At 43.0% G+C, this 55,092-nt stretch overlaps 1 protein-coding gene and 1 non-coding gene across 3 annotated transcripts; one reads left to right on the top strand and one right to left on the bottom strand.

Annotated features, from left to right (window-relative positions):
• Window positions 1-18,230: 18,230 nt before the first annotated feature.
• LOC106607875 (tumor necrosis factor receptor superfamily member 21) lies at window positions 18,231-54,774 on the bottom strand. Of its 2 annotated transcripts, XM_014205335.3 has the most exons (6): window positions 54,348-54,770; window positions 47,851-48,514; window positions 43,045-43,614; window positions 28,599-28,864; window positions 21,194-21,401; window positions 18,231-20,847 (listed from the first exon to the last, which is right to left on the bottom strand). In XM_014205335.3, the coding sequence occupies exons 1-6, from the start codon at window positions 54,384-54,386 to the stop codon at window positions 20,618-20,620; spliced, it is 1,977 nt and encodes a 658-aa protein (XP_014060810.1). In that variant the 5' UTR covers window positions 54,387-54,770; the 3' UTR covers window positions 18,231-20,617. The 2 variants fall into 2 exon arrangements, with proteins under 2 accessions (XP_014060810.1, XP_082833055.1); XM_082976929.1 differs by lacking the exon at window positions 43,045-43,614 and having other exon boundaries at window positions 54,348-54,774.
• LOC123743599 (U7 small nuclear RNA) lies at window positions 19,553-19,605 on the top strand. Its single transcript, XR_006770455.1, has one exon. It is a non-coding gene; the product is annotated as a U7 small nuclear RNA (small nuclear RNA).
• Window positions 54,775-55,092: the final 318 nt, after the last annotated feature.

Genomic DNA, 55,092 nt, shown 5'->3' with positions numbered 1-55,092 from the left:
CCAACAGTCGACCAAGCACCCTGCGCACCAGGGACACATGCTCGGCGCGTGTAGAGGAGTATATCAGAATGTCATCAATATACACCACTACACCCTGCCCATGCAGGTCCCTGAAAATCTCGTCTACAAAGGCTTGGAAGACTGATTCATCAACCCGTACGGCATGACAAGGTACTCATAATGCCCTGAGGTTGTACTGAACGCCGTCTTCCACTCGTCTCCCTCCCGGATATGCACCAGGTTGTAAGCACTACTGAGATCCAGTTTGGTGAAGAAGTGCGCCCCATGCATTGACTCAATCGCCGTGGCGATAAGAGGTAGCAGGTAACTGTACCTCACCGTGATGAGATTAAGGCCTCGGTAGTCAATACACGGGCGCAGACCTCCTCCTTCTTCTTCACAAAAAATAAACTCGAGGAGGTGGGTGAAGTGTACCCCTGACGCAGGGATTCGGAGACATATATTTCCATAGCCACCGTCTCCGCCTGTGAGTGGGGATACACATGACTCCTGGGAAGTGCAGTGTCTACCAGGAGATTTATCGCACAATCGCCCCGTCGATGGGGTGGTAATTGAGTCGCCTTCTTTTTGGAGAAGGCGAGAGCCAAATCGGCATATTCAGGGGGAATGCGCACGGTGGAGAACTGGTCTGGACTTTCCACCATAGTAGCACCAACGGAAACCCCTAAGCACCTCCCCGAGCACTCTCGCGACCACCCCGTGAGAGCCCTCCGTTGCCAAGAAACAGTGGGGTCATGACAAGCTAACCAGGGTAGGCCTAGCACCACGGGAAACGCAGGAAAGTCAATGAGGAAGAGAATGATTCTCTCCTTGTAACCCCCCTGTGTCACCATACCCAGAGGAGCGGTGGCCTCCCTAATCAACCCTGACCCTAATGGTCGACTGTCTAAGGCGTGAACGGGGAAGGGCACAGCCATGGGAACAATGGGGATCCCTAAACTAAGGGCGAACGATCTGTCTATAAAATTCCCAGCTGCGCCTGAATCGACACGAGCCTTATGCTGGGAATGCAGGGAAAACTCAGGAAAAGTAACATACAAAAACATGTGTGCAACAGAGGGCTCTGGGTGAGAAGGGTGCCGGCTCACCGGGGATGACGCCAGAGTGCCCTGCCTGCTGCCTCGATCCCCAGAGGAACCAACCCGGCACTGACCGGGTTGGTACACGAGCCGGAACCTCCTCCAGTCTCCCTACGCACAGCACCTCCCAGCTCCATGGGCACCGGAGCGGCGGTGCTGAGGGATGGAACTGACAGAACCCAATCTGGACGTCCGCGGGTAGCCAGCAGGTTATCTAGCCGAATGGACAGGTCCACCAGCTGGTCGAAGGTGAGGGTGGTGTCCCTGCAGGCCAACTCCCGACGGACGTCCTCGCGCAGACTGCAGTGATAGTGGTCGATCAGGGCCCTATCGTTCCATCCCGCGCCGGCGGCCAGGGTCCAAAAATCCATGGCGAATTCCTGGGCGCTCCTTGTCCCCTGCCTCACATGGAAGAGACGTTCACCCGCCGCTCTACCCTCGGGTGGATGGTCGAAGACTGCTTCCAGGTGAAATGCTTGAAATGGTCCAGCGCCGCATCTCCTTCTCCTCATGCGGCTTTGGCCCACTCCAAGGCTTTCCCAGAGAGTCACGAGACGAGGGCGAACACCTTCTCACGACCTGAAGGAGCCGGGTGGACGGTTGCCAGGTAGAGGTCGAGCTGCAACAGGAAACCCAGGCAGCGTGCAGCCGTCCCGTCATACTCCCGGGGAAGGACGAGACGAATCCCACTGGGACTGGGTGAAGGGGGGCGAGTAGTGGAGGCCCCGGTTGTGCTGGTGGAGGCGCTGGAGGAACTCCCTGTCTCTCCCAGCGGTCCATAGTTTGGACAACGCGGTCCATGGCGGCGCCGAGATGGTGGAGCATGGCCGCGTGCTCCCGGACGCGCTCCTCCACCCCTATTCCAGGGGCACCTGCTCCTGCTGACTCCATATGTTATGGTGTGGGATTCTGTAGCGGGGTGCGTAATGTGCATGAATTGGCACAACCATTGTTGACAAATGCATTGCATATCCGTTGTTCCACATGAGTGTAGACTAAGCCTGTTCATGCTCCAATTAATGTCAGTCACTCTAAATCTAAGTATGAACTTGAGTGATCTTAATTTGACTAAATACGAAATCACACCTTAAGCCAACACTTTTATCTGGTCCTTCCTGTTAGGGTAAGGTGGCTTCACGTTCAGGAATGGAGGACCAAAGGTAATGGAATATTAACATTAAGTATGCATAACTTATAAAGATATCAAATCAAATTGTTGTTACATGTGCCGAATACAAATGCTTGCTTACAAGCCCATAGCCAACAATTCAGTTTTAAGAAAATCCCTAAAAAAGTAAGAGATAAGAATAACAAATAATTAAAAAGCAGAGTACAGTAAATTAAGTATCCACATTTATGAATTAAATTAAATTTGAATGAGATGTTTACCACCTATTGTCTATCTGGCACCCACAGCAATGGTGGCATCTTTTGGTTTGCAGTGTGTTTAAAAACAACAGTACATACTGTAGTTACATGAGCAATAACTGATATGGAAATCACTCTCAATCTAAGTAAAATCTGTAAATTGACGAGACCAGGTGTGTCTCATATGATTGAGAATTTTTGATACTATCTTTTTCTATTTTCTTTTGAAAATCTGCCACTGAACCATAAATGTATATCTAGTGAGAGTGCACAGAACAGTTTCGCTTTAATTATCCAAAAAAGGTGACACCACCACAGCTACATGAATGAGTGATCTCTCCACATGTTAATTTATCAATTCCAAAGCCCAACTAGCTAGACAGAACAGTGTTCAAACTACATTGTTGTCATTTAGTAAAGGTGTAGCTAGCTACTAACTTTACTCTACTGTAGCCTACAGACAACAACCAAGCTAGCTAATTAGCTAACTATAAAGAAACAATCAATTTCATCAATAGGTTTTTTAGCTAAATATATGTACCTAGTGTGATCACATGCCAAACAACTTTAGAGATGATTAGAAGATCTAAAAGCAAAAGTGACTTTTGACGAGTGCTGCTCTGCTGGCAAACTGGATCTAGAGGTAGCTTTGGGACACAGCATCGGGAGTCTGTGTATTGGTTGGACTCCCTGAGTTGTGAATCGTTCTGGTGGTTGGCGACGGAAAATAACCATACTACAATATAGCCGCCAACCAAATAGCTAGGTCCGGCTGTCCGACGGGGGGGTGGGAGATGCACTGGAAACATGTCACCATGAGGTAGGTAGGTCCGGCCTGCCGGGTAGGCCAGATAGCAAGATACTATTTGTATTTATTAGGGATCCCCATTAGCTGCTACCAAGGCAGGCTCGATCTTTTGGCCGGCAGGGCCAACCTACCTGGCCAGCAACGTTCAGACATTTACGTCAGTTAAATTGGTCCGTCCGGCCTGCCAGAGAGCTAGTTCTGGCCTCCCGTACAGATATTTAGGTCTGGCCTTTAGGTCCGGCTGGCCAGATTGGTAGGTCCGGCAGAACGGTGGGGGGAGAAGAAGATGCACTGGAAAGATGTGGCCATGAGCCAGATAGGTAGGTCCAGCCGGCCGGCCGGCCTGCCAGGTAAGTAGTATTTATGTTTATATATTATTACTTTTAGTTTTTTTTTTATGCATATTTTTGTTATCACAATTTTCTTTAACCAATTTTGGTCTTTATTAAGAATGATGGAGGCCACTGTGTTCTTGGGGACTTTCAATGCTGCAGACATTTTTTGGTACCCTTCCCCAGAGGTTAATGCAGGGCCGATAGACAAGTTCCTTACATTTTAATATATTTCTGTTAGCTGCATGTGTGACATAACTCCACCAGTCTATTTTATGATATGCAGTTAAAGTTGGAAGTTTACACAGGTTGGAGTCATTAAAACTCATTTTTCAACCACTCCACAAATTTCTTATTATCAAACTATAGTTTTGGCAAGCCGGTAAGGACATCTACTTTGTGCATGACACAAGTAATTTTTACAACAATTGTTTACAGACTGTGTCACAATTCCAGTGGGTCAGAAGTTTACATAAACTAAGTTGACTGTGCCTTTAAACAGCTTGGAAAGTTCCAGAAAATTATGTCATGGCTTTAGAAGCTTCTGATAGGCTAATTGACATCATTTGAGTCAATTGGAGGTGTACCTGTGGATGTATTTCAAGGTCTACCTTCAAACTCAGTGCCTCTTTGCTTGACATCATGGGAAAATTAAAAGAAATCAGCCAAGACCTCAGAAAAAACATTGTAGACCTCTACAAGTCTGTTTCATCCTTGGGAGCAATTTCCAAACGCCTGAAGGTACCACGCTCATCTGTACAAACAATAGAACACAAGTATAAACACCATGGGACCACGCAGCCGTCCTACCGCTCAGGAAGAAGACGCGTTCTGTCTCCTAGAGATGAACATACTTTGGTGCGAAAAGTCCAAATCAATCCCAGAACAACAGCACAGCACCTTGTGAAAATGCTGGAGAAAACAGGTACAAAAGTATCTATATCCACAGTCAAATGAATCCTATATCAACATAACCTGAAAGGCCACTCAGCAAGGAAGAAGCCACTGCCCCCAAACCACCATAAAAAACCCACACTACGGTTTGCAACTGCACATGGGGACAAAGATCATACTTTTTGGAGAAATGTCTTCTGGTCTGATGAAACAAAAATAGAACTGTTTGGCCATAATGACCATTGTTATGTCTGGAGGAAAAAGGGGGAGGATTGCAAGCCGAAGGACACCATTCCAACCGTGAAGCACGGGGTTGGTAGCATCATGTTGTGGGGGTGCTTTGCTGCAGGAGGGACTGGTGCACTTCACAAAATAGATGTCATCACGAGGGAGGAAAATTATGTGGATATATTGAAGCAACCTCTCAAGACATCAGTCTGTCTGACAAGTTCTTGTTCATCTTGGCTCTGTTTATTGAAGACTGAGGATCTTTGCTGTAACGTGACACTTCCTACGGCTCCCATAGGCTCTCAGAACCCGGGAAAAAGCTGAATGATATCGAGGCAGCCCCAGGCTGAAACACATTAGCGCGTTTGGATAGTGGCCTGTCAGAGGACCATCAGACTGGGGCTCGTGCACGAGGGCACGAGATGTTTTTATTTTCTCTCTCTTTGTACGTAAATACGCTTTCCCGGTCGGAATATTATCGCTTTTTTACGAGAAAAATGGCATAAAAATTGATTTTAAACAGCGGTTGACATGCTTCGAAGTACGGTAATGGAATATTTCGAATTTTTTTGTCACGAAACGCGTCGGGCGCGTGACCCTTATTTACCCTTCAGATAGTGTCTTGAACGCACGAACAAAACGCCGCTATTTGGATATAACTATGGATTATTTGGGACCAAACCAACATTTGTTATTGAAGTAGAAGTCCTGGGAGTGCATTCTGACGAAGAACACCAAAGGTAATCAAACTTTTCTAATAGTAAATCGGAGTTTGGTGAGTGCCAAACTTGGTTGGTGTCAAAATAGCTAGCCTGTGATGGCTGGGCTATCTACTTAGAATATTGCAAAATGTGCTTTCACCGAAAAGCTATTTTAAAATCAAACATAGCGAGTGCATAGAGGAGTTCTGTATCTATAATTCTTAAAATAATTGTTATGTTTTTTGTGAATGTTTATCGTGAGTAATTTAGTAAATTCACCGGAAGTGTTCGGTGGGAATGCTAGTCACATGCTAGTCACATGCTAATGTGAAAAGCTGGTTTTTGATATAAATATGAACTTGATTGAACAAAACATGCATGTATTGTATAACATAATGTCCTAGAGGTGTCATCTGATGAAGATCATCAAATGACATTATATGCTAGCTTTCGTTGTAAAGCCTTTTTGAAATCGGACAGTGTGGTAAGATTAACGAGAGTCTTGTCTTTAAAATGGTGTAAAATAGTCATATGTTTGAGAAATTGAAGTAATAGCATTTCCAAGGTATTTGAATATCGCGCCACGGGATTACACTGGCTGTTGAGTAGGTGGGACGCAAGCGTCCCACCTAGCCCATAGAGGTTAAAGGCAATGCTACCAAATACTTATTGAGTGTATGTAAACTTCTCACCCACTGGGAATGAGATGAATGAAATGAAGCACTAACCTTTGATGATCTTCATCAGATGACACTCATTGGACATTATGTTATACAATACATGTATGTTTTGTTCAATCAAGTTCATATTTATATCCAAAATCAGCTTTTTACATTGGCGTGTGATGTTCAGAACATGTATTCCCACCAAAAACTTCCGGTGAATTTACAAAAATACTCATCATAAACGTTGACAAAATACATAACAATTATTTTAAGAATTATAGATACAGAACTCCTTTATGCAATCGCTGTGTCAGATTTTAAAATAGCTTTTCGGTGAAAGCACATTTTTCAATATTCTGAGTACATAGCTCACCATCACGGCGAGCTATTTTGACACCCGCCAAGTTCGGTGCAAACTAAACTCAGAATTAGTATTAGAAATATTGTATTACCTTTGCTGATCTTCATCAGAATGCACTCCCAGGACTGCTACTTCCACAAGAAATGTTGTTTTTGTTCCAAATAATCCATATTTATGTCCAAATACCTCCGTTCGTGCGTTCAGGTCACTATCCAAAGGCTAACTCGCGAGCGCATTTTGAGACACAAAAAGTCAAAATGTTCCATTACCATACTTAGAAGCATGTCAAACGCTGTTTAAAATCAATTTTTATGGTATTTTTCTCGTAAAATAGTGATAATATTCCAACCGGACAATAGTGTATTAATTCAAGGAGGAAAAGAAAAAACAGCGTGCTCGCGGGAACGCGCATATCCAATCTCTTTGTCCCCAGGCATACCACTGAGAAACTGAGCTACTATACTCTGCCCAGAGACAGGAGAAGGCTCAATCCGCTTTCTGAAGGCTTTAGATAGCCAATGGAAGCCTTAGAAAGTGCAACGTAACCCCACAGATACTGTAGTTTCGACAGAGAATCAAAAGAAGAACGACAATTCTCAGACATTCCACTTCCTGCTTGGAATTTTCTCAGGTTTTTGCCTGCCATATGAGTTCTGTTATACTCACAGACACCATTCAAACAGTTTTAGAAACTTCAGAGTGTTTTCAATCCAAATCTAATAATATGCATATTCTCGTTTCTGGGCAAGTAGTAACCAGTTTAAATCGGGTACGTTTTTCATCCGGCCGTGAAAATACTGCCCCCTATCCTAAACAGGATTTATACATTATTCTGTCCTAGTTATAAACAATTTATCATCTAGTAGGTTTTGATTACATTTCCAATATCCTCTCCCACGTGGAAATTCTGTAAGAGTAATATATATGCCAATTATGTGATGATCCGACCGCATTCTGTCCCGTATCAACACTTGTTTTTACTTTTGGTGCCGGAGAGAATGACTTAAGAAAGTAATCAAGATGACTGGCTTGATTAAGCCTCCACCATGTATATCTCACTAGGTCAGGGTATTTAAGCCTCCATATATCCACTAATTCCAGTATATCCGTGACATTCATGATTTCCTTAAGTTCCTGAGGGTGATAGTTTGTAGAGTGATTTCCTTTACGGTCCATGAAGGTATTTAAAACCGTATTAAAATCTCCCAAAATCTCTAGTGTTGCTTGTAGAGTTGCTAAAGTTTTCTGTATATTTTCAAAGAAGCTTGGATCATCGTTATTTGGACTGTATAGGTTAATAAGCCATATCGGTTTATTGTCCAATAAAACATTACAATAATCCATCTACCTTGATGATCTCTGTTTGGACAATATGCACATTTAGATCAAAATTACTGTTAATTAATATCATCAACCCTTTTGAATTTCTTTGCCCATGGGAGAAATATATTTCGCCCCCCCAGTCCCTTTTCCACAAAACTTCATCTAAAATTGCTGAATGAGTTTCCTGTAAACAATAGATATTATATTCCTTCTCTTTTAGCCAGGTAAATACTGATTGTCTTTTCTTATTATCTGCTAGGCCATTACGATTATAAATGGCTATACTTATTTCACCACTTACCATAATGAGACACAACTTTCAATTCTATTTATCAAAATATATGTTTGTAAACCTGTCATTAAAAAGTAACATGATGATTGAGTGTCTATACAGCTGTACCATGATATTTGCATTGCTACTAAGTAAACATCCAATTGGTCCCCACTATTCCACCCGCTAAAAGCCCTCCTCATCCCGAGTTGGGTTGTCATCCCAATGCCCGGCAGACCACCCCTGACCCCCCGGATCCCATAGCCCCGGAGAGACCGGGACCCATCCTTCGAAAAGAGCACACAGTGCCACTCACAGAACAGAAGTAGATCAACCGCCAAATGCATTTCCATCGCCCTCACCTCGATTTATGTGATATATAACCATTAAAAATGTATATACATTTAAAAAATCCTGTTTATCTTATTTCCATAATTAGCTATCCATATTTGTAGTAATGTAGGCAATTTATGCAAAGGATTTTTACCTCTCACCAGTCTCGCCATTACCAAAATTACATTTTTGCAAGCAATTATTATATTAGCAAACAATTATTGTGAATCATCCTATATTGTCCCTAACATCTTTAACTCTCTCGCAACAGTTGTGGGATACACACATGCACCCACACGCTCATACACACTCATACACACTCATACACACACACTTAACGCCTTTCCCCCACACAACCATAGACTCACATTCTCAACAGTTTCACCATCCCGGAGCCCAACTCAAGAAAGGTCTTGATTTACGAATGCATATACAGTTGCAGCTGTATGAGAAGGCCTGCAAGACTGTGCAAAAAAATGGGCAGAAATGGGGAGATTTTATTAACCATTGTCACGTCCTAGATGATGGAGATCTGATATATCCCCTTTCCTTGAAACACACCCACAATATGGTCCCCCGTATTCACCATATTCCCAAGCATCTCCATGCAGTCAGACTTTTGATTTTGTGCCACCATGGCCACAATGATATACCCCCTCTCTGAATGTCCGAGTGTGACCCCCCTCCCCATGGGTTACTGTAGCTAGTGTTGCCAGCACTGCCACTGCCTGGGTGGGGGCACCCCATCGGAATACCCACCGGCTAGGTACAAGGTCATCAAGGTTCTCATTAGCAGCTTTGAGAATTTCCTTGGATATTATGCTCTCCCTTCAGGGGGGTTTAGCATTGCAGGACCAACCCTGCCAAGCAGGCTCAGAATCTTGAGGGGGCAGTGCTGCTCTAGGTCTCTGACCGCATTTTGGTTGTATACAGACTGCTTACAGCAGGCCCCTAAAAAAAATAAGTTAGGGACTTCTCCTTAGTATCTGGGTCATTCAGGTGAGTGTCTAGGGTATAGGGTTGTGGTCCGTTCCATCAATAAAGGATCATAAATAAATTAGATGTATAATTTATTTTAAAAATGTAGTTCCCCATGATAGGACAATAAATAAATTAAATGTATACTTTATTTTAAAATGCTGTTCCACCAGGATAGGACAATAAATAAATAAATAAGATGTATAATTCATTATAAAAAGTATATCCCTCATCCAAACAACATTGAAAGCAACCCCTGCTCAGAGCAATACATTGGTTCTGGGATCTGCAACCATTTCCTTTCACTCAACGCCACACTTTCCCAAACACCAAAAAACACACACCACACCATCCACACATACTGTGCCTTCTGTTTGCTGAGTTTTTATCTTCACCATGTTGAATTAGTGCTTTTGTGTTCCAATTAGTTATATTTGAAGATACATAGAAAAGCTACATTTTTTGTTGTATTATAACAATCCATAAGAGGGCAAGAATTGTGTGTTTCATTATTTGCCTCCTCTATAAGAACACATTTTTAAAATAGCCATGGAGTAGTCTTTGTGTCTCTGAACAACTGGTTATCCATATATAGTTTATCGACGAAACAACTGGTTATCAAAATATAGTTTATCGATGACGAGAGCTACTCGTTTCCCTTTTAATCTATTTTCCTTGAAAATTGGATACAGAACTTTACGCCATTCTGCAATTTCCTTCGGGAACTGGTCATTCATGCCAATTTCTGTGCCAGCAAGTCTTTTACCCAGGCTTTTAACCATTATTTTATCTTTAAAGAAAGCAAATTTGGCAACGATTGGGCATTCATACCTCTGCCCAATCTGTCCGAAGCGGTGCACACGTTCGAGTTGGATTTTGTCGATAGCTTCACGTGGAATCCGAAGCGCTGTAAGGAGGAACTCTCTAACTACAGTTTCAGGAACTTCTCCTTCTTTCTCTTGGATACCTGTAAGTACCAGATTCTCTCTCATGGATCTAGTCTGTATGTCAAGTAAGGCTTCTCTCAGAACGATGTTCTCCTTTTTAAGTTCATTAACTTCGGTTTCAATCTTATTGACTGTCCCTTTTAGCTTATTTGTATCTTTCTCCAATGTCACAGCTTTTTCATCACTCATCTCGAGGCCTTCAACTCTTTTATATCCTTACTGACTAGTTCAAGTACACCCAGTTTGTCATTTATTGATTTTAACAGATCGGTTTCGACCTTTACCATTCCCGGTGGTGAAAATATAAAATTGTCTGTGTCTGTAGAAAAGTCACGTTTTCGTTTTGAAATAGGTTCCCGTCTTACTCTCCGTCATGTTTGGGTGTTGCTTGTTTTCAGTAATATTTGTCGATAAATTTCTCTAGTCTTAAGATTTGTTTTGTGTTGTTATCCAGATTGAAGGTTATCACCCACCAGATTGTGTAGTGCTAATACTTAGTCTAACTTACCGATATTGAATATTACGTTTTTATCTTGAGTTGGTCTACATAGCTACGTTCAGTCCGCCATCTTACCTGTGGACAAGAATTTAGGGTTCGGATTCACAATTACTCGGATGGCGAGAGACAATGTCATGTTAATTTCTCTACCACTGTCGTTTTAGAGAATTTGGCAGTACGTCCAACTGGCCTCACAACCAGACCATGTGTACAGTGACTTGTGAAAGTATTCACCCCCTTGGCATTTTTCCTATTTTGTTATATTACAACTTGGAATTAAAATTGATTTTTTGGGGGTTTGTATCATTTCATTCACACAACATGCCTACCACTTTGAAGATGCAAAATATTTTTTTATTGTGAAACAAACAATAATTAAGACAAAAAAAACTGAACTTGAGCGTGCATAACTATTCACCCCCCCCAAAGTCAATACTTTGTAGAGCCACCTTTGGCAGCAATTACAGCTGCAAGTCTCTTGGGATATGTCTCTATAAGCTAGGCACATCTAGACACTGGGATTTTTTCCCATTCTTCAAGGCAAACTGCTCCAGCTCCTTCAAGTTGGATGGGTTCCGCTGGTGTACAACAATCTTTAAGTCATACAACAGATTCTCAATTGGATTGAGGTCTGGGCTTTGAATAGGCCATTCTAAGAGTTTTAAATGTGTCCCCTTAAACCACTCGAGTGTTGCTTTAGCAGTATGCTTTGGGTCATTGTCCTGCTGGAAGGTGAACCTCCGACCCAGTCTTAAATCTCTGGAATGTTTGCTTATTTTTTCTTTAAGCAACGGCTTTTTTTGGCCACTCTTCTGTAAAGCCCAGCTCTGTGGAGTGTATGGCTTAAAGTGGTCCTATGGACAGATAATCCAATCTCACTGTGGAGCTTTGCAACTCCTTCAGGGTTATCTTTGGTCTCTTTGTTGCCTCTCTGCTTAATGCCCTCCTTGCCTGGTCCGTGAGTTTTGGTGGGCGGCCCTCTCTTTGCAGGTTTGTTGTGGTGCCATATTCTTTCAATTTTTTAATAATGGATTTAATGGTGCTCCGTGGGATGTTCAAAGTTTCTGATATTTTTTATAACCCAACCCTGATCTGTACTTCTCCAGAACTTTGTCCCTGACCTGTTTAGAGAGCTCCTTGGTCTTCATGGTGCAGCTTACTTGGTGGTGCCCCTTGCTTAGTGGTGTTGCAGACTCTTGGGCCTTTCGGAACAGGTGTGTATATATATACTGAGATCATGTGACAGATCATGTGACACTTAGATTGCACACAGGTGGACTTTATTTACAGTTGAAGTCAGAAGTTTACATACACCTTAGCCAAATACATTTAAACTCAGTTTTTCACAATTCCGGACATTTAATCCGAGTACAAATGCCCTGTCTTAGGTCAGTTAGGATCACCACTTTATTTTAAGAATGTGAAATGTCAGAATAATAGTAGAGAGAATTATTTATTTCAGCTTTTATTTCTTTCATCACATAGCCAGTGGGTCAGACGTTTACATACACTCAATTAGTATTTGGTAGCATTGCCTTTGAATTGTTTAACTTGGGTCAAATGTTTCGGGTAGCCTTCCACAAGCTTCCCACAATAAATTGGGTGAATTTTGGCCCATTCCACCTGACAGAGCTTGTGTAACTGAGTCAGGTTTGTAGGCCCCCTTGCTCGCAAACACTTTTTCAGTTCAGCCCACACATTTTCTATAGGATTGAGGTCAGGGCAATATGATGGCAACTCCAATACCTTGACTTTGTAGTCCTTAAGCCATTTTGCCACAACTTTGGAAGTATGCTTGGGGTCATTGTCCATTTGGAAGACCCATTTGCAACCAAGCTTTAACTTCCTGACTGATGTCTTGAGATGTTACTTCAATATATCCACATCATTTTCCTCTCTCATGATGACATCTATTTTGTGAAGTGCACCAGTCCCTCCTGCAGCAAAGCACCCCCACAACATGATGCTACCAACCCCGTGCTTCACGGTTGGAATGGTGTTCTTCGGCTTGCAAGCCTCCCCCTTTTTCCTCAAGACATAACAATGGTCATTATGGCCAAAAAGTTATATTTTTGTTTCATCAAACCAGAGGACATTTCTCCAAAACGTACAATCTTTACATTTTAGTCATTTTAGCAGACGCTCTTATCCAGAGCCACTTACAGTAGTGAATGCATACATTTCATTAAAACAATTCTCCGTACTGGTCCCCCGTGGGAATCGAACCCAAAACCCTGGCGTTGCAAACACCATGCTCTACCACCTGAGCCACACGTGCAGTTGCAAACTGTAGTCTGGCTTTTTTATGGCGGTTTTGGAGCAGTGGCTTCTTCCTTGCTGAGCAGCCTTTCAGGTTATGTTGATATAGGACTCGTTTTAATGTGGCTACAGATACTTTTGTACCTGTTTCCTCCAGCATCTTCACAAGGTTCTTTGCTGTTGTTCTGGGATTGATTTGAACTTTACGCACCAAAGTACGTTCATCTCTAGGAGACAGAACGCGTCTCCTTCCTGAGTACTATTGATTATACAGATGAACGTGGTACCTTCAGGCGTTTGGAAATTGCTCCCAAGGATGAACCAGACCTGTGGAGGTCTACAATTTTTTTACTTAGGTCTTGGCTGATTTATTTAGATTTTTCTAATGATGTCAAGCAAAGAGGTACTTTGAGTTTGAAGGTAGGCCTTGAAATATATCTACAGGTACACCTCCAATTGACTCAAATTATGTCAATTAGTCTATCAGAAGCTTCTAAAGCCATGACATTTTCTGGAATTTTCCAAGCTGTATGAAGGCACAGTCAACTTAGTGTATGTAAACTTCTGACCCACTGGAATTGTGATACAGTGAATTATAAGTGAAATAATCTGTCTGTAAACAATTGTTGGAAAAATTACTTGTGTCATGCACAAAGTAGATGTCTTTACCGACTTGCCAAAACTATAGTTTGTTAACAAGAAATTTGTGGAGTGGTTGAAAAACGAGTTTTAATGACTCCAACCTAACTGTATGTAAACATCTGACTTCAACTGTAACTAATTCTGTGACTTCTGAAGGTAATTGGTTGCACCAGATCTTATTTTGGGGCGGTAGGGTAGCCTAGTGGTTAGACGTTGGGCTAGTAACCAAAAGGTTGCAAGTTTGAATCCCCGAGCTGACAAGGTACAAATCTGTCGTTCTGCCCCTGAACAAGGCACTGTTCCTAGGCCATCATTGAAAATAAGAATTTGTTCTTAACTGACTTGCCTAGTAAAATAAATAAATAAAGGGGGTGAATACATATGCACGCACCACTTTTCCATTTTATATTTTTTCGAATTTTTTTAAACAAGTTATTTTTTTCATTTCACTTCACCAATTTAGACTATTTTGTGTATGTCCATTACATGAAATCCAAATAAAAATCTATTCAAATTACAGGTTGTAATGCAACAAAATAGGAAAAACGCCAAGGGGGATGAATACTTTTGCACTGTATGGCGTTGTATGGCGTTCGTAAAAATCCAAATAACTTCACAGATATTCATCGTAAAGAGTTTAAACTCTGTTTGCCTTGCTTGTTCAATGAACAATAAGCAATTAATGAACATGCACCTGTGGAACGGTCGTTAAGACACTAACAGCTTACAGACGGTAGGCAATTAAGGTCACAGTTATGAAAACTTAGGACACCTCAGAGGCCTTTCTACTGACTCTGGAAAACACCGAAAGAAATTGCAATGTCTATACTGTGAGACGCCTAAGACAACGCTACACGGAGACAGGATGGACAGCTGATTGTCCTCACAGTGGCAGACCACGTGTAACAACACCTGCACAGGATCGGTACATCTGAACATCACACCTGTGGGACAGGTACAGGATGGCAACAACAACTGCCCGAGTTACACCAGGAACGCACAATCCCTCCGTCAGTGCTCAGACTGTCCGCAATAGGCTGAGAGAGGCTGGACTGAGGGCTTCTAGGCCTGTTGTAAGGCAGGTCCTCACCAGACATCACCGGCAACAACGTCACCTATGGGCACAAACCCACCGTCGCTGGACCAGACAGGACTGGCAAAAAGTGCTCTTCACTGACGAGTCGCAGTTTTGTCTCACCAGGGGTGATGGTCAGATTCGCGTTTATCGTCAAATGGAATGAGCGTTACACAGAGGCCTGTACTTTGGAGCGGGATTGATTTGGAGGTGGAGGGTCCGTCATGGTCTGAGGCGGTGTGTCACAGCATCATCGGACTGAGCTGTGTGTTACAGGGAAGACTTCCTTCTCCCTCATGTGGTACCCTTCCTGCAGGCTCATCCTGACATGATCCTCCAGCATGACAATGCCTCCAGCCATACTGCTCGCTCTGTGCGTGATTTCCTGCAAGACAGGAATATCAGTGTTCTGCCATGGCCAGCGAAGAGCCCGGATCTCAATCCCATTGAGCACGTCTGGGTGAGGGCTAGGGCCATTCCCCCCAGAAATGTCCGGGAACTTGCAGGTGCCTTGGTGGAAGAGTGGGGTAACATCTCACAGCAAGAACTGGCAAATATGGTGCAGTCTATGAGGAGGAGAAGCACTGCAGTACTTAATGCAGCTGGTGGCCACACCAGATACTGACTGTTACTTTGATTTTGACCCCCTTTGTTCAGGGACACATTATTCCATTTCTGTTAGTCACATGGCTGTGGAATTTGTTCAGTTTATGTCTCAGTTGGTGAATCTTGTTATGTTCATACAAATATTTACACATGTTAAGTTTGCTGAAAATAAATGCAGTTGACAGTGAGAGGACGTTTCTTTTTTTGCTGAGTTTATATTCCCAATCTTGCAAAATTCATAGATTAGAGCCTAATGAATTCATGCCAATCGATCGATTTCCTCATATGTAACTGTAACTCAGTAAAATCTTTGAAATTGTTACAATTTGCGTTCATATTTGTGTTCGGTATAGATACAGTGCATTAGGAAAATATTCAGACCCCTTCCCTTTTTCCACATTCTGTTACGTTACAGCCTTACTCTAGAATTGATTTAATTATGTTTTCCCTCATCAATCCACATACAATATCCCATAATGACAAAGCAAAACAGGTATTTAGAAATGTTTGCAAATTTAAAAAAACAGAAATACCTTATTTACATAAGCAATCAGACCCTTTGTTATGAGACTCGAAATTGAGCTCAGGTGCATTCTGTTTCCATTGATCATCCTTGAGATGTTTCTACAACTTGGTTCTACAACTTGGTCCTACAATTTAATTGATTGGACATAATTTGGAAAGGCACACAACTTTCTATATAAGGACCTGTCTATATAAGGTCCCACAATTGACAGTGCATTTCAGAGCAAAAACCAAGTAATGAGCTAGAAGGAATTGTTCGCAGAGCTCCGAGACAGGATTGTGTCAAGGCACAGATCTGGGAAAGGGTACCAAAAAATGTCTGCAGCATTGAAGGTCCCTAAGAACACAGTGGCCTCCATCATTCTTAAATGTAAGAAGTTTTGAACCACCAAGAATCTTCCTAGAGCTGGCCACCTGGCCAAACTGAGCAATCGGGGGAGAAGGGCCTTTGTCAGGGAGGTGACAAAGAACCCATTGGTCACTCTTACAGAGCTCCAGAGTTCCTCTGTGGAGATTGGAGTACCTTCCAGAAGGACAGCCATCTCTGCAGGACTCCACTAATCAGGCCTTTATGGTAGAGGGGCCAGACAGAAGCCACTCCCCAGTAAAAAGCATATGATACCCCGCTTGGAGTTTGCCAAAAGGCACCTAAAGGACTCTCAGACCATGAGAAACAAGATTCTCTGGTCTGATGAAACCAAGATTGAACTCTTTGTGTCACGTCTGTGTCACGTCTGGAAGAAACTAGGCACCATCCCTACAGTGAAGCATGGTGGTAGTACCATCATGCTGTGTGAGAGCCCGGACTTGAACCCGATCGAACATCTCTGGAGAGACCTGAAAATAGCTGTGTAGCGACGCTTCCCATCCAACCTGACAGAGCCTTGAGGGGACTTGCAGAGAATAATGGGAGAAACTCCCCAAATACAGGTTTGCCAAGCTTGTAGCATCATACCCAAGAAGATTCAAGGCTGTAATCACTGCCAAAGGTGCTTCAACAAAGTACTGAGTAAAGGGTCCTAATTCGTTTGTAATATCTCAGTTATTCTTTTAAATTTGCAAACATTTCTAAAAATCGATTTTACTTTGTCATTGTGGGCTATTGTGTGTAGATTAATAAGGGAAAAAAAACGATTTAATACATTTTAGAATAAGGCTGTAACGTAACAAAATGTGGAAAAAGTCAAGGGGTCTGAATACTTTCCGAATGCATTGTACAGTGTGGGTATAGCTTACATGATGAGATTATTATGGAAAAAAGAGCGAGATAATATTTATTTTTCAAACGGCAGCCAAGCATCAATTATCATGTCAACAGACTAAGCCCCTCAATATTTATTGGAAAGGAGCATCAAGCTCATCAACTTGCACTCTCACCACCCTGTAAAGTTCATCATAACTTATTTCATCTGTAGCCTAATAAACTGCATGCTTTCCGAGACTTAGTGAGAGGACCTCACAACATACTGTATTAATGCGTGACTCTAAGTTTGCTTCAATTTAATGGATATTTTATCAATATTTGCACACAAAAGCATTTACACCACAATTTCTCACATAATACATTTTACTGACACCAAAATATCCCATCTTGTATAGCGTATTTTGTTTTGTCGACATTTGGAAAGTTTACCAACAAATTTACTGTTTCCATCAGGCTTGTCATTACATTTTTATCTGACATGTACTTTACTCGTGTCACACCCTGATCTGTTTCACCTGTTCTTTTGCTCGTCTCCACCCCCTCCAGGTGTCGCCCATCTTCCCAATTATCCCGTGTATTTATACCTGTGTTTTCTGTCTGTGCCAGTTCGTCTTGTTGCCAAGTCAACCAGCGTTTTTCTCTTAGGTCCAGTTTTTTCCCACTCTCTGTTTTTCTCGTCCTCCTGGTTCTGACCCTTGCCTGTCCTGACTCTGAGTCCGCCTGCCTGACCATTCTGCCTGCCCCTGACCTCGAGCCTGCCTGCCGCCCTGTACCGTTTTGGACTCTGACTTGGTTATGAACTGTTGCCTGTCTTGACTCTGAGTCCGCCTGCCTGACCATTATGCCTGCCCCTGACCTCGAGCCTGCCTGCCGCCCTGTACCGTTATGGACTCTGCCCTGGCTATGAACCTCTTGCCTGTCCCCGACCTGTCTTTTGTCTACCCCTTGGACTATAATACATATCAGAGCTCAAACCATCTTCCTCCCGTGTCTGCATCTGAGTCTCGCCTTGTGTCGTTATAACTCGCATAAAAAGGTTACATGGAAACCTGTTCACTGTAACAAATTCTTGCTGAAAGAGAGATACAGTAAGTATGACACACACTCCACATTATGACAAACGTTTTAACTTTAATTGGTTGATTTAAGATGTTACATAATAGTAAATGTACTGGTTACACGTGTTATGTTTAAAAACAGCCACCAGAGTACATGTACAGTATACCTCAACTTCAACGTTTCAGACTCGTTCTATATGCTTACCTTCACACTCCTACATTAGACCCAACAGCGATGTGGACAGCTCAAACAACACTTCAATTCAGTCCAACAAAGTCCAGAGCAGCTGCATCTATTTTACCCTCCGCAAAGTCCAGAATACTTTAGTAGTGATTGTCCTGAAAGCCCCCATATCATCCTGGTATTATGCCCAACTAGAGAATTTCAAGTCTAGCACCAGAATACCTTGGCAAAAAGTCAGTCTATGTTCCTTTCCTAACATCTGTGAGTTGAATACTGGCACCTCACAGCAACATGTTTTTTGGTGGTGCTTTTTTTAAGATGTTGAATTTAAAAGGAACTATAGTTGTACATTGTTATTTTTTAATCAAGTACCACAATCCAGAAGATGACTGTCAGATTCAAGTAGAATATGGAGCAACTATGCATATCTTACATCCAGTAAGATGGTCTCATTACACCAAGCTGGGACATATCAGAATGCCCTTGAAATCATGACAAACATAGTTGCTAAGAAATCAAAAAGCTAAAAAACTACAAATGATAATACTCAAAATAAATGTAGAAAAAAAATATATGTGACATGTAAGTAAACAGCATTTCAAAGAGACATTGAAGCACATATGGCAGAATGAATACAGATGAAATGGTTATGTTACTCAAAGAACAAGAATTAGTGCATCAATCATATTACCTACTATTAGTGTAAGACATTGTGCATCATGAGTGTGCGTCGTAGTGTCCCTCATAAAAAAATACTACGTTTATTCTAGAATAGTACAGTATTTACTATAGAAGTATGCAGTAAGCTGTAGTATACTATAAAATTGTACACACTGTAATATCCCTCGATTATGTGTAGGACTTAGTATAGAATGTTGTAGTACTGTAGAATACTATAGTATATACTACAGTATTATCCACAAAAAAACACTAGTAAATACTCCAAAAAAGTTTGCAAAAATACTACAATCCACAACATTTTTTTTTTTTAACTATAGTAAATACTACAGTATATAATTTGTACATACTGTACCCTGCCCATTCCCCTCCCCCATGTCCCAATTTGGGCCACCCGTAAGTTTGAAACCTACATGCCAAGTATAGACCATATATTGTGTTCCCTATGGTTATAGAAAAGAGTAGAAGCTCTGAACTCTCCGTGTCAGAACCCAGCACTACCTACAGGTTATGGAAAATTTGCTCTTAGTATTTCTCCAGTAGGTTTCTTCAAGGAGAATGCCCCCCACTTCTATGTCAAAGATAATAAAACAAAAACACTACAGTAAATACTACAGTATACTACAGTCTGCAAAAACATTACAGTAATTAATATAGTATACACTACTGTTTGTTTTTACTACAGTATGTATACTATAGTAAACTGTAAATACTACAGTATACTATAGTAAATACTACAGTAAAGTTAGCAAAAACACTACAGTGAATACTGTAGTATTCCTACCATAGTATAGACTATAGTATTTCTTCATGTGGGATGTTTGACATTTATAGACATTGTGCATGAGTGTGTTGTTGAAGTTTGCTTGCATGAATGAGTGAATACGGGTTTATAGCACTGGCTGACACACCCACAACAATCTCAAAAATGTAAAGAGAACACTTGTTTAATGCTACATTGACACAAGGGCAATAGCAATGGTTTAATGAGCATAGTGGTGATGGTGGTGCTATGTCTGTCCAGAACTCCAGGCTGGGTTACAGAGCCTGGCCACTCTGTCCTGCCCTTCCTCCAGGCAGGGAGGCTCACCATGGGGGGCTGTGGGGGGGGGGGGGGGGGGCCTGGACCCCGGACCCCTCCCCTCAACATGGGGGGAGTGATGGAAGGAGACTTCAAGAGGTCAGGCATGTGGCTGTATGGTCTGGCCTGGGGGTGAGAGTGTGCAGGATCATAGAGAGAGAAGAGAGAGAATTTACAACTGCCAGGTCGCAGTTGTAAATGAGAACTTGTTCTCAACTAGCCTACCTGGTTAAATAAAGGTGGGAAAAAAGGGAGGCTCCCTGACCATAGTATTAGTGGGGGACTAAGTCAGGCTGCTAGGAATGGAGGATAGCCGATTGGCGGTCATGAAGGCGTGTAGACGACTATCCAGAATAGAGCAGCATCTCACTAGCTTGCCTCAGAGTATTTGGGGGGGGTGGAGGGAGGAGGAAGCCACACCGAAAAGGGGTTTGCAGCAGAAGGAAGTAGGGAGTCCCCTGACCACAGTATAGGTCTGTAGCTCCACAGCAGCGGGCCTATAGGAGGTCAGGCAGGTGGCTATAGACCGAGTCCAGCAGGGTCTGGCTGGCCTCCTGGCTCTTGACCCCGGCAATCTCGAAGAGGCGGTCCAGTTTGTCCTCTGCCATGGGGATCGCCTCGATGACGTGCAGCTCGTCAAGGTTTAGGATGTGCAGCATGTCGTCGAAGATGGGCTGCAGGTCGCACGGGTCCAGCCGGACCTGACGTAGCACCGTGTCTTTCTTCTCTGGAAGTCACAGAGGAGAGGAAGAAAATGTCAGAATGAGGAGGAGGATAGACTGCAACATACTATGGATGTTAGCTACAGCTTGTTGTTGTCCATAAAATAGGAAATCATGAATGACTAAATTAGCAGTTACGCTCTGCTGCTGGGAATAAAAGCCCAGTCATCCTTATGATGACTAAGACGTATTTCTCAAAGATTTCATAGTTGATGACTTGCTATAATGGAGTATGAAATCAGGTGCACTTTATAACCAGAAGGGGGCAGTAAATACAAGTATGTCACCTCTGTAGGAGCCAGTTGCTTAGCATCATTACTGAAACAGAACTGTGTCATAATATGTGCTTACCTTTGGTGATGAACGAGCCGGTCCTGCTGAGGGCGGAGTCTTTGCTGGAGGTGGAGTCACAGCGGAGCAGAGGCTCTGATTCGTCGGGGAAGAAGCCCTTGGTCCGGTCCACAGGAGACTGCTCCACCACCCCAGGAGAGTCCAAAGACTTGTGGACAGGACTGTGGCTCGGGGTTACATTCACAGTCATCAGCTGGTTCAGATTAAACTGCAGAGGGAGAGGGGAGGAGAGAAACAGAGGGAGATGGAGAGAGAGAAAGGTATATTACCTACTTCACTTGCTTTGGCAATGTTAACATATGTTTCCCATGCCAATAAAGCCCCTTGAATTGAATTGAGAGGGAGAGGGGAGGAGAGGGTCAGTGTCAGTGTTGGAAACCAATGGCTGAGAAAGCAGTGTTCTGAGTCACGCTGTTGTCCGGACAGACCACTGCACCAAATACCTCAGTTTCGTACTCTTAGTTATCCGTACACCTCTGAAGGCTCTTGTGTCTTGCTTGCCACTCTGAGGATTTAAAGTATGATATCTGTGATGACTCAAAAGCGATTTGCGACTGTTTGATAGTGGGAACACCACTCAATGGTGACTTTGATCCTGACTGCAATTGTGTCCAGCCGGTGACATGCTGAGAAGTGCCAACGCTAAAGAGATTGCTAGATAGTTGGAAGATATCCTGACACTCGCACCTCAATATTGTCATGAACTAATAGCATTTCAAGAGCTGAGTGCTCAGGCTTGTCATGTCACAGAGAGTCAGTGACTTTAGCAATTGTTGACTTTTGAATCCTTTACACATCACGACTTATGCCTACTATGGTACAAGTGGTTATTATTAGACTTTTGGATACACCTGCACAAGTTTGGAAACAGGCCATTTTACGTAGTGCAGGGAGAGGACAGGGAGCTCCTGTGTGCCCAGCCCCATGCAGCCTGCGTCAGGTGACACAGCGGGCCAGCCCACAGCCCCAGACCACCCACTCCCATCCGTGACTCTCTCTCCTTGCCTCAGGGAGCGTACACAACCGGCCAGACATGAAAGGGATTCTGTGGACTTGGACAGAGCAGGAATGTACTGCCCACAGACCACATGGGCCCAGCCACACACTACCAGGTATAGTACACCACTGTGCTTGCCCTGGGGCTCTGGGAAGACATAAATAACAGTCTTCTTCGGTATGGTAATGGAGTGAACTGGTGGTGACCGGACCAGATGAGCTCATGAGAGACTTACATTTTGACTTCGGTACTGTAGAAAAAAAGGCTCTGCTGTGAGTGAGGCACGAAGGAAATGGTAAAGGGCATTTCATACAGGCGATGGAAATGCAATGGAAAACTTTCAGGGTGCTGAAAATCCAATAGAACACAGTTCAATATGGCTTCACAGAAACACAATGGAATTCCATGCAGGTGATGGGAGCGCAATGGAAAACTTCTGATGCGAACATAAAATCCAATATAAAACAGCTTGATGTGGCATCAGACAGACCTCACTTACTTCTGCGTGTGTATATGACCCATATGCAGCCCCTGCTATCTCCCCTATTTGATAACAAGTTCCTCTGTGCACTAGGTCAGATAGGCAGGCGATGACACGTCTACGATGACTGGAGCACTACGCCGCCCTGGCCAAATTATGTTACAAACAGCTGTTACAAAACCTACCAACTAACCCTCCAGAGAAACCCCTGGAGACTAAAAATACCTGAACTCAGATCGACTCATCGTGGAGAATTAGGAGAAAACAGGGGGAAATGGTGTCACCATTCCAGATGCTTCTCTGAGTTGTCAGTAGCCAGTGACTGAGTCATTAGAGGAGAGACAGTGATCTGGCTGAGTCACTGACATAGCCTGTCAACACACACACAGCAGACCCCAGGGTAGGGTCATTGTCACGCATCACACACACACATACTCACACCAGGCAGCAGGCACACACAGGCACGCAAGCGCACACACACTCAAACACACAATAGACACGCTAGGGGGTCTGGCCCTGTGTAGGGAGGAACTGCTGAGGCATCAGAGACACAGAGAACATCCACATTTTAATTAGATCACAAATAACACTGATATTTTACTGAATCTGCAGAGTATCTGTGATTAATTAATGTGAGTAGCGACAAATTTTGGAGCTTAGGAGAGATGTGTTGCATGTTTAGTCATAAACCCTGTTCAGCAGCAAAATACAGTAGGCTATGGAAAAACTGCAATATCATAAGACATTGTGGGTCAAGAGAGCCTTTACCACTAAAGTGAATCCTCATATGTTAACACTGAGAAATTTCAGCATCACTATGGTTATGTAGGACACTGGGCGCGTTGTTTAAAAGGCAGCTCTTTTCTCTGCTTCTCCCTCATAGACAGTATTCTTGTGACGCTGCAACCACTGATGTTACAGCTGATACTAAACATCTTCCCCAACAGATGTGATGAAGGGCCTACCTGAAAGTACACAGTGATGACCTTGATGCTCATTTACAATAAATATCCAGGGTCTCATTCTGGTGACATGAAGATAGATGCTTGCCTGCAGTTTGACAAATAAAAATGATCTCACTCTTTTGTCCATAATAATCTCATCATGTAGACTTTACGCGCACTGTATCTGCGAGCTGTTGGCTAGAGCGCATCTGCCAAGACCAGAGTGTGCACATTCGCTATATAGCGCAACATTTTTATTGACAAAACCAGTTGAAAAAGCGATGGAAACCCATTTAACTTGTATTTTTTATTCGGTACATGGGAATTTAACGGCAAAAGTTGTTTTTATGTGCACTACGTCATCACGCACAGCCTTTTATGCGAAACAAGGCAATTTGATAGAAACACATCTCTGGTTGGAAAATGCGCATAATGTTTTTATGCAGATTTTAGAATATTCACATGAACATCAGTCGCCAATTGGATGGAAACCTAGCTACAGTACAGATGCCATTAAGAGAAGCCACATTCAGGGGAGGGGTTGAGTTGGAGACATGCATGGCCACACAGTCATGGCTGAACAGAGAGTACAGGACGGGGCTGAGCACGCACCCTTGTGGAGCACCGTGTTGAGGATCAGCGTGGCAGAGGTATTGTTGCCTACCTTCAACACCTGGGATCGGCCCGTCAGGAAGTCCAGGATTCAGAGCCAGGGCCCCGAGCTTATAGATGAGCTTGGAGGGGCACTGTGGTGTTAAAGGCTGAGCTGTAGTTAATGAACAGCATTCTTACAAAGGTATTCCTCTTGTCCAGATGGGATAGAGTAGTGTGTAATGCAATGGTGATTGCGTCATCTGTGGATCTGTTGGGGCGTTATGCAAATTGTAGTCGGTCTAGGGTGTCGGGTAAGGTGGAGGTGATATGATTCTTAACTAGCCTCTCAAAGCACTTCATGATGACCGAAGTGAATGCCAAGGGGCGATAGTCATTTAGTTCAGTTACCTTCGCTTTCTTGGGTACAGGAACAATGGTGGATATCTTGAAGCAAGTGGGGACAACAGACTGGGATACGGAGAGATTGAATATGTCTGTAAAAACTCCAGCCAGCTAGTCTGCACATGCTCTGAGGATGTGGCTAGGGATGCCATCTGGGCTGGCAGCATTGTGAGGGTTAATGGGCAAAGTAGGTGTTTAGCTTGTCCGGGAGCGAGGCGTTGGTGTCCGCGACAAGGCTGGCTTTCCCTTTATAATCCATGTCTGGAGTCCCTGCCACATACATCTTGTGTCTGAGCCGTTAAACTGTGTCTCCACTTTGTCCCTACACGGTTGTTTTGCCTCTTTGATTGCCTTAGTTGGTCTGTTTGTACACGTCCATGTTCTCAGTCACCTTGCAGAGGTTAAACGCGGTGGTTTGTGCTTTCAGGTTTGCGCGAATGCTGCCATCTATCCACGTTTTTTTGTTTGGATAACATCCTATACGCACTTCCTGATGAACTCAGTCCCCAACTCAGTTTATACGTCGATACTATTCTCTGAGGCAACCCGGGATATTTCCCAGTCTGCGTGATCAAAATAAAGTTGAAGCATAGATTCTGATTGGTCAGACCAATGTTGAACAGTCCTTACCACGAGTGCTTCCTGTTTAAGTTTATGCTTATAGGAGGGGAGGAGCAACATTGAGGCAAGATCTGATTTGCCGAAGGGAGGGCAGGGGAGAGCCTTGTAGCTGTCCCGGAAGGAGGAGTAGCAATGGTCAAGAATGCTCGATGAGCGAGTAGCACAGAATATGTGTTGATAGAAGTTCGGTAGCGTTTTCCTCAGATTTCCTTTATTAAAGTCCCCAGCTACAATAATTGCAGCCTCAGGATATGCGGTGTCCAGTTTGCATAAAGTTGAGTGTAGTTCCTTGAGAGCCAGAAAACTCTCTTGGGAGGTAATGCGGTCAGCATTTGATGGTGAGGTATTTCAGATCGGGAGAACAAAAGGACTTGAGTTCCTGTACGTTAACACAATCACACCACAAGTAGTTAGTCATGAAACATACACCTCCACCTTTCTTTTTCCTGGAGAGTTCTTTCTTCCTGTCCGCGCAATGGACAGAGAACCCTGCTGGTTGAATGGTAGGGGACAGTATATCCGGAGAGAGACATGATTTCATAAAATAGAGTATGTTTCAGCCCCTAATGTCTCGCTGTAAGGAGATCCTTGCCCTGAGCTCGTCTACTTTATTGTCCAGGGACTTAACGTTAGCGAGTAACATACACGGAAGTGGTGGATTGTATGCATGCCTCCTGAGTCTGACTTGGAGCCCACTCCTTATTCCTGTTCTCCAGCAGCGGAGTCTTGGAGCTGCCCCTGGGAAGAAGGGAACTGTCTTGGGGAGATAAAAAAAAGGATTAAATTCAGGGAATTAGAATTTCTGGTCGATTTGCTGGTTGAGTGATCTCCAATCTAATATCCAAAAGTTATTTTCGGCTGTAGGTAATAATGCAAGAAATGTTCTGAGCAAATAATATAAGAAATAATATTTAAAAAATACTGCAAAGTTGGCTAGGAGCTAGAAATAGGGCGACAATGTCTGTCGGCACCATCTTCCTGTGCAGACTGGAGAATGCACCTGAGCCTCTGAACGAATGAATGGACCTTTAATGGGAGTAGTAAACACTTAATAATGTCTGAAATTGGATTCCGTGTGTAGCATTGTGCTTGAAGGGGAGGCTAGAACTCTTATTATGGGAAGTGGCCTTGGTGTGGATGGAAAAGCTCCTACTGGGAGTAGAGGACCAGAGGGAAAGAAGAAGAAAACAGACAGAGGCAGCTGGCTAGGACCTTTGGGACAAGACTTTTTTCCCAAGCGGGGATAAACACAACAACCACTGAAGCACTAAGAGAGAATCTTCATTCTGTTAAAGCAGTTTGTTTACGAGGAGTTGACCTGAGGTCTTGCGTGCCACAGAGAGCCAATGTGTTGTGATGTTTAATCTCTTCCTCTAAATGCATCATTCAGATGACTGATGAGTGCTTTTTTGGAGCAGGCTAAAACGTGTCTGTCTGGGGCGCAGAGAAGAGCGGGAGGGTGCCTCAGAAATACCTTACATAGAAAAAACATATCCTACAGCAACAAAACATGCCGAGCAGATTGGTGCTCCAACTGCACTCATTTGACTTTATGGGGGAGGGTGTTTTGTCTGACAAAGTCATGTAGGTCAGGTTCCTTGCTGACTGAAGCATCATAACATGTACCCTAGTCTTTTGCAGCTGCAAAGAAACAGACAGTGAGAAGTAAAAACACATTATTTTAACCATATGCTGGGGCAAAAGTGTTTTTGCGGTGACATTATCAGTAAAAGGATCTATCTCTGTGTCCTAGGGTAAACTACTACAGTGTGCCAAGGCCCTTCAGCATCATTGGTCTATGGCTAGGCCTCATTTAACACTGACAGTGCAGTGACTCCATCAGTCAGCCCTAACCAGCTGAGACCGAGGGCAGGAGGAGAGACACAGCTCAGCTCACACTGCAGCTATGGTCATCTGCAAGATTAAACAGGAGGACATGCTCCACACGCATACCAACACACGCTGACACATACAGTACATGCTGACACACACACGCACAAACAACTTGGATCAGCCTCTGTCCTTTCTGCTTCAGGCTCCTTGCCTTACAGCTATGATGAAATCACACTATTGGAATGAGAGAATATCAGCTGGGGAGGCAGATTAGCAATGTTTGGGGCTCACCACCTGCGGTTTGTTTAAAAACAACCCAGTCATGGAGGATGGCTCCAAGCTGTGTCTTAATGAATTAACAAAACTGGGGTGGCAGCAGGAAACAGCATCCCCTCCCTCTCTCCTTTCCTCCCTCCCTCCCTCCCATACATAAGGCAGCCAGCCCACTCTGGTGGAATCACCACACACAGACACCTCATTTATGAATCACATGGATGGGGAAGTCTTACGTCAGTGGAACCACATGGTTGTATATCATACCTGTAAGGAAGAATACCATATGTGTACACCTACAATACTGTCTGTCTGCAGCATTTCTGTCTGGTACCAATAAGAGGCACACTGCATGATGAATGGTCATCCCTCCTTACAGAGTATCCCTCACGAATTACCATTTCCTGGTGGTTTACTCTTAAGTTATTTATAACACATGACCCAGTGCTGATTCAATGGAATGAGGAGAAAATCTGTAGAAATGGCCAAGAGTGTACTGAGGAAAAACAAGGGAGGGAGGGAGGGAGGGAGGGAGGGAGGGAGGGAGGGAGGGGAGAGAGCAGCCTCCAGCACACTATGTTCCCTACTCATACTGTGCTTCTGCTTCCCTGTTCCCTCCCTCCCTCACCAAATGATTTATTACCTACAATCTCCTCCAACATCGATTGAGACAAAACACACTAGATATTACCATCATCCAAGGATTATTAAGTAGTGACGACAAGCAGAATTACAATAGGCAGCCTGTAAGATATATCTCTGGGTCTCAATATCTCTCATAAGACGACCATTACAAGCCCTTAACTGTTAGAATCTAACCTTGAGCAGAGAAGGTCACTGGACATGGGGATAATATGATACGTATCTGAGAGATGGGAGGAAGTTAGGAGAAAAGTGGAGCGTGATGAATGATCCACTTTCCCCACTGGCCAGTCTCTCTACGTTGACCTCTGTACTGTACAGTAGCGCTAGGCCAAGCCAGGACAGTCACGAGGGCCCTTCCCTTAAGGCAGGAGGGCTGGTCACCACTCTTGTGACTTGTTTAAATTAACGTTGTCATCCCATATGTGATTTATATGTTAACGTTCACGTTGAGTGACTTTATGAGTGACTTTGTACTCTAGAGATTTGGTGAGATAAAATGAGGACCTGAAGGCTCCTTAGTGAGGAGTGCCATTTAGCCCAAATAGCCCACCTGTGATTCAAGATGGGAGAGTTCACTGGAGGACAGAACAGATTCTCTTTGCCAGTAGGGCTTACCTGAGGATTGTCTTCCATGATGCCCCGTATCTTCTCCACCACGTCAATGCGGCGGTGGCGGTGCAGGGCGTTGATGAGCTTGGCCAGGTTGGCGTCCCCATCGCGGATGGTCCAGTGCTGCAGGGCAGCGTATGCACGCTCGTGGTCCGACTGGTAGCCGTTGGAGAATGCTGCCACTTCACGCTCTGTGGCATTGGCCAGGGATTGGTACATGTCAATCCAGTGGCTGCCAATCTGAGCTGCCACCAACTTCAGGATGTCCACACCTGGGTAAAGAGAGGAGAGAACAGGTACATTTTATGTCATGTCTGAAATAGACTGGAGCCATGGATTAACAATGGATGTTACTCATGACTAATAAGTCAATCACTAATTCACAAGGACTCTGTTGATCATGAGACATGATCAGCCCTTCCTTCATTTATAGTAATTATGCCCATTAATTAAGTACTTAGAAATCAAATTAAAAGAGCATACAATTATATTACTTGATTTCTCCTTAATTGTAAGGTTGTATCAGTTAAAAGCAATAGTCAAAACTATGACTAGTACAACAACAAAAAATGGGTCCTCGTGAACCACACTGAGCCATTGTTACTTTCTTATAAAACGCTATTAAGTGAACACAGTGAATCTACGATTTGTGTTGTAGAGATGTAGAGAGTGAGTTTGTATGTGTGTGTTACATAAGGGTTATCACCTCTCAGTTACCCTAAGCCTAAGGTCTCAGTTAGGGGGTAATCAGAACAGTTTTAGCCGGCCTGCATGTCTGGTTGCTGCTTATGAGAAATGCACCGTCATAAACTAGTGGATCCAGGAATACACTCTCTGAAAGTGATCTCTCACCAAGCTTTACCTCAGCAGATGCATCTGAAGTTCTCCACTACCCTCCACCTCTCCGCACCCCCGAACTGGCAGCCCATCTGTTCCCTCTGCACACCCTGTCCAGACAAACTCAGCGTGACTCATAAAGCTGAACTGGTCTCAACCAGATGGAGGAAGTGTTACTTTCAGTATATGAAGACAACCTCCTGATGGGTTCAAAGACCCTTAAAGAACTGCCTGCTTGTCCTCCTGTCCGGCTTTTTGTGCTTTAAAGTAACACTGCCTATGTAGTTGAAGTAGTAGTAGTAGAAGTAGTGGTAGTAGTAGAAGTAGTGGTAGTAGTAGTAGTACTACACTGCTGATCTAAGATAGACACTCCATTGAAATGATGTTGAGAATGCTCTTTCTGAATCTCTGATAATCACAATGGGCATGTGTGAGAGTAGCTGGTGCTGAAACAAAGGTCCTTATTGCCAGTATGGAACATGGTTAGGCTCTGCAGACTCAGCAGGTTGGTTGTCCTTTTCAGCCAGGGCCACTACCCAGGTATAAGACACTGCCTAAGCTCAGAGATAGGGACCAGAGTTTTTCCTGACCATGTTAACTGACTGGGAAATAAACCCAGTGCCCTATAGCTTATAACTAGGGAATAGGGCCTGGGTTTTTTCTGATGGTCTGGAACACTACTGGACCTACTCATAGATAATTGTGGATTTTGATAGGGCAATATTGTTGTGAAACTGTAAATGGAAAATGTGCATACTGTAAGACATTGGATCATCTCATGCCTTGACATATGCTTACTTGCTTAAGGTCCGTGCAATAGCATGGCATGCTATAACTCCCTGCTGTTAATGGCATGTGGATAACAAACAATGCATACATCCATCTTACGGTCCCCTTTGGTCTTTCATGCTAGAAATACCCCTCTTTAGTCCTTACGTCATGGTCTACTGATGAATGTGTTATGATAGGTTTGAGAAAATGCATACTCGTTGGTTTTAATGTAAAAATAGTACTAAGCGGCCTCAAATTGTTTATTGTGAAACAACACAAGTGGAAAAAAAGAGGACATGGGGTTCTCCTCCTCACCCAACCATAGCCTTTCTGAAGCTTTAGGACCTTATCTGAAGGATATCCTACACCACACCCTGCCTGGCTGGCTCCAGTCACACTTCTGAGGGACGCAGCAGAACATGTTGACTTGCAAATACAAGCCAAGTGGCAGAAATATGTGGGGGGGACCATTTGTCATAACAGGAAATGTCCCACGTGAATAGCCTAACTAATATATATTCAGACTGTCAGGCAGACACAAACATCCACAGGTGTTAAAACTTCACTCAGTCAAAACAGAACATGTTCGCAAACAGGTGCAGAAAAACCCCATGTATGTGTGTCTGTGAAACTGTGCCATCCCTGCAGGCATAGCCATATTCAATTGAAAGATAAGTATGTGCGTCATAATTCAACTTGAATAAATTAAAATTGAAATAAAACCTTCATTAAAACATGGGGGGATTTCCAATTTACTTACTGAATGTAACATCCATTCCAATTAATTAATTTAATTGATGGAAAGTGAAATGGAATTGACCCAAACCTCAATCCACAGACTACAAGAAGCCACATTATGCAGACTGAACTATAATGTGCAGAGAAACATCATTAATAATTCAATTTTGATAACGATCACAGTGATCCCTGATTAATATCTACTATCAAAGCCCAAACATCCAAAGTGCATAATACAGGGTCGGTTTGGAGAGATTGTAGCTGGGAGATTGACTTGCTGTAAACCGGCGGTGGTTGGCTTGTGATCTGGTCGAGGCCAAGGCTACACTATGGTTATCCTGCCCTGAGGTCAGAGTCGTGCCACGAAGCGACTTTGTGTTGAACGATGAGACCGACACCTGAAGCCTTTTGTGACAGTTCCTATCAAGCCTGCCTACTGTCACCTTCTTTAGAGAGAATTAAAACAAAGTGACAGAGCTAGGCTAGGGGGAAATACAATCTCTGTTTTAGTTGGATATAATAGATGACCTACATGTATAATTCAGTATGCTAGCGAATGTGTACAATAGGCAGTTTCCTTAAGCCCCTGGCATGATTGCAGTGGTGGCAGATTGAATATAAACAAATTACAGGATGGCTGACCTAAAATGGCTGCCAATCAGTAAATAGTAACAGGACGGAGGAGGGTTTAAAATGCTCAAATGTAATAAAGACTCCAAATGTCATCTGTTAGTTAGATGTAAAACAAAGATTGAGTTTTTACATTGATGATGGTGCATAGAGATGAAGCAACAAGTTGTGTCACAGTTATAACCCACCGTTCCCCGGTAGGCCGTCATAGAAAATAAGAATTTGTTCTTAAATGGCTTGCCTAGGTAAATAAAAGCTAAATAAAACAAATTTAAAAATAAAACAGTTAGTTCACAGCAATGTAACGTTGCCTGCAGAGCAGAGAAATGTAGCTACTGCAAGGCTTTTCAACAGGTTACACTACTGTCACGTAGTCTCCATCTATTACAAGTAGAGCCTCTGAGAGGTGGTGAGACAATGTGGAATGTGGTTAATCTCTTATACAGTACCACAGACCCTAATGGGAAGTGGGGGCGCTGTAAAATTTTAATTGGAAAACACCATTGAGACAGCAAACCAGCCACAGCAGGTCTGAGTTGAGAGGGCTGCATGACAGAGGCCACAATAGCAGCCATGCAGTCTTTCCCCTCTAGTCCATCTGCTCTGAGCCTCTCTGGGGATTCCTGCTGGTGACAAAGTAAGCTTGTCATTTACCCTTTATTTAAGTAGGCAAGTCAGTTAAGAACAAATTCTTATTTACAATGACGGCCTACCCCGGCCAAACCCTAACCCGGACAACGCTGGGCCAATTGTGCACCGCCCTATGGGACTCCCAATCACAGCCGGTTGTGATACAGCCTGGAATTGAACCAGGGTCTGTAGAGATGCCTCTAGCACTGAGATGCAGTGCCTTAGCCCGCTGCGCAACTCGGGAGCCCAAGTCACCATTTGCTCACATTGTATATAGACTTATTTTTCTACTGTATTATTGACTGTATGCTTGTTTTACTTCATGTGTAACTCTGTGTTGTTATATGTGTCGAACTGCTTTGCTTAATCTTGGCCAGGTCGCAGTTGTAAACAGGGAACTTGTTCTCAACTTGCCTACCTGGTTAAATAAAGGTGAAAAAAAATAAAAAATGAAAAAATCCTCATGGAAGAGACAAATTGGTTGCATTTGACCAGCTTGCTGCTCAGTCACTTTCATTGTTTCAATCTCTTTGACTCCCTAGGGTTGTGAAGTCTTGCTCAGTTTTTATCATTTTGTAGAAAATGTTGCCGTCATTCAAAAAACACTAAACAAAATGAACGTAAAGTATCATAATCCAATCCGTCTGCATGAAAATGGTAATAATACAAAATCCACAGCAGGCCCAACTGACTCACAGCCACAGTCCAGGTCCTATCCCTGCTTCCCTGCCTGACCCTGTGGCCTGGCCCACCCTGGAGCTGAGCAGTACGGCCTCCTATGTACCCCGCTCCGCCTGGGCGTCGTAAACAGCAGGCTCACACGGGGGATTCATTTCATCTGCACTATGTATACCCTGCTCGACCTTCACATCACTTTCTGGACTCGTATGAAAGAATTCGCTATTTGTATAATCTCGCCTTATTTATGTTTCCCATTCCACTTTTTATTAGGAGTGTTTTAACTACTCTAGTAAATAGACATTAAAGCCTTCAGGGTAGCCAATTATACACCTTGGACGAATTAACAAACTGTTTTGTTCGAAAGAGTAAACAGCTGTGTAATCACACACACAAACACACACATGGTCTGAATGTAAAACTTGGCATCCACTTGATAAACATTCTATAATCCTTTTTAAAAAACATGCCGTAAATTCACTTGTTGTTTGAAGTTTCAAATACAATTAAATTCTCTTTTTTGGAACTGATTGTAGACAAACAACGCAGTAAAAATGCAGATTATTTGTGTATCTGGACATTGTTTATAGAAATCTTACTACTACTACTACTATTTTAAGACAACAGTAAAGAAAAATATGTGAAAATGTCAGTGCACTTAATGTCTTGATTGCCATTTGTGTGTGTGTGAGAAATGGACAAAACATTTTAATTGCTGAAAATCCTAACATAGCAGCATGAATCCATGTAAATACCAAAGCAGTTTATCATGGACTTTCCTTGAGGACTTTCCTTGAGGACTCAATTGTTAACAGATTGCTCTCTCTAATGCTTTCGAAATGCCTTTTGTGAGTAACACAAAAGGGAAATTGAACAGACAATTATATGAGGTCAGGCTGAATATTAATCACGGTTAGACTACTGATCATGTTTCAGTTGTCTCTTTCTATCTTCGTAATGTCCACATCCCTACTATACATTAACATTCCTGGAACATTCTCACGTGGTGTGAGCGGAAAGGTACAATGTGCTAATCTCTTCACTTCACACAGTGAGAGCCCTGACACACGACACCCCCCAGACACCCTACCCATCTTCGACTTGGATAGTTCCATCTGTACCACTGACTTAGTCTGGCTTTAATTCCAGTTTGTCTACAAATTAATAATTGATATGTTGGATTCACGTCTCCATCTCTACTAAAAATCTAAGTTAAAGAATAGAACTAGATCAAATAAAAATGTATTTAAAGTGCATTTAAAACCTCACTAGGGTATGTGGGACGCTAACGTCCCACCTGGCCAACATCCAGTGAAATTGCAGAGCGCCAAATTCAAAAACAGAAATACTCATTATAAAAATTCAGAAAGCATTCAAGTGTTATACATAGGTTTAAAGATTAACTTCTTGTGAATCCAACCACGGTGTCAGATTTCAAAAAGGCTTTACGGCGAAAGCATAGCATGCAATTATTTGAGAACATCGCCCAGCAGACAAATCATTACAAACAGTAACCAGCCAAGTAAAAGAGTTACACAAGTCAGAAATAGAGATAACATTAATAACTTACCTTTGATGATCTTCATATGGTTGCACTCAGAAGACATCCATTTACTCAATAAATGTTCGATAAAGTCTCTCTTTATATCCAAAAACCTCCGTTTTGTTCGTGCGTTTTCTTCAGTAATCCACAGGCTCAAATGCAGTCACAACAGGCAGACAAAAAATCCAAATTGTATCCGTAAAGTTCATAGAAACATGTTAATCCTCAGGTTGTTTTTAGCCTAAATAATCGATAATATTTCAACCGGAAAATAACGTCGTCAATATAAAAGGTAAACAAGAAAGGCGCACTCTCGGGATTGCGCATGAAAAAGCTCTGTGACACTTTCGGGTCCAGTCATTCAGACTGGTCTTACTCCCTCATTTTTCAGAATACAAGCCTGAAACAATTTCTAAAGACTGTTGACATCTAGTGGAAGGCATAGGAACTGCAATTTGAGTCCTAAGTCAATGGATACTGTAATGGCATTGAATAGAAAACTACAAAAATAAAAGAATCCTACTTCCTGGATGGATTTTTCTCAGGTTTTCACCTGCCAAATCAGTTCTGTTATACTCACAGACATTATTGTAACAGGTTTGGAAACTTTAGAGTGTTTTATATCCAAATCTACCAATTATATCTATATCCTAGCTTCAGGGCCTGAGTAGCAGGCAGTTTAACTTGGGCATGCTTTTCATCCAAAATTCCGAATGCTGCCCCCTACCCTAGTGAAGTTTTAACATATCAATTATTCATTTCTAGACAAACTGGAATTAAAGCCACATGTTGATCTATTTGATTTAATTTACTAGGATCCCTTTAGCCGACACCAATGGCGACAGCTAGTCTTACTGGGGTCCGACACGTAACGAAAAATACATTACAGACAGAAGACTACAATTTACATACATTTAAAAACATTAGCATGCAGTGTGTGTGTGCATCTCTCAGTTACACATACATTACCAGTAAAAAGTTTGGACACACCTACTAATTCAACGGTTTTTCTTTATTTTTACTATTTTCTACATCGTAGAATAATAGTGAAGACATCAAAACTATGAAATAACACATATGGAATCATGTAGTAACCAAAAAAGTGTTAAACAAATCTAAATATATTTTATATTCTTCAAAGTACCCACCCTTTGCGTTGATGGCAGCTTTGCACACTCTTGGCATTCTCTCAACCAGCTCCATGTAGTCACATGGAATGCATTTCAATTAACAGGTGTGCCTTGTTAAAAGTTAATTTGTGCAACGTCTTTCCTTCTTAATGCGTTTGAGCTAATCAGTTGTGTTGTGACAGGTAGGGGTGATTTACAGAAGATAGCCCTATATGGGGTTTTTTCTTATAAATTTGCAAAAGTTTCTAAAAGGCTATTTTTGCTTTGTCATTATGGGGTATTGTGTGTAGATTGATGAGACAAAAAAAACTAACAATTTAATCAATTTTAGAATAAGGCCGTAACCTAACAAAATTTGGAAAAAGTCATGGGGTCTGAATACTTTCTGAAGGCACTGTTTGATGTGAAAATGATACTAATATAGACATTGAAATGATATGCCTCACGTAAAAGTAATCTGGCATTCCAGTAAGAGGATGGGGGCCTAGGTCCAAAGCATAGGTTACACAGATGTCACAGCACACATTTGATAGCCTTCATGTTCCTGTTCAATACTAATGGAAACACTTCTTTAATTGAAAGGTTTATTCTGGCCTTGATGATACCAAAATAAATCTACAACTACCGCCACTCAAGAGACAGAAGAATTTTAGAGAACCTCTTTGGGATCCTTGCTGCAAGATGAAGGATCATGGGACGAGCCCTTGAGGTTGCCCCAGAGAAAGCTGAGACCAAGGCCTGCGTGGCTCTCCACAACTACCTTTACACCACAAACACTTACAACACAGAGTCATCAACACAGTACATCCACTCCACTTTTGTTGACTACTCCACACCCACTGGGGACCGGCATCCAAGAGAGTGGAGACAGGTGGTACAAGGGGACACCAGCTTCCTGGACCCAAGAAACATGTTGGAAGACAGAGTTGCTATACATGTGCGCAACAACCTCAGGGACTACTTCCTCACACCAGCTGGTCAAGTGTCTTTCCAAAATGCTGCTATCACGCATGGCACCCTACAGTAAATGTTGGAGTGTGGTTTGGAACACATGTGGCAAATATGTTCTCTTCCTCCGCTTGATGACTGTTTATATGTCATATTGTGAGCCACACACTTGGTTTTGCTGTTTGGATTTAGCTGTTTTTCTTATTCACACTTTACAAATCAAAATAAAGACTACCATAATGACAGTCACTTCATCCTTGTGTGGTTTTAGTTTGTCATATATTCTTTGGAGGTTAGACCCTCAAGACATTTACCTAATGTTGTATTATGTGTAGTGGCCTTCCAATTAGTGGCTGTCCATCTGTAGACAATAAGGCTAGACCCTTGAGCAATTTACCTAATCAGCATTACACATGACCATGTACAACCTTCTGTTGAGGCCTTTCAATGGAGACCTTCCTGCTATGGTACATGGGTGAGAATGGCTGTCCATCTGTAGACAATAAGGCTAAACCCTCGAGACATTTCCCTAATCAACATAACACAAGGTTGTACATGGTCATGTGTAGTGGCCTTTTAATGGAGACGTTCCTGCTATGGTAATACACAGGTGAAAAGTGTGATGAAAGGGGAAATAAAACAAAAAATCCAAAGTAAACACCAGTAAATTACCCAACACTCTAACGTGTGAATAAGAAAAAAGGCACACAACACCAGTTTTTGGGTTAAGACGGACGGCTCTGTCTCACTCAAGAGTGGACCAAGCGGACACACAGTACTGATCGATGGTCCTGTGAAAGTAGATTGTCATGTCCCTGACAAATGGGAGACATCGATCAGGAGGAATAGTCACTGTCCATGGTACCATGACGTTGTAGACGGCCTTTGCTGGACACTGCTGCTGTTTCTGTAACTCCTGCTGGCGTTTCTTTAACTCGCTGCATAATGTCAGTGTCCAAAGGATCCTCAGCCGCCTTGGAGTTGCAGGGCGTGCCTGGACGGTGTGTTGGGTGTTGGTGAGAAGGGCGTTGGGGAGAGGGGCCAGGGAGGTAATGAACCTGGTTGGGAAGATGATGAACCAAGGGGCGATGAACCACCTGTGGATGGGCCCTCAGGGCTCAGCTCTGTCTCTGGGCTGTCCAAAACACCACCCCCATCAAACACTGACAAGCATATGGCGAATACATTAGAATGCATTGCAAGCAATTCTTAAAACATCTCCATGGGCTCCTTTGAGTTAAAATGCTTACTCTAAAGAACTGATTTCGTAAACATCTCAATCTAATTAGCCCATACACACACACCACAGTGTCTGTTTTTCTGATGTTTGAACTAGTCACTGTATATGCCCCACTCACAATTTCTCCCATCCAGAAAAGAGCTGATTCCACATGTTCTAACTAGGTCAGCTAAACATAAGATCACAAACACATACACTGTACAAAAGGACTCGGCTGCATGACAAGAGTCCATACCGTATATGGCATATTGGTGTCTGTCTGACGATGTTTCACGTAAACATGAAGCCAATCCAGTTGTCAGACAATTGGAGTAGTACACACCAGCAGCAGCCCCACTCCTCGTCTCCTTCACTCTTTTCAGATTGCAAAAATACTGGTCCCGAATCTTTTTCTATGTTTCTTTGATATCAGTATTGGTGTTAACATTCTGTGATATCTCCTTCCAGCTGTTGTCTTTTGCGTGCTTGTCCGAATACAACTGCATCGAAGGGTTGTAGAGGTTCTCGTATTGTCTCACCAGCTCGCACAGACGCTCCTCAAAACTGGACAGAGACATGATTGCGTGTAGCAAATCTTGAAATAAAAGCACAAAAAAAGGAAACTTGCAAGTAGAATAGCAAGTAGTAGAGGCAAAATAACAGCACGTCCATCTCTTCCGAGTTTATACCAGAAGGGATAGCGGAAAAGATGTGATGTAGACACAGGGACAGTACTTCTGTTACGAAAGTCACTCAATACTGCCCCTCAGTCTTCGGAATGATCTGTCGAGTCTCAATTTCCAGGTCGAAAAAAACTACAGAATGTCGATTGACGGAGCGTATTACAATGAGCCACCCCTTTTGTGACGAAAAACGACATTGCAACACTGCGTTACGCTCCGTAACCTTTGTCTACGTAGTGGCTGGATTGGCCTTAAGTGTGTGGGTGTTAGTGTGAGGGTGTTAGTGTGAGTGTGTGTATATGCATTCCATATGTGTTATTTAATAGTTTTGATGTCTTTACTATTATTCTACAATGTAGGAAATAGTAAAAAATAAAGAAAAACCCTGGAATGAGTAGGTGTGTCCAAACTTCTGACTAGTACGATACATGTAAACAGGGCTGAAAATTGACTAGTATCAGAAATATATAAATACTTGAGGAAATATTGTATACTAATGGTAATATATATATATATATATATATATATATATATATATATATATATATACAGTGAGGGAAAAAAGTATTTGATCCCCTGCTGATTTTGTACGTTTGCCCACTGACAAAGAAATGATCAGTCTATAATTTTAATGGTAGGTTTATTTGAACAGTGACAGAATAACAACAAAAAAATCCAGAAAAACTCATGTCAAAAATGTTATAAAATGATTTGCATTTTAATGAGGGAAATAAGTATTTGACCCCTCTGCAAAATATGACTTAGTACTTGGTGGCAAAACCCTTGTTGGCAATCACAGAGGTCAGACGTTTCTTGTAGTTGGCCACCAGGTTTGCACACAACTCAGGAGGGATTTTGTCCCGCTCCTCTTTGCAGATCTTCTCCAAGTCATTAAGGTTTTGAGGCTGACGTTTGGCAACTCGAACCTTCAGCTCCCTCCACAGATTTTCTATGGGATTAAGGTCTGGAGACTGGCTAGGCTACTCCAGGACCTTAATGTGCTTCTTCTTGAGCCACTCCTTTGTTGCCTTGGCCGTGTGTTTTGGGTCATTGTCATGCTGGAATACCCATCCACGACCCATTTTCAATGCCCTGGCTGAGGGAAGGAGGTTCTCACCCAAGATTTGACGGTACATGGCCCCGTCCATCGTCCCTTTGATGCGGTGAAGTTGTCCTGTCCCCTTAGCAGAAAAACACCCCCAAAGCATAATGTTTCCACCTCCATGTTTGACGGTGGGGAGGGTGTTCTTGGGGTCATAGGCAGCATTCCTCCTCCTCCAAACACGGCGAGTTGAGTTGATGCCAAAGAGCTCCATTTTGGTCTCATCTGACCACAACACTTTCAACCAGTTGTCCTCTGAATCATTCAGATGTTCATTGGCAAACTTCAGACAGGCATGTATATGTGCTTTCTTGAGCAGGGGGACCTTGCGGGCGGGTTAGGGTTAGGGTTTGTTTTCTTGGTGACTATGGTCCCAGCTGCCTTGAGATCATTGACAAGATCCTCCCGTGTAGTTCTGGGCTGATTCCTCACCGTTCTCATGATCATTGCAACTCCACGAGGTGAGATTTTGCATGGAGCCCCAGGCCGAGGGAGATTGACAGTTCTTTTGTGTTTCTTCCATTTGCGAATAATCGCACCAACTGTTGTCACCTTCTCACCAAGCTGCTTGGCGATGGTCTTGTAGCCCATTCCAGCCTTGTGTAGGTCTACAATCTTGTCCCTGACATCCTTGGAGAGCTCTTTGGTCTTGGCCATGGTGGAGAGTTTGGAATCTGATTGATTGATTGCTTCTGTGGACAGGTGTCTTTTATACAGGTAACAAGCTGAGATTAGGAGCACTCCCTTTAAGAGTGTGCTCCTAATCTCAGCTCGTTACCTGTATAAAAGACACCTGGGAGCCAGAAATCTTTCTGATTGAGAGGGGGTCAAATACTTATTTCCCTCATTAAAATGCAAATCAATTTATAACATTTTTGACATGCGTTTTTCTGGATTTTTTTGTCGTTATTCTGTCTCTCACTGTTAAAAAAAAACCTACCATTAAAATTATAGACTGATCATTTCTTTGTCAGTGGGCAAACGTACAAAATCAGCAGGGGATCAAATACTTTTTTCCCTCACTGTATATAGTGAACAGTAGAAGGATAAATATACTGAACAAAAATATAAACGCAACATGTAAAGTGTTGGTCCCATGTTTCATGAGCTGAAATAAAAGATCCCTGCTTATTTCTATGACAATTTGTGCACAAATTTGTTTACATCACTGTTAGTTAGAATTTATCCTTTGCCAAGATAATCCACCCACCTGACAGGTGTGGCATATCAAGAAGCTGATTAAACAGCATGATCATTACACAGGTGCACCTTGTGATGGTGATAAAAATAGGCCACTCTAAAATGTGCAGTTTTGTCACACAACACAATGCCACAGATGTCTCAAGTTTTGAGGGAGCGTGCAATTGGCAGGCTGACTGCAGGAATGTCCACCAGAGCTGTTTACAGATAATTGAATGTTCATTTCTCTACCATAAGCCATTTTAGAGAATTTGGTAGTACGTCCAAACGGCCTCAGACCATGTGTAACCACGCGAGCCCAGGACCTCCACATCCGGCTTCTTCACCTGCGGGATCGTCTGAGGGAGAGCTGAGGAGTATTTCTGTCTGTAATAAAGCCCTTTTGTGGGGAAAAACTCATTCTGATTGGCTGGGCCTGGCTCCCAAGTGGTGGGCCTATGCCCTCCCAGGCTCACCCATGGCTGCGTCCTTGCCCAGTCATTTGAAATCCATAGATTAGGGCCTAATTTATTTATTTTAATTGACTGATTTCCTTATATACTGTAAAATGTAACTCAGTAAAATCGTTGAAATTGTTGCATGTTGCGTAGTTGTTAGCATTTTAACAGTCTTATGGCCAGGGGATAGAAGCTGTTTAGGAGTCTGTTGGTCTGAGACTTGATGTGCCTGTACGTACCGCCTGCCAGACAGGAGCATGGAGAACAGTCCATGTCTTGGGTGTCTGGAGTCTTTGGCAATTTTACGAGCCTTTCTCAGACACCGCCTGGCATGTACGTCCTGGATGGCTGGGAGCTCACCTCCAGTGATGCACTGGGCCGTCCACACCACCCCTCGGTAGGGCCTTCTGGTCAAGGGTGGTGCAGTTGCCATATCAGTCGGTGATACAACCAGTCAGGATGCTCTCGATGGTTGCATTGTCAACCAAACACAATAAAATATTACTTTTGTAATACAGTAAATAGCCTAAACTTAAGGCTATCTAACAAACTAACATTCAACCTTAAAATGAGTAACACATCCATGGCCACATTTTGAAGTTACTGTTACTATACATTTCTTTTTCTGTAATCATATAAAGCATGCATGTTCAAGATAGCATACATAGGTCATCATAGGTTTGTGGAGATCTTCACAATTGCTATAATAATCTGTGCAGAATCTCAAACAACATTGATCACTTGCACCGTGTACTTTAATGTGATCTCAACTGCAATTCAGGCCATTTGGTTCTGCTATTATGAAGCACAGTGATAATAGATGAATCTGTTCTATAAATTAACAAAATATCTGACATTGTATATGCATTTGAACTTTGCTGTGCTTTTAAATGGTTGAAAGCACAGTGATAGACATTTGGGTGACAACTACGTAAACCAAAATCAGACATTGTTTTTCCATTGGAATTTGGTTGTAATTTTAGATGGTTGAAAGCATAGAGATGATAATACATTAGAAATTCAACTAACTTTTGGCTGTCTTTTTGAGTGGGGGAATATAGGTTGTAATCTCATTGATTAATGTCTCAACCAAATATTACCCAACACACCACGTTGAAATGACGTGGTGTGCCCAGTGGGACATATCTCTGAAAGCAGAGGCCTCTCCAGCCCTCCCTTCACCCTCTCCAGGGTGGCATGTGTCTGTGCAATGATAAAGTTGAGCTTCTCTCCAACCACAGAGAACTGGAAAAATCTGGTTTGAACTGAACTGCACTGGGTTGGAGCTCTCCCTCTCTCTCGCTTACAAGCGGATGGATATCTGAGGCTGACATCAGGCTGTGGCAGCCGGCGCTCTTCCTCCTGCCTGCCTGCTGCAGTACTGTGGTTTCACTACTTTAACCGATCAGCCCCATGCGGCCACCCCGGCTCCCATGGTTACACACAACCAGACACATCAGGGAGACAGAGAGAATGAAAAGAGGAAGAGAGTAAGGCGTGAGGAGAGGGTGTAAAGAGGGAAGTAGAAAAAGAAAGTGAGACAAAAGAAGATGGGAGAGAGGTAGAGAAAGAGGAGATACGTGTGGGGAGAGTGAGGTGGCAGTTACAGTCTGTTGCAGACCATGCCCTTGCTTGTGTAACTGCCATACTGTTCTGCTATGTGTGGTGTTCTCTGGCGCAGAATGAATTGGATTTAGATTCCTCCACTGGTGCTACAACAGATCAACAGATGGTCAGTCTTCTCGGCTGAGAGTCTCGCAAATATCTCTTAGTACCAAAAATATCTTTTTTTCTGTTTTATTTTTTCTGTCTTTATAAAGTATGCGGCTACATAGAAAAAGACTTATCAACAAAGTTGCATTTCTTTCTATAAACCTTTGAGAGGTAAAATAAAGCGCCCACTCACCCTGTCCGTTGGAGTAGTAGATCCACTTCTCCTTGGTCTGTCTCGGGGGGCAGGTCTTCTTCTGGATTGCCTTCTCAATGATGCTGCTGGGGTCCTGGACTGGCCCCTTCTTCAGAACTCTGGAGCTCCTCTTCACGCTGCACACCACGATCACCACCAGCACCAGAAGCAGCAACAGAACGATCATCCAGGGCAGGTGCTCATTGATGTCAAAGTGCGTATGAGTGCTGGGTCTGGGGGAGCCCCTCCGCGTGGGCCTGTACCCTGAGCTCTGCACCCATCTGCCCACTCCCACACCAGCTCCATCCTCCATGCCATCCATGGCCCGGTTGTTGGCCGCCGGGTGGGTGCGGTGGTTATCACTGGGAACAGAGTACTTGTGGTGTGAGAGAGTCCGTGTGGAGTCCTGGGCTTCAGGCGTAGTGGCCAGGTTCAGGACGTCTCCATTGTCTTCGGGGCTGGCTTTGGAGGAGCCTGCTGGGGGGGAATCCTGGCCATGGCTGGGTAGAATCCCTGTGGCACTCAGTAAGAGCTCTAAGTCCTCAGCACCTGCTGTCAGTCTGAAGTTGTCTAACCCACAGAGCCACACAAACACAAATAGAAATGAAAAGAGAGAATGAGGGAGGAGAGTGAGAAAAAGCGAGAGAGACAAAGGGGGAGGGAGATGCAGAGAAAGATAATTAAATTCAGTCCAAAGATGGGCTAAATCCAGACTACAACAACACAGAAGGGAGAAATTGTCAAACTTTAATCCCACAGGCAATCTGCTGGACAGCTGTGGAAGGGAAGGTCCCCGCCCTGGCCAAGCCCCAACTAATCTGACACGAGAAGAGCACTAGATTGCTCCTTCTACAGCTACCACATTGGGGCGGCAGGTAACTAACTTTAGCTAGCCTAACGATGGCAAGGGGCGGTAGGTAGCCTAGTAGTTAGAGCATTGGGCCAGTCCCCGAAAGGTTGCTGGATCAAATCCCTGATCTGACAAGGTAAAAATCTGTCATTCTACCATTGAACAAGGCAGTTAACCCACTGTTCCCTGGTAGGCTGTCATTATAAATAAGAATTTGTTCTTAACTGACTTGCCTAGTTAAATACAAAATTCATATAGTGTTCTACTAAAGCTGGAGTAAATTCCATTACAGCTCCAGTCTCAGCAGGAAATAAATGAACATTTGAGGTCAAAAGAAGTCGACAATATATTCCTAAACACAGTCATGTGGCAGTTAGTCGATTGAACTGGATATTACTGTTGCCCCATAAAAAAAAAGCCGGCCCAAATGTCAAAGTTACACTGCCTTTATAGGCTACTGTAGAAACAAAAACAGCCAATCAATAGGGGAGATGTGTTTACTTCCACTGAACCTGAATCAATGCTGTAAAAACTCCCTGAACTGGAATACCCCTGTCTACTATAGTACTAAACAGATTAGATTAGAATTTCATAATGGCATCATATTGGGGGATGCTTTTGGGATTGGCACCCGGATCATTGGTAATCCTTGGGATCCTATTAACAGTGTACAGGTAATCCAGAAGCAAGCTGTGTTATTGGCATATTCATCTCAACTGCAATGCTTTCAGTTCCTCACTGCATGGGGACACACTGTCATGTCTTGGTGGCTCTTGTGCAAAAGCCTCTTCCCCATTCCATCCCATTGAGACTGAGGCATGGGGTTCTCTGTAGTACGTGTGGGACTGGAACACCCCTCAGCCATTCTCACTGAATGAGGGGGCAAGTTAACCAAGTGAAAGGCTATGAATCTACAGACAAGACAAATAGCAGTGGAATTAATGCTCCTCTATGGGTGGCTGACATCGTGAAATACTACTGACGAAACTGGGATGAAACTGTGGACAAAAGCAGTAGCCGAAGAAAAAATAAAAGAGAGACTAGTAAAGTCCTTCGAGCGGCAGTGGCATTCATGAAATTTTGTTTGCCGGTTATTGTCATGCAAAAGACTGCTGGTCTCACGGTAACTGATTGTTAATTAACATAAACAGTTTTAGCATCTCCAGGCCTCCACGCATCAGTGGCAGTTCTAGACCATTTCAACTGGGGGGGCCAAGCTGGGGCCAGTTGTACTGTTAGAGGGGCCAGTTACATTAGACGTTATTGTTGTCAAATCATTTTCTTCACTGCATTGCAGGCATTAGCAGGCGAAAGACCATGTTCACAATCATTATCGTTGCCACTGTCTAATAACGGATGTAAAAAAAGAACGATAGCAAAAATTAGTTCCGTAAAAATTATTTCATGCTCCATATTTAGGGGGGCCACAAGGGGGTCCCCCCCAGAACCGCTAGTGCCACGCATACAAGCCGCTGAAGCACACCTTTGGAACATATACATTTAAAAAAGTATAATAAATCAATTGAATATACACCATCACAATAAGTCCATTACTTATTTTGGCAGGTCCAAAGAAACTTTATGAGATGTAGATGTATTTGTATTTCAGAAGAACAGAATATGAGTTGGTCGACTGTATGTTATCTGGCAATGCACCACGCCAACCGCTGTAGACTTGTTAATTGCCATTCCGGAGCTATGTTGAGCAGTAGGTGCGGCAGGTCGCCGAGAGGTTAGAGTGTTGGACTCGTAACCAAAGGTTGCAAGATCGAAACCCCGAACTGACAAGGTAAAGATCTGGCGTTCTGCCCCTGAACAAGGTAGTTAACCCACTGTTCCTAAGTCGTCACTGAAAAAGAATTTGCCTAGTTAAATGAAGGTAAAATATATGTAGTTTTTTAAAGTGATCATTTGAAACATCCTATACGATAGATAGATTTACAGTTATTTGGCAACGTCAGTTGTGAATGATACAAACCGTAGAATGCCTTATAAATCAAAAAATATATGGGCTGCATGAAGCGACTATAGTCTATTGATTATTTGAGTTTTTTTTTTTTTTTTTATCTTGCCTCAGGCTGCACACGCTGTTTTTCACTCATCAGTAGGCTACTCCGGTCATTTCGCTGCGCGACAGGGGATATTCCGCCCAAACTCTGTATGCCATGGGCTCTCCAGCCCAGTTCCTGCAGCTAACCAGTGCGTAATTTGGGAAACCAAGTGAAATCTGTTCGGGAACATCGATAGTAACATGTTTTCACAACGAAACATATTTCATTAAACTGTTGACAGCCTTTCTCTCTGCACGCTGGAGAAAATAATGAAGGAGAGAGGGGAGGAGATGGAAATTTACGGTGGTGAGATATTCTGTAGCTAAAGGTAATGTGTCCGCCTATTAATTATGAAAATATAAAAAACGACCTATTACTATGCTATTCAAAATCAAATACAAATTCACTAAAATCTGCATTTGTTTAATTTAGGCTAGACCAATTATGTACCAAATACATCTTAAATCTGTATATATATTTTTTAAATGTTTTTCTGGCATGTGTTTTATGCGGTAGGTTATGTATTGTATACTGGCACAATCATTATTTTAATTCCGTTTTTTGGGGTCGGGCTTGGACTACGCATAAGCTCTAATATGCATATGGGTGTTTTTAATGAATCATCACCTTAGAAAGCACTGTCCATTTGGTTGTGTTAGGCTTTGAAAGAACATCCACAACAGCCGTGTTTTCCACTGAGTTTCAACCTATTGTTGAACTTCTTTCTTCAAATTGATCAATTACAGTGGTGAGTTTTAAAAGCACATACTGTGCTTTTATTGACGTCACAGTGGTTCGAGAGACAAGATGATTGCTTTTATTTAACCAGGCAAGTCAGTTAAGAACAAATTCTTATTTTCAATGACGGACTAGTGGGTTAAATTGTTCAGAACGACAGATTTTTACCTTGTAAGCTCGGGGATTCGATTTTGCAATCTTGCGGTTAGTAGTTCAACGCTCTAACCACTAGGCTACCTGCCGCCCAAGCGAGTTGGGTACTACTAATGCATGTCCAGAGTGCATAGGGGATCACCATGGCGCAACTGTCATATAGAATTTTACTGCGGTCATGAGTCCGGTGTGGAGGTAATACTGTCACCAACTAAATAGTTAGTCAGTCTCTGAGAACTACGTTGCCATGGTAACATTGTCAGTGAGTGACTACTTTTAAATAATTTCTAGGAGACAAAAGTATTTCACATTTTCTGAGACTTCCCTTCCCTGCATATAGACAGCCTAATATTTGGTTAGTATAAAAAATAGGAACCTTTGACTTGAATGCTTTTATCTATTTCAGATGAGCATCCTTTGTGATCATTGTCAATATGACATGTTACATAACACTTGGCAGGGAGACAAATTGGGAAGAAATAACAACAGCCCCTACAAAGGAATCTTTCTCTCTTTGAGCCCCAATGGCTTCCCTTGTCTTCCTATACATGTGATGTATTTAAGTAAAAGGGCAACCGTTTACCCAGGTTACTCCCCTTTCCCCTCTACAAGCAATTACCATTTCTTTTTACAGACATGACCTTTTATGGACCAGAGTGAGAACAAGGAAGTGAGTAGTCTGGGAAAGGTATGGAAACAACAACATGTTTTCCACCAAAGCAGTGTTGTCTGTGACAAGACCAAACATGTCACCTTATCACTGAACAGTACCTGATAGCCGGACCAATGTTTGACGTGCCAGACTAAATAGTGGAGAATAATAGCCATCTGGGGACAGGTATTTTAGGAACACAAGCCTGTTCTACAGTCTGGGCTTCCTCTAGAGTTTCTACATGAGAATTACAATCCCCTGGGGGCATATCTAGGGTGATACTGAAATGAAAAACAAAATAACCTTGGTGGGGGAGCAACAGATGTAAAGTAGTTGAGGGAGTCTGGTCCACTGCCCCTTACCTTTACGTACTGGGCCAGCTGAGGAGGAGGAAGGGGAGGGCTCCTGGATGAAGGCAGACTGTGCAGGACCCAGGAGGGTGGGGGAGGTGGGAGAAGCAGGTCCACAGCGGTTGTCTGTCTCTCTAGTGCCCGCCGCCAGTAGGGGCAGACCCTGGGCCAGGCAGTCTGTGTGTGTCCTGCACCTCAACACACTGGAGGCCATATCAGAGAAGCTCCCCCGTGCACATGCCTTACAGCGCACATCCTCCACATCGTTGCCCCTCTTCTTAACCCCTGAGCCCACAGGGCACAGGGAGTGGGCCGTGCAGCTGTCCCCCTGGGTGAAGGTGTCCGGAGGGCAGGTGCAGATCCGGTCCGAGGTGGCCGTGCAGGGGACCTTTTCAACGAGGGGGGCACGGCAGGGCCTCCTGCAGCGGTGGCAATGCTGAATCCCGTTCTCTCCGTGAGTGAATGTGCCCTCGTCGCAGCGGCTGCAATCCCTCACGTTGGTCTGGGTACAGTGTCTGGAAACAAAGGTGCCCGCGGGGCACTTGTCACAGACCAGCTGAATGCCTGTGCTGGGGTCTGTGTGGTAGTAGTGGCGGGCAGACAGGGCCTCTGTCTCAGTGCCTCGGCTGGGTGTCAGAGGCTGGCTGGAGGCCTCACCAACTACACTGTACAGTAGCTGAGAACAGAAAGAAACGACAACAGACACAGTGTTGGGCTTAGACAATGTACTGCAGACAAGACAAAAACACATAAGAGTCGCTGTTAGAGACTCAGCTGACTTACCAAATAAATTGATGTGTGAAAACAACCACAGCTCAGGCAAAGTCACCCCTAGAATCCCCAAACTGGCTATAGTTAAAGGACAGTGAGTTACAAACAAGCGCATTGAGTCAACATTACAGGACACAATCTCACACCGGGTGCTTAGCCACCTACCGTACTGGCTTCCCCACATACTGTAATTTGACAGAAGCTAGGCCATGGCCAGGGGGCATGCTCTAACGGTGACATCATCATGGAATGGAGAAGTCTATTATGTCATCAATAAATATAATTCCATAAGTACTAGTAGATTGTTAAGTGTTTCTGGTGTTGTTACTACAACCTTTAATAGATCCAATAAACTAATTGAAATAACTTATTCAACTTCTCTATAAAGAAACTAAATATATATTAGTATATGTTTTAACACAGCATGGTTGTATTTAGCTATTTTCAAAAATGTAAAATATTTATGTTAAGGCAATCCATCCAAGGGACACAAAAATATTTCATATTCTCAGTAGCGAGCACTTGAAAATCCATTCAAATGACTGGTACCACAACTTGGCTGATGTTCTAAACAGCACATTGAGGAATTTCAACAAGATAACATCTGGTGAAAACACACAGTACCCAATGTTCTGTTGATGTGTGATGTCCTTCTGTTTGACTTTCACTGACAGGCATTCTTTCAGCACTAGTAAACGCTTCCATTCTGAAGTAATTATGGCTTGAATGTGTTCCATGGCAGTGAAATGCCATCCGCATCCACAACAGCCCTCCACTTCTTTCACCGAATTTACATCCAGTCTAGCCCTATGCAGATCCTACATAAAATTCCTTCTAATGGCAGACCACATGTTCTATTTCCTCTCTTAAATGTGGGGCTGGATGGGAAGTGGCTCTGTTGATCTCACTTTTTTGTCCAGTGTGCCAAAATCGCCACAGAAATATGATGTTTGAGGCTATAACCGCCGATATGCAGGGAAAGAAAGGAGAGCTGCATCATCACTTTCTGAACATGCAGAGCCCTGTTAAAAGTTGTGGTCAAATCCAGTGTTTTTAATGGTTTACATACTGCAGTAGACCTACCAGAGAAATGAGAATGCCCTAATTCATCTCAGAGATGTGGGGTGGGAGGTATTAATATTCTCAGAGCATCTCATCAGGAGCGGGACAATAAAATACCAGCCTCCTCCGCTGCTGCTCCCCGTTTGGCTCAGAAGCACATGTTGTTCTCGCTGATGTGAGGGCTGGGGACCTGGCGGGACCCTTTAACAATTTTGAGGAGAGGGGGAGTGAGACCAAACTCTGCTGAACATGAATAGAGATTAGCAGTTTTCCCACAAGCCTGATGTCCTAAACTGAACCACAGCAAAACAGACTTGAGAATTGAATCAACATCCCTGGGTTTGAAGTCGGGGGTGTATTAGTTATGCTATTAGCCACTACACATTGACTGTATGTTTGTTTATTCCATGTGTAACTCTGTGTTGTTGTATGTGTCAATCTGCTGTGCTTTATCTTGGCCAGGTCGCAGTTGTAAATGAGAACTTGTTCTCAACTAGCCTACCTGCTTAAATAAAGGTGAAATTAAAAAAAAGAAAAAAAACATGAACTAACATTAACTCAGCACCAGGATAAAAAAAACATGATTTAATATGTACAGAGGGATCTGTTGGCAGCAAAAGTATTTTATTAACAAAAAGTAAACAAATGAGTTAGATTTGTTTGTTGTTGCAGTTTTATAGCTAATTTCCTGCAATTCTACTATTCTAACTCTCAACATTAAGTTGAGAAGCATCTTTCTTTTTCCCAACGCAGTTAAGCCAAAACCACGCCCCTTTATTCAGAGAGGTGTTCTACAACGCTTTGAGCGCTCTCCAAGTCCGGAAGTGAATATCACGTAAGCGTGAAATTTCAGTCACTGATCAATAACATTTGCCCTTGTATTTCAAGATTGAAAAATATAATAACATAATGTCATGGACAGAGATAGCCATTACCTTCCCTTAATGCTCAAAGACAGATTCAATGGCTGTAGCATAGCGTGTTCGACTGAATGATTAGCTAATAAATATTTGAGAAATTATGAATAATAAGCATATGCTTTTACCTGATAATAGACTACTAATGATAATATAACTTCAAATACGGAGCTAGTAACTTTAAGTAGCCTAGGTAAACTTAGCTGACCTTTAATTGAGGGAATTCAGCAGAGTTCTGAGACATTTTTACAACTCATTGAAACTCTGAAAATAAATACATGGGCAAATGTTACCAAACACGATAATAATAGGCTCTGCATTACGGTAGACAGCTAATTGTTAAATTACACTTTCCATCCTTACATGGAAGGCCACTATCTCTGCGCAGATCGCCTGTGAGTGAGACAATGCTAGCTAGCCAATGGGAGCGTGATTTAGGCTTAACTGCGTTGGGAAAAAGAAAGACGCAGTTGAGACACTGACTGAGTTCCAAAAAACATATCTAGTAACAACTATCTGTTCGTGTCATGTGCAAATTGACCCCTGACGAACGACTGACATTTGAAGATAAGTAAGGTGCAACTAAGGGCAACATCACTCACTGTCTTTTGATGATATGTCATGAGGTACAAAATGTTCCAGCTCCAGCCTTGTCACGTTTACCCAATAAAAAAACAAGTGTGAAACTGGTTATATTCAACATGTGATACACTGCAGGGACATTGGTTTGGTGGTCTGAAACTGACAGATATTGACGGCTTGTGGTGTGAATGAATGTGTGCATGCGTGCGAGCGAGTGTCCCTCCCTTCTAGCTCAGATAAGAGAGCAGGCTCCTGTCACTGCCTTTCCTGTTTGAAAAAAACACACCACTGGCATCCTGTCATGAGACTGCTGCTGTCTGAGGGACTGCCCACCATCACACCACACCGCCTGTGAGTGGCCATGAATCACTGATAACTACCTATTACTCTGAATCTACCTCAACCCTCTTTAGCATTTCATACCTGCCATGCAGGATAAAAAGAGAAGGAGAGAAATACTGTAGTCTAATATGGTTTGTAGATATTGTATACAGCAGTATCCTCTAAATCTAATACATTTGATACATGATGAATGTGTATAGGATACATATAGAGTATATCTGTTGATAGGACATCATTAATACTAAAGCCATAGCAAGGCTAGTGCTATTACGACTCATATGTTTAGAGCTGAGCTCCAGGAGGTTAGTGAGGGATATCAGGATGCTCCCTCCCTGGCTGGAGGACAGAGGGAGGAGAGGACAGCCAGCCCATCTATGCCGTGCCACTGCAGTGCTGCTGCTGCACTGGTTGCAAAGCTGGTTCCTGGAGAGACAGCCAGACTCAGCTAAATCTGCCCTGCCTGAACACTCTGTAATTCAACCTCCAACAACAACATGCCCGCCCCAAGACACACACACACAACCCTTATGGACCGTGTGTCTTTGCACATCATGCACTGAATGGTAACACAAAGGAAATGATTAGGCATTGGGCAATGGTTTTCAATCATCATTGTTCAGTGACATGTTGAACCAGAATCTTATTTTGGTTTCAACACTTTCTCATCTTGGGATTTAGTATGAGAGGATGGGGTGATCCATCCTAACCTTTTCTGCATGAGACATGTGACAAGATGTTATACACAGTTCACTAAGTATACTGTCAGTTATGTGCCTAAGATGGTATAGGGGTTAAGTACACATGATGACAACCCCTGTGAGTGCGTGTGTGCGTGAGTGCATGTGCCTGTCCATGTGTTATGTAACACCTCAAAGCTAGGCCAACCGCATACGCAAGCAGATCTCTGAGCAACACACAATGGGCAAGTGAAACCATTCACCAGATATTTCCTGACATCATTTAAAATAATCGCACATACATACACGTGCCACAACATCCTGCCTTTCAAAGTTGTTGTCAGAGCCTCTGGTATCATCTAGATCAGAGTTTCCCAAACTCGGTGTTGGAGGCCCCCCCTGGGTGTACGTATTGGTTTTTGCCCCAGCACTACACAGTGGATTCAAATAACTAACTCATCATCAAGCTTTGATCATTTGAATCAGCTATGTAGTGCTAGGGAAAAAACCAAAACGTGAACCCAGGGGGGGCCCCAGGACCGAGTTTGGGAAACCCTGATCTAGAACAGGGGTATTCAACTCTTACCCTACGAGGTCCGGAGCCTGCTGGTTTTCTGTTCTACCTGATAGTTAATTGCACACACCTGGTGTCCCAGGTCTAAATCAGTCCCTGATTACAGGTGAATGATGAAAAAATACAGTGGAACTAGCTTTGAGGTCCAGAGTTGAGTTTGACGGGTTTAGAACATCCATCTTAGAGCTAAATAAAGGTTAAATAAAAATAAAAATGCATCCAGCTTAGAGCCTAACTGTGCTGTTGTAGGCTACATGGAAGGCATGGCTGTTTGCCACAACAGTGCAAAAGTAACTATGTGTGTGTTTGTTGGACAACACTGAGCTTCCCATAAGCCATTACAGTACCAGATAACAACCAACCCAGCACCTGTTGCAACATGTCATCATGCAACTAAACGGCGAGGAAGAGTGAGTGTGTTTGGTGCAGCCATGCCTCGTTTATCACTGACAAACACCAGTGGTGCTGCATCCTTCATGGGCCAGTGAAGAATATTCATGCTAATGTCAGAAAGTACTGCCAACAACACAAGCACAAACAAGCAGTGGACCTCGCCTGAGAGGAGATACACAGAGGGGCCCAAACCACAGAAATGACTGGCACACAATTACATTTTAGAATGGAAAATATAATTTTGTTATAATATCTGTTCTATGGTGACACTGGAAGATAAGGACGCCTCCTTTACTGGTTAAATGTCAATAATTGATTACAGTGGATGATGGACTACTGTATCTGTAAGGTTGGCTAGATACCACCATAGTATCAGAATTTTGCCAAATAATACTTTAAAAAAAAAAAGTTATCAAAAAAATGTGTATAAATTGGTCATAAAACATGCATAGATTCCTAGATGGTATGTTCTCTCTGGCTGAGAGAATATTGCCCTGCACTGTATGAAGTGTTGATATTAGACAATAATACATGGATCTATGTATAAATGAGAACATTACTTAAATATAAGTGTTAAATTGGATTGAGGCAGGGTGGGTCAACATCCACTACAGCATTTCAATGCAGTCTGTTTTCCCTAAGTTTTTCTCCAGCATTGGAAAAACAAAGCCTGAAGTCTGTCTATGAGACTTTGTATTGGATGATTCCAGTAATACATATATGACCTCACAGGTTATAGTCCCATACAAGTTTGAAAACAGGGATTCTTAAGATGACATATGTTATATGACATATGTTACAATAAAATTGGGTACAATGAAATAATGTTAGCTAATAAAAAGCAATAAATTACATTTACAGGTAGCCTGCAATAAGATAAATAGTAGTGCCATTCTCCTGGGGCAAGAGGCCTATGTGCTATTGTTCATCCATCCTACCATTCTGTTCTGACAATAGATATTTTTTTATTTTAAAAAACGAATCGATATTGTAGCCTATTATACAGGATTACCTGTAAAATTCACGAATTATAGAAGAGTCAAAGTTAACAATATCTTCACTTGGCTAATTGCAGATGCGTTTAGAACAGAACAAACGCAAAAATAAAAACTGTCTCTTTAAATCGAGAACCTGCCGGGAAGCACCCCTATAATAAGGACAATACCAAAGACAAAGGTGTCTGGTACTTACCGCCACAGACATACAGAGCACTGAAATTGTCCAGAGCATTTTCCCAAAATCAACTAGGACAATTTAGAAAATGCCCATCTCCAGTTGTGAGAAAACGTTAGGCTACTTCTCATCGCACAAGGTGGGACATCATCCCTGCATCAGCAGGAAACATATTCTACAAATGTTGTACTGGCTAAGGCAATAATAACAATCTACTGCTGGTGTTCCTTCAACCGGCAGTTTTTATAGTCTGTGTCTCGAAGTGGACTGGCTTCAGATAGTATGGGATAAGAGCTTGGTTCTGAAAGAATGGTATAATTCCCATATCGATGATGGATAAGCAACTGAAATTCCGCCTCGTTTGGTCCAGGTTCCTGCGCGGTCTATGCAGCAAAGCAAGGCGATAACTGGAAGGGGCGGGTACTGGCGACAGACGTCACCAACGAAACTCGGCACTGGCGCGCCGCTCGCCCAAGCCAGAGATACTGTATATAATGACTAAATGGTCTTGTCTCCGCTTTGATGGGAGTGGTTGTCCCAAAGGCGGAAAGGTAGGTGGTCTGCTTATCGGTCTGTATATTGTGGACAAACAGGACTAAACCATCTCGCTTCGCCTCTTCTGCCCAAACGCAATTGACTCGGTTTCCCGGAAGAAATTGCATAGACGGGATTACAGTGGTAGACACTATACAGGTGAACATGTACGTAGGCTAGGCTTTATATGTCCCGTACGTTTCATTGAAAATACACAAGGGGGAAAAAA

Source organism: Salmo salar, chromosome 06 (assembly GCF_965601325.2).
Source record: "Salmo salar chromosome 06, fSalSal1, whole genome shotgun sequence".
In the NCBI taxonomy this organism is placed as follows: domain Eukaryota; kingdom Metazoa; phylum Chordata; class Actinopteri; order Salmoniformes; family Salmonidae; genus Salmo; species Salmo salar.
This window is presented reverse-complemented; position numbering and strand designations above follow the sequence as displayed.

Excerpts from the sequence above, each read along its gene's own strand:
- LOC106607875 (XM_014205335.3), bottom strand. The coding sequence starts at position 54,386 with ATGCTCTGGACAATTTCAGTGCTCTGTATGTCTGTGGCG. Across the intron at positions 21,402-28,598 it reads TCATGGAAGACAATCCTCAG|TTTAATCTGAACCAGCTGAT; the intron begins GTAAGCCCTACT and ends CTCCCTCTGCAG. Across the intron at positions 20,848-21,193 it reads CGGCTCGTTCATCACCAAAG|AGAAGAAAGACACGGTGCTA; the intron begins GTAAGCACATAT and ends TGTGACTTCCAG.